This window comes from Nothobranchius furzeri, chromosome 11 (assembly GCF_043380555.1).
Source record: "Nothobranchius furzeri strain GRZ-AD chromosome 11, NfurGRZ-RIMD1, whole genome shotgun sequence".
NCBI classification, from domain to species: domain Eukaryota; kingdom Metazoa; phylum Chordata; class Actinopteri; order Cyprinodontiformes; family Nothobranchiidae; genus Nothobranchius; species Nothobranchius furzeri.
The window spans coordinates 63,278,160-63,345,360 of NC_091751.1; the positions used below are offsets into that span (position 1 = coordinate 63,278,160).

Here is a 67,201-nt window from a genome sequence, read left to right on the forward strand (position 1 = left end):
TAAATTTAGTTTTCTGTACCACATATGAAGCTCTCAGCCTTTATGCTTTATTTGGAGATGTTTGACAGCATAGCTAGGACAGATTTTTGGGATGAAAAGACAAATTTCCGGATTTTTTCAGATGATGGTTGGACTTTAACTTGGTTTGACTGAGCCGTTACTCTGGAGTTTTCAGTTCTGCTGTTTGCTTTTATGTTTCTACTGTTTCCTCAGCTGGCAAGAATACACGACATAAGCACCATCTGGCTCTGCTCTCGGGATTAAACCTTTTTATTTTTTTGGTCCTGCCTTTTTCAAGAGCAGACCATCATCCTCATCTGCTGGCAGTTAATCATTGCTGTGAGTCATGACAAGCCCTTTTATTTACACACCCAATCCTGTTGCAAATGCATTTCCATCTCCTTTAGTTAATCTTCACTCTGCTAATTCTGTTCATCGGTGACATTCACGCCCTCATAAACCCTTTTCTATGGCAATAAATTGGTCAGATTGAGGTGAAAGCAGCATAAAGGTCTCAGTCTATCCGTGTGAATGCAGCTGCTTCAGCATTAGAAAAGTTTTAAATGAAACAAAAATAGGTCACAAACGCTTCTGTTCTAACTTATTTTCATGTCTTGTGATGAATCTTGAGACAATGAGGTATTTCAGAATCAGAATCAGATCAGAATCAGATCAGAATAGGTTTATTGCCATTGTCAGTGAACAAACAATTCACAAACTAGGAACTTGCTTCGGTACTAATGTGCTACATATAACATGAATAATAAGATTAAAAATAGAATAAAATGTAATAAAAAAAACTAGAATAAAACTTTCAGCGATAAAAAATGGCAGGTAAATGTAACATGGCCGATAACATGACGTTGTGTCGAGTACAGAAGACGAGCATGGTTGTGTGTTTATAATCTATTCACAAGTCTAACGGCAGATGGAAAGAAGCTGTTATTATGGCATGAGGTTCTGGTCCTGATGGACCGTAACCTCCTGCCTGAGGGAAGCGGCTCAAAAAGTCTGTGACCCGGGTGCGAAGGGTCAGCTGCTATCCGACCTGCACGCCCCCGAGTTCTGGAGACGTACAGGTCCTGGAGAGATGGAAGGCTGCAGCCAATCACCTTCTCAGCAGAGCGCACAATGCGCTGCAGTCTATTTTTGTCCCTAACTGTGGCTCCAGCGTACCACACAGTGATGGACTCAATGATGGCCGTGTAAAACTGCACCATCATCTGGGCCGGCAGCTTGGCCTTTTTCAACTGCCGCAGAAAGTACATCCTCTGCTGGGCCTTTTTGATCAGGGAGCTGATGGATGGCTCCCACCTAAGGTCATGAGTGATGGTGGTTCAGAGGAAGCGGAAGGAGTCCACAGTGGTGACGGGGGTGTCCGTCAGGACGAGGGGGAGAAATGGGGCTGTGACTTTCCTGAAGTCCACAATCATCTCCACTGTCTTCTGAGCATTGAGCTCCAGGTTGTTGCTGCTGCACCAGTACACCAGCCGTTCCACCTCCCTCCAGGAGGCGGACTCATCACCGTCAGAGATGAGCCCGATGAGGGTGGTGTCGTCCGCAAACTTGATCAGTTTAACAGAGTCATGGCTCAAGGTGCAGCAGTTTGTGTACAGGGAGAAGAGCAGAGGAGAAAGTACACAGCCCTGTGGAGATCCTGTGCTAATAGTCTTAGCGGTGGAAACATTCTTCCCCAGCCGCACGCACTGCCTACGGTCCGTCAGGAAGTCAGTGATCCACCTGCAGGTGGAGTTGGTATTTCTTAAGGTCATGTGAGTTTTCATTGACAGGGAAATCAAACTAAATACAAATATATATATTTTATTTATACTGCAGTTTCCCATGCCAAGTGAATTAGACCACAGTCTTGCCTTGCAAAGTTTTATATATTCACATAGGATGGCTTGCCAGTCTAGCAGTTTCCACGTGTTGCATTTAAAAGTCTGTTTCATTGATTCTATATACCATTTAATGTTTCTGTCTTCTTTCACGTGTTTTGTGCATATTTGATGAGAATTAGTTGTCTCTAATGTGCTCTCTACTGCATTTGGTGCACTGGTACCAGAACCTACCTTCCTCACCTCATCAATCTTTTATCCACAGGCTGAAGCACCTGACCCAGAGTGGGAGGAGATCTTCCACCATAAGTGATCAAATTGCGGAAGTCATGCACAGGTATGAAAAGCTAAGGTGAGTAAAGGCAGACATTACTAAGAGAACGACGATGAAAGGGTCGCCTTCAAAATAAAAGTCTCCTTGGCTGTATGATAGCAAAACGTTGCGCAATTTCAAAATGAAATACAACTATACAAAACTTAAAAAATAAACAAAACTTTATAAAAAGTAGAATTGTTTCAAAACAAGTCATCTTCTACCTTATAAGACATATTTCATATTATTTTATATGGAGTCTACAATTTCAACAAATTATTATTGCCTCCAAACATTGTATTTGCATTGAAATGCAAAACAAGTAGTATATAAAAAGAGCATAATTACTCAGATTACACAATTGTTTTTTTCTTCTTCAATATTTCCCCATATTTTTCATATGTACTTTTTATTTACCCTGTTATCATCTCTTTCAAACATTTTTTTTTCAAAATGAAAACATTATTTTTATATTAGATTTAGCACTGCAATTAGTTTTACTTCACTAACAATGTCAATTGTCTGCTGTTGTACACTACATTTGAACACAATAAAATTGTGCGAAAAATGAACATACTTCTAAAAATAGAATCCTAATTTTTTGTAACTCCTAGCATATTTATATGTGCTATGTTAACAAAGTGCATTATTAGAAACTCCCTGATATTTGGTGCCAATTTTTATGTTTTGTAGTGGGTGTGTTTTATTGTGAAAGGTTATACCGGAAGTAGAGTGAACATAGAGTTCCTTTTGACTCCACCTGCTTGTATTTGGGTTTCTAACTGACAGCGGCCGAAGATTGAGGGGCTCCGGTTCAGCGTGTTTACTTTTCTTACAACTAGCACCACTATTGAGGTACGTCACTGTTGTATCAATTAAAATATTCACCGGAACAGAAGCTATTATAAGGTAGCTAGCGCTTTAGCTCACTGGTAGACAGCAGCATCACACGGTTAGCCGGACAGTTGGCTCGGTTCGGTCTGCTTCACTGACCTGCACCATCATCACAGCAGTGTCACGCTAACTTGTTTGTTTATTCGTCGATTGATTTTGTTTTTCACCACATTAAAATAACATGTTTGGAGATAATTGACATTAAATTGTATTAAAACGACCCTTTTTGTCACCAGGACAGTTTTTATGGTAAGGTTTAAAGTGGTTTGAAACGCATTTCTAATTCTGCACCTTATGGACCAGCAGATTAGCCTATCGGGGTGTTTGGGAACAGAAAGTGAAAATCTAATTGACTTTGTGATAGATTTCTGGGAAATGAGAAATTTAAGTAATTAATAATCTGTTACTCTCTCTCTCTCACACACACACACACACACGCACGCACGCACACACAGCCATGTCTCCATCAGTTCCCTTGCAGGAGATGATCCGGGCCATCAGGTCAGCTCGGACCCAGTGTGAGGAGCGGGGTGTCATCCAGAGGGAGTGTGCAGCCATCCGGGCCCAGTTCAGACAGAACGACAACGGGAGCCGATCTCACAACCTGGCCAAGCTGCTCTATGTGCACATGTTGGGCTACCCGGCTCACTTTGGTCAGGTGAGGAGATTTGGTTAATTCCCGTCATGTGTTTGCTGGGTTCGGATGGGATGTGATTGTGAGAAAGCATGGAGGAGCTGGAATGTTTCCGTTCACTTGAAAGGCACCTCCCGCATCCAGAGCACTGACCTGAGGCACAAAGTGTTGGAAAACTGTTGTAAATGTGGGCTGAAAATAAGGATTTGTGTACTAAATGTTGCTGCAGTTCTGCAAACTTGTAGCTCTTGCTCTTTTACACCTTCCTTCTTATCCTAACAATGAGAATTGTGTTCTATTCCCTCAAGCAAAGCCTGTCAAAGTGTGCAAATCTCCTACAAGTAGGCCACCGAGTTCTTCTCAGCTCCATACTCCCCTCTGTGGAGCTGCTGTAGTCTTTGCTCATTAGCAGTGTCAGCACTTCAAGTCACTTCACATTTTACCGAGTCGGTACTGTTCCCTCTAGATGGAGTGTGTTCGGATGATAGCCAGCCCTCGCTACAGCGAGAAGCGCGTGGGATACCTGGGAGCCATGATGCTTCTGGATGAGAAGCAGGATGCCAGCCTGCTCATCACCAACTCCATCAAGAAGTTAGGCCTGCTGACAGCTGTTTATTTTCAGAAGTCTATCTGAGTGTGCTAACATTACACTGGGACTTGTTTGGTTAGGAGGAACAATGACAGAATGAAAAAGCTAATTGACTGGTTTAAATAAAACAAGTCACTTTTTAATTTCTTCCTTAACCCTATTTTCCGTGTGTCTCTCAGCGACTTGTCCCACAGTAACCAGTACATCCAGTCTCTCGCTCTGTGCACGCTGGCCTGCATGGGTTCAGCTGAGATGTGCAGGGATCTGGCTCCAGAGATCGACAGGTTGCTGCGGTCCGCTAACTCCTACATAAAGAAAAAGGTGAGCACTTTCACAGAGACGTTTTTTTTTGTGTGTGTGTCATTCAGCAGCACCTCATAATCCTGTGAACTTGTTTCCTTTAGGCTGCTTTGTGTGCTGTTCACATTGTAAGAAAGGTCCAGGATCTGGGAGAGCTCTTTGTCTCGGCCGCTCGTTCCCTCCTCTCTGAGAAAAACCACGGTTAGCATATTATAACAACACACTCATCTGTCCAATATCATCTCCAACGTCCCCACGTTCCTCTGTTTGTGTTTTTTTACCTGCAGGTGTGTTGCACGGTGCTGTGGTGCTGATCACTGAGCTGTGCGAGCGGAACCCAGAAACTCTGGAGCGGTTCAGGAAGGTGCGAACGCTGCACACACACACACACACACATCCTGATCCGGGAGCTCTGCAGAGACCTCTTCAGTTGTTTCACTGTGTTTTGCTGTGTTTTGCAGACGGTTCCAGATCTAGTTCAGATCATGAAAGGCCTGGTCATTTCAGGTTACTCTCCAGACCACGACGTGGCAGGAGTCAGTGATCCTTTCCTACAGGTCAGCTTTTATAGAGTTCCTGCGGGGTCTTTAAAAAATCTTGAAAGCATTGAATTTAGGAAATTGGAACTAATACCTTAAAAAGCCTTGTATAATCTTGAATTTTGACTTGTATGTAAATCCTCTGTACTGTATTTGTCCTCTAAAGTTTAATTTGTCAACCGCAATCTTACAATCTTTTTATTTTTTTTATAATGTTGCTTAAATTTAAAGCGGCAGAACCAATAATTGAGAACGTAGCACAGCCTCGGGCCAAAATACTCCAAACACGTGATGCATTCAGCTCCCGCACCGCAGCAGTCATACAAAACACAGACCTCCAGCAGAGGAGAAACACGGAAAACCTCTGCAGAACATGAGCAAGGTTGACTGACACCTAGGGCTGGGTGCCAGAACTCTGGACCTCTTTGGGACTGAGTGATAACATTCGGTAGGTACCGATATCAGGAAGAAAAGTATTAAAAGTCCAAACGTGCCACCGTGGGTCACATGACTGATCCCGAGTCACGTTACGAGTCAGGGAGATGCGTCTCCTTTCAATAACACTTCTTTGCAGTTTGCGGATGAAAATGCTAGAGAAACTCAAACATTTAGATGCATTTGGTAAAAGTAAGCGGCAGCTAAACGCAACACCAGCAAGAAGATTTGTGCCGTGAAAATCAGGAGTAGCAGCAGTTTGTTTATTTATTTAGAAGACGCTTTTATCCAAAGCGACGCACAATTTATAACCTATAGGGCACGTTGTGATCTGTGGGGGAAACCGGAGGACACGGAGGAAACCCACGCATGCATGGGGAGAACACGCAACTCCACGCAGAAAGGCCGCAGCCGAGTTTCGAACCTGCGACCTTCGTGCTGCGAGGCAACAGTGCTAACCACTGCGCCACCATGCAGCCCAAAGCTGTTTAACAAAGCTGCTCGTTGTGCAGGGCATCATCTTGAGAGCTGAAGTGCGGGATGTCTGACTGCAGAACAGTAAACCCGAGTCCGTCAGCTTCCACATCGCTAGAGGAGCCTGAGGATGGAGGCTGATAAAAGCAGGAACAGGACATCAAACCAACTTAGCTGCTGTTTGCCAGCATTTTAAAAGCAGTTCATCAGGGTTGTTTGCACTGTAGCTTTTCTCTGTTTTTGCTTAGAAAAGATTGAAATTAGGTATAATATAAATAAATATAATAAAATAATATAAACAATAAGAACAACACCTTTAGGTAGTTTGTTATCCTCTCTTAAAATGAAAAAATAAAGATTCCAACAAAAGTATTGTTAAGGTACCGCCATCAAAGTCCAGTTATCGTCAAAGTAATAGTATCAAGAAGTATCTTTTGGTACTCAGCCCTACTGATGTTATGTTTTAAACATTTGTTTTACATCTAGCTACCCTCTCTGTGAACGTTCAAACCGCTCTGCTGCTGTTCGCTACCGAGTGTTTTGGCAAAATAAGATAAATAAATGAACACATTTTTTACACAAGTGGTCTTGAAAAGGTCTTAAAAAGTCTTGAATTTAACTTGATGAAACCTGTAGGAACCCCGGTTTTAGTTCTCAGATGTCCAGCTTATGAAACAGAACAAAAAGTTGCATGTCTCGAACATTTTTGTGGTTCTTGTAAAAGTTAAGTGCATCTTTTTTTTCTACTTCCAGGTTCGCATCTTGAGATTGCTGAGAGTCCTCGGTCGGAACAATGAAACAGCCAGTGATGCTATGAACGACCTCTTAGCTCAGGTTAAACTTTTACACGTGATTCCTGAACTGACGACACATGTTGGGATCTAAGAGCTTTGTAGTAACGTGAGATTGTCCTCCCAGGTGGCCACCAACACCGACAGTACGAAGACCGTGGGGAACGCTGTGCTGTATGAGACCGTTCTCACCGTGTTGGACATAAAGTCAGAGAGCGGACTCAGAGTAAGGCTCACGGTGGAAAAAAAAAAAAAGAAGTTTCCCATTTGATAAGAAATTCCTAAAAGACCCGACTTGTTCCTCAGGTTCTGGCCGTAAACATTCTGGGAAGGTTTCTCCTGAACAACGACAGGAACATCCGGTCAGTGCTGCTTCTTTCCTGCTTCCTCTCCTCATCATTGTTTTTCTTATCGTTTATATCCCTCCTTTTCCTCTAATCTCTCAGCGTGGTTTTGGCTTTTTTCTTTTGCCAAGGCTAGACTCAGTGCAGTCAATGAGAGGAAACTTTTCCCAGCAGGCTGCCATCATCTGAGCTGGCTAATTGTTTTCCTTGAGGCATTTCCACACCAGACGGTCCCTGTCTGCCCATTTGGTTTCATCCCTGATTTCATTGCATTTCAGCAGTGAAGGTGGAGGCCTGTTATAGCGTTTCCTGTTGTGCGAGTCTCCTAGGGGCAGACAAGTCTGTCTGGTTTCTGCTGCAGCTCCCTGTTACCGGGTGACATTAATGAGACTGGCGTATTCCTGTCAGACCTGCCGGACTAGATAACATCTTTTCTCTCCCACATCAATAGTTGACTTAAGGTAGACTGACAAACATCTAAACTGAAAAAAAAAAAGAATATTTATTGTTAGGTGATATTTTTTTAATTGTCATTTTAAACAGTTTATTTAATTAATTAATTAATTAATTAATTTTGTTCATTTTGTGTTATTAACTAAACAAGTTGAATTAAATGTAATCCAGTGGTCATCACACTTTATTACTAGGTAACAGATAAAAACGATTACTTTCACTTTGTTGTTCCATGATGCACACTGGCAGAACGAGGGCAAAACACCAGGGGTCTCATTTATCAAACATTGCGTAGAATCCTTACTAAAACTGTACTTAAGCTCAGCAAACAAATGTACTTACGCCAAGCAGGTTTGTGATCTATCAAACATGGAGTACGCACAGCTGCACGTAATCTCCGCTTTATAAATCGGAGACTTAACGAGAAAGTTTCTCAGCTGCATTTTAGTCACATCCCGCCCTCACCACGCCCACTTAATGCCATAAATAGTTAATGCAAAGTGCCTTGTGGATCTCGTGCATGTACCTAAGCCGGCTGTTGCAGCGCTCCACCAATGACATGGCGACCGTAGCTCAAGGCAGATCAAGGAAGCGCTATTTCACAGAAGCAGAAGTTGAGGTACCTGTGGGTGAGGTGGAGAAATGAAAGGAAGAGTGCTTTTGCAAAACAAATAAGAGAAAATCCATTCTTGCTCTGTGTGAAAACGAAGAATTACAGGTGATCATGCTGCAGGATTTCATAATTGTATCCTTCTCAGCAGCAGCACTGCAGGTGCTCTCCATGTCCAAAATGAGCGTAAGCCAGGTCCTTAGTCAACTTAAAGTTGCGCACATTTTTCCACTAAGTTTTCTCTCATAAATCCCAAAGTTTGCGTGGAAAGTTGCTTACGCAGTTTTCCGACCCAGTTTTGTGTGTAAGTAAGCTTTATAAAATAGCCGCCTGGGCAGTGTGACGGTTTAATTTGTAACCCCCGACTTGCTTAGTGGTATTTCATCCTGTGGCATTTTTCCTTCCAGTTCCAACGATAAAAATACAACTTTTTTTGTTTTGGTCTTTTGGTCAGTGTTGTTTTTTTTAACTGATTAATCAGTTAGACCTTTTAATTAGCTGGTAGTTATATTTGTTTTATACTAACGTCTGAATGTTATGAAAACATTTATTTGATTCAAATAATTTTATGATTTACTGTACTAATTTTAGTTCAAATAAAGTAACGTTGGACTCCTAATTTGGACCTTCATAACATTTGATCACCTGTAAATAGTGGCGCCGTTACATGCTGGCCATAGATACTACCATTGTTCTCTGATAAACTATTTTTAAATGTTATTTTTGAAATACAATCGATCATCGAGTTTAACATGCATGCTGAATGTGAAAATGGTCACCAACCCCTATTTCCTGCATCTCCGCACTGACGCAGACGGAGAAGCATGACTCAGGCTTAAGCCGCCAAAATAAAAGACTGGGAAATGCTTGAGTAAGAAAGACCCTGGGTGTTTCTCAATGTCAAGTCACCTTGCCATGCGAGGTGATGTCTTGCGAGGCCAGGCGCCTTGCTTACAAGTACACTGTCCTTCCTTGGTCAAAGAAAACTGTTAAATGGAACAGACTGACCGTGGCTTCCATGGCGGTCACGTAACGCCACGTGACACGGGAGATAACGTTACATTTTACATGTATATTTGTTAAATTAAATATAGAAGTGAGTTTCTACCCGCTAGCCACCGAAACTGCACTAATAAGCAACTAACCAACCATAGGTAATTTCTTTGGATAAAAAAATAATAATAATTTTAATTAGTTTTCTTACTTTTAAACCTGAAAATTGACCCTGAAGTAGCTGCCGGCTTATGATCCGCCATCCCTTTGAAAACACAGCAGTGTATTCTGGGTAATTTTTGACCAAGGCTAGGCTACAAGACACCTCCCATGTATCCTTGCTCAGCTAGCTAAACAGCTAACAAACGGAGAACACATGCCTCAGTAGAACATGAACATTGGAACATGTCTTGGCGGCTCCTGATGACGTATCTCCTAGGCAACCGGGGCGGGGCCAAGACATCAAGGCAAGGTTCCTTGGCATTGAGAAACACCCCGTCTCTTGTACGTCACAAGGAACATTAGCATTCATGGCCCCGCCCATTTTAGCTCTTGATAGGGGAAGCTGTGATTATTTAGTGACCAGGAGAGAACAGAGCTTGTAGAAGCTAACCATTAGCATTAGCAATTCCACATCACGGTGGAACACGTTCAGGCTTGTGTTATTTGAGGAGACAAAACATCCACGTTTCATTTTTTACCCGAGAAAGAAAAGGAACGGAGGCAGCGGAAGAGTCACTTTGTTAGCCAATTAGAGGTTAGCATATGATGAATATTAGTAAAACTTGTAATCCCGTCATTTCCTGTCCTCTACTCCTCCAACAAACTTCTAACCCCTAAAACACGATCGCCAGAGCTTTTTTCCTCTCAAAATGACTCAGAAATAATTCATTCATAGAGACCACATCATATTTATTAAAAAAGGAGGGAATAAGACCTTTAACGCATGAACTCTGGATATTTTCTACTTTAATCCATCAGAAAACAACTACCATGTTCCAGCTGAAGGGAAGCAGTGAGTGCAGTGTGATCAGAGTAATCAGCTTAAATAATAAAATATTTCTACCAAACAATGGTGCTTGTGGCTTTTTCCATGATGTAGAGATCCTAATAAAAGCTCAAAGTGATCACAGGATTAGTGTCCGTCTTCCTTGCATATTTATAAAAAATGAAATGATTTCATGTTTTAGTTATTTAAAGGTCATGCTGTCAGTTATCAGATAAGACAGGTCTCCTTTTTCTCCTAAAACTCCAGCAGCGAGGCGTCCATCCTCGTATGTTTTTGAGATGTTTATTCAGAGTGTCTCCACCTTCTTGCCATAGAAACACTTGTCGCATCATTAAAGACCTAAAATTAGATTTCACCCCAAACAGTTTCATGGCTAAGGTGCGCCCTGCAGGTCGCTGTGTAATTCAGTATTAAGCTGCAGGAATCTTAAAAACCTCCTATATGTGTTTGTTTTTGTCCACATGTAGGTATATCGCCATGACTTCTCTTCAGAAAATAGTTGTGACGGACCATAATGCGGTGCAGCGGCACCGCGGGACTATAGTGGACTGTCTGAAGGACCAGGACGCATCTGTCAAGCGGTGAGTAGCAGCTTCTTTTGGTTAGTGGTGCTGATGAAAGAACATCAGCTGATCAGTTCCCACCTCTGTTCCTCTCGCGGTCCACCAGACGAGCCTTAGAGCTCTCCTTGGCTTTGGTGTCAGCTTCCAACATCCGCTCTATGATGAAGGAGCTGCTCGTCTTCCTCTCCTCCTGCCCCCTCGAGCTCAAGGCTCAAGCTGCTAGCGGCATTTTCATCGCCGCTGAAAGGTGAGTGAAACACTGCAGGCTCGTTACTCTGCTGCACGGTGGTGTGTCAGAAGAACTAGGCTGTGTTTTTCTCAGACTATTGATTATTAATTAGATTTATGTAATGTACACATTTTCACGTCGCGGTTTATGTCCAGTTGAGTCTGCAACAATGAGATCATTGTTCTTCCTTTATTCGTTCACACACATCACTCTGTGTCTGTTTCCACAGAGCCTTATACAGCAACTCAATGCACTGTTTGTGTGTATAAGCAGAAGACTGAGTGTGTGTGTGTGTGTGTGTGTGTTCTCTATCAGCACTACTCAGTTAGCTGTGTGTGTCTGTTAGGTATGCACCCTCCCAGCGTTGGCACATTGACACCATCCTGCATGTCCTCACTACGGTAAGAGCTCACAGAGACACACACCCTTCATCCGTTCACCCTGTCAAGAAAAGGTGGATGTCGCCTCCAGGAGCAGAAACCTCCTTAACTTGGGCCTAGTCCACACGTAGCCGTTTTTTTTTTTTTAAACGAATATCCGCCCCTCCAAAAACTTGCATCCACACCACCTCGTTTAAAAAAAAAAAACTCTGTCCACACGTACCCGGATAAATACGTTGTTAAGGACATGCCAGACCTGTAGGCGGCAGTACTTCCCCCGTTCTTAACCTCGTCCTTCGTCTGTGGTCTTCCACAAGGAGCAGTAATTCCGCTTGCAAAAACAAACAAGCAAAAAGCACTTGGACAACTGATAAAGCAAGCACAGCTCTGAGGGCTTCCATGATGCCGGCTAGTGTAAACACAGGTCGCACACGTGATGTCAGCATTTTTTGCCGCGGAAAGTGACTTTGCGGACCTTAAAACTCCGGTTTTGTCTGTCCACTCGCAGACACCCAAAACGGAGAAAACGCAGATCTTCACTTTGGCCGGAGTTTTTAAAAAGATCTGTTTTCGTGTGAAAAAACTCCGTTTTCGTGTGGATGACAGGCCAAAACGTAGAAAAATATCTACGCTTTGGCAGATCCCCGGCTACGTGTGGACAGGGCCTCAGACACGTCAACTCCTCTGGTCTCAGTAAAAGTCTGGTTGTTTAGAAGTTAATGAGTTTATTTTAGAAATAACTCCGCTGTAAAGCTTTTATTCAAAGACCCCCAATCCTGCCTGTTTTAGTTGTTTCCCTGTTTCAGCACACTCGTTGAGTTATCCAATCATCTCTTGAACACTCAAAGCCTGTTGTTCACTGATTGGTTAAATCCAGATGTGGTTGGAGCTGAGAAACATCTGGTGTTTGTGACCCACATTCCTGTCTGTTATTCTCACCCTGCCAGGCAGGGGGCGACGTGAGGGACGAAACTGTACCCAACCTGATTCAGCTCATCACCAACACGTCAGAGCTGCACTGTTACACCGTCCACAAGCTCTACCGGGCTCTGCTCGAGGACATCTCCCAGGTCCGAGCGGTTGGTTGTTTCTGCTCTTAAAGGAGCCGCTCAGCTTTGATGGAACCAAATTTAGTTTAGGATTCAGTAACGTGAGCTTGTGTCTGAAGAGTGGCGCAGTTTGAAGTGTTGAGTTACATGTTTTCTATCCAGGTGTGTATACAGAGGATTTAACTGTTCATCTTTGTTTCCACAGCAATCTCTGGTCCAGGTGGCGTGCTGGTGCATAGGAGAGTATGGAGACCTGCTGCTGAGAGGAGAGTGTCAGGAGACCGAACCTGTGCAGGTAAACAGTCGAGGATTGATGCGACTGTGTGGGAGATTGTGAGTGTTTTTTCATTTTTACAACCCGTGTCTAGGTCGGGGATTGTAACAAACACAGGGAGGCTACACAGAGGGATATGGAACAGCATGTGTTGTGGCTATTTTCATTGATTTCAGTAAATTATTGGTTTGATCCACTCTTGTTTTCTTTAAAGCAGTAAAAATAAAAGTTGGTTTGTAATTTAAATGTGTATATTTTTATTTTTGGTAAAGTTTTGGACCCTCCCATTAATTAGGTAGATTAAGATCCCACTGGGAGGTTTTGTTTGTCAGACGGAGGTGACGGGAGGGTTTAAATAAAGTTTTTACCACCTTGTAGACTTGATGGGTTAGTTTTAGTGAACATTTGTTTAAGTTGAGGATATCAGACATTATTGGGTGATTTTGAGTTGTATATTTTCAAAAACTCATCTGGAGCATGTTCAGAAGGAAACCACCTGTTTTCCTTTTGGAAGGTAAAGGGACTTTTCAATTTTTATGCTCGCGATTGCCCCCTCAGGCCAAAAGCGTAACGGCAGCTTCAATAGTAGGCTCATGCACGAGGCGCGCATGCTGTACGTGCACACTCCTTAATGAAAATAACAGCTGAGACAGTCCCGTGTGTGTGTGTGTGTGTGTGTGTGTGTGTGTGTGGCCCGGAGGACAGAAGAACACAGGAAATTAATAAAAAATAATGTGCCTCTGTCTCTGCAGCTGCTTTCTCGTCGGCCGGCCGAACGTGCAGTGTGTGTGTGTGTGTGTGTGTGTGTGTGTGTGTGTGTGTGTGTGTGTGTGTGTGTGTGTGTGTGTGTCCCGGAGGACAGGAGAACACGCAGCTAATTAATTAAATAATTTGGTTCTGTACCTTTCTCTTCAGCACAGCCGACAAAGGTTTATGATGGGTCAGTCCTCCTGCATGCTCAGATCATTCCCTTCCCTTGCTTGAAAAATTGTTCCAAAATGAAAGTTGAACCCACATCTTTTTTATCTGTGAATTCAATGCCGTTCGGTGAGTCTCAAATAAAAATTTGGGCGTCTTATTACTGTAAAAAAATTATCATTAATGTAAAAAAGAAACTCCAAATAACAAACTTTGTTCACACCCAGAATCGAACCCAGGTCTCTTACATGAGAGTCAGACACCTTACTAGGTGAGCTAAAGCACCAGTGATGTTCTTTGTATCTGTAACATTTATATCCTTGATGACAGCTGAAACAACGTTCAAAGAACGGTTCGGAGCAAAAATGGCTGTTTTGTTGCTAATTTGCAGGAAATATCTAGAAGAAAGTTCTAAAGAAAGTAGCTAAGGGTCCTCAGAAATGTAGCTAGATTCATCACTAGGCATTAGGAACAGCAACAAATTCAATTAAATTCTATTCAAAAATACTTTATTAATCCCAGAGGGAAATTGATTGCTGTAGTAGCTCAGAATAATAATAATTAACAAGTCATCAAAGAGTTGTTGTATATTACAATGGCTGTTGGCAGGAAGGATCTCCAGTAGCGGTCGGTGTTGACAAAGTCGCTGAGTTGGCACTACCTCTCTCTCTGCTGCTAAAGCTACTGATAGCAAATGCTACGGGCGATGCCTGAGCGTGAACGCGCATGAAGGAGCCTGCTCGACCCGAGCATCTCTCTTTTTCTGTGATTTTACAGAAAAACAGGCAATCACAGTAAAAATGCCAGGGCTCATCCTACAGGACCAGGGCATTGCAGGAGAATGTATGAAGAAGACATTTATTATTTCTATACATGTTTTGACTGTCAAACTGCCTTACAGTCCCTTTAAAAGGCAGCATCAGGGTGTGTGAACTGATGATGAATGCAGATAACTGGTGATGTGAAACTAGTCAGTGCCAAGCTTAGAAAGGGCCACACTACAGGGTCACCCACATCCAGACGTTGAACACATTACTAAACAAAGATGTTTTCATTAGTGACTGAGCAAGGTTTTCTTTATTCATCATAAAGTTAAAGAGCAAGTCACCCCAAATCAACTTTTTTTTCTGATAAACTATATAAATGTGTGTCTGATCGTGCTGCAGACACGTGTAGTCAGTAGTTTTGCACTTAAGTGCATTTTAGTTAAAAATTTAATTTTCTGCCTAAAACTGTCAGTGTTGCGCTGTTGTCAGGTAAAAACTCTGCACTGCATTTGAATTTAAATCTGCCATCGCTATTGGCTAAGAGGTGCCCTTGAACATTAGCTGGTACCATATGATGTCACAATGTTGTGAGCCTGTGTGTGTGTGTATTTGTTAGCGGCTCCGCCCTCTCGGTCTGCTAGGCAACAGCATTTGTTGCATTTTTCAAACAGGAAGTGGGAGTGGAGTAATACTCTGGTAGGGGGTGACTTGCTCTTTAAGGTAAATATGCTATAAAAAAACTCCCAGATTCCTCTTTTTGTGCTTGAAACCATCTTTCAAACATCTTTTTGTCCCATCAGGTCACGGAGGACGACGTCCTGGACGCTCTGGAGACTGTTCTACAGTCTCACATGTCGTCACCAGCAACCAGAGGCTTCGCTCTCACCGCCACCATGAAACTGAGCACACGCATCTCTGACAATGTGGAGTAAGAAGAAACATCTATGCCCTTTGTTAAAATATTAGTTACCAAGCAAAATCATAAAACACTTAGTCACGTGCCTTTTATTTCTGTACGTGTTAGACTCACAGATTATCTGTAGGATTAGAGAGAGACAACATTAAGATTACTTCCTGTCTCCTCATCCCTGTTCTAGTCGCATCAGGAGCATCGTTAGCATCTATGGGAGCTGCATCGACTTGGAGCTCCAGCAGAGGGCGGTTGAATACAACGCGCTCTTCAAAAAATATGACCACATGAGGTAGGAGAGAGATTTCCCTAAACAGCACAGGTTTTATTCATCCGTGAACCTGAAACTGGTAACTGAGGTGGTCTCTCCTCAGGGCAGCAGTGCTGGAGAGGATGCCGGTGATTCAGAGGAACTCTTCGGGCCAGAACAGCGAAGATGCATCAGAGGAGACCATCAAGGAGATCCAAGTGACCAAAGTCAAACAGGAGGAGTTGGTGCTGGCGCAGCAGCCTGCTGGGCCGGTACGAAGTCATGATCAAGTATTCACTAATGTGTTGGTGTTCAAATGGGTGAGTGTTTTCCTCCTTTCTGTGTTTCAGGTGTGTGATCTCCTAGACCTACTGAGTGGCCCTCAGGAGCCCCTTCAGCCCAGCCTGGCACCGGCGCAGCCCATCAGTACAACCACCGCCGCTGGAGGAGACCTCCTGGATCTGTTGGGTGGATTAGAGCTTACTCCCCCATCCTCAGGTCTGATCTACAGATGCACTAAGCTGATGCTGGACAGATTTTATATCTGGACACAAAAAGGGTTCATTCTTGAACATAATTTAGGCAAAAGCAAGCGCATAATATCTTGTTCCCGTCACCCCTCCACAGCTCCCACTGTGACCATTTATGAGAAACATGGCGTGACTTTGACACTCGGCTGTGAACAAGAGTCAGACTCGGGCCTGTTGGCCACCCTCACAGCCTCCAACTCCTCTGACTCAGACATCAGCAGCTTCACCCTGCAAGCTGCAGTACCCAAGGTTCGTTTGTCTGTTTTTGTTGCAGAGCTAGAGCAGATAATGAGGAATATAAAGGATGGATCAATAGGTGTAGATGGTCTGTCATTAAACCTGTTTTTGATTTTAAAATATGAGATTACTGGGATTAACAGGGAGGGGGCTTCTACACCAAACTCTTTATTCTTGAGTTTCTTTAAATCAGGACATGATGTGTTGCATTTGAGATCTTTTAGCCTATTTCGTTGTCGGACAGATTTAATTGAAGTGATAACTTAATCCAACAGATCTGGGTGTAGCTGGTAGAACTGAATTATTATCGATATTTTTTTACTTCACTGATCTGGAGAACTTTTCCTCCTAAATATACAAAATTGTCTGAAAGCTACGTTTTTATTTGCTCCAATTATTTTCATCCGATGTTAAAATTAGTTTTCTGATTTAAAATATTTAAATATGGCAAAAAATATCAGCTTAGCACAAATATAAATAATAACTCAACAGTTCTGTATTAAAGCTGCAATGGCTAATCTACTGAAGAGCTAGCTTTAAACACAAATACGGTCACACCGTTGGCCGTCATCCCTAGGCCCTGGCCCCCTGATGTGAGAACACACATCGCCACGGTAAACGAGAGAGCGCTAAACACCATTCTCGGTTTTCTAGGACCAAACGTCTTTTGTTGTCTGCAGTATTTAGAAGTGAAGGTTTAAAGGATTTGTAAATGCTTCCCCCAGCTCTATCTTTGGGTAGGCGTCTGAACCCTCGACTACATCCTGGTCAGCCGTCGGTAAAGAATTCAGACTATATCTGCTTTTGTCGGTAGACGGTACGGCAAACAGAGCTGAACAACATGCGTATCTGATAATTCCTAGTTTTGTTTGATCCTTCCAGAGCGTGCAGCTACACATGAAGGCCCCCAGCAGAGACTCTCTTCCTGCTCGAGGTGCAGCTGAGCTGACCCAGACGGTGGTTCTCAGCAACCCAAACAAGGTGGGTCTGCGAGGAAACCCGATGGTGGTTGGCGTTTCTGCTCTGGGTGCCATCCATCATATCACATCCTAGAAGAAGACCTTCACCTACAAACTCTGTGATAAAATGTCACAAAGTCCAGAAGGTTTCACTGACATATTTCAAGAATCGGGGTTTAATAAAATGTCATTTTTCCTGTAACTTTCAGGTTAATCTGAAAATGAGGATTCGTATCTCGTACACCAGCCAAGGATCAGCTGTTCAGGACACGGTCCAGGTTGACTCCTTGCCTGGACTCTGATCGTGTGGATCTGGAGTCCTCGGAGCACCGGTTTTGTTGTTTTTCTCTGAAGAATGTCCTTGTGACGGTTTTTCTACTCATCAGGAACATGGTGCACACTTATGGATCTGCAGGAATTTTCTGAAAAAGTTGAATTTGTAGTTTTATTTGTAAAGGGGAGCGGTCAAACGACACAGTAAAATTATGAGTCCATTTAAGAAAAATCAGATTAAATATTGTTTATTAAGTTATTGAAGCCACTTTACTTTTTAAATCCACTTCAGTACTATTTATTACTTGGTGTGATGGATTCAGCAACATGAGTAAACGGTTTAAATATTATGGTTTTAGGATTTCCAAATCACTTATTTTTTTAAAAGAAAAAACCTGACATTGTTTTTGTCATTTAACTGGACTCTTATCTGCTTTTAAGGTTTTTATTTATATTTCAACTCAGATGAAAGCATTAAAAATCAAGGATTTTAGCTTGACCTGGAGGGGTGTGATTGGGAGGAACGGCCCACCTAATCTGAACTCGAGCGGTGTTTTGTTATTGGACTTCTGTGCAAGCCGCAGTTTGGCCATAACGAACACCATGTTCGAACATAAGGATGCCCACCGGTACACTTGGTACCAGGGCAGCCTAGGTCACAGGTCGATGATAGATTTTGTAGTCGTATCATCTGACCTGCGGCCGTATGTTTTGGACACCCGAGTGAAGAGAGGGGCGGAGCTGTCAACTGATCACCACCTGGTGGTGAGTTGGATCAGATGGCAAGGGAACATGCCGCGTAGACCTGGCAGACCCAAACGCATAGTGAGGGTCTGCTGGGAACGCCTGGCAGAAGAACCTGTCAAGACGGTCTTCAACTCCCACCTCCGGCAGAGCTTTGACCACGTCCCGAGAGCAGTGGGGGACATTGAGTCCGAGTGGGCCTTGTTCCACTCTGCGATTGTCGAGGCGGCTGTTGCTAGCTGTGGCCGTAAGGTGGCCGGTGCCAGTCGTGGTGGCAACCCCCGTACCCGCTGGTGGACACCAGAGGTTCGGGGAGCCGTCAGGCTGAAGAAGGAGGCCTACAGGGCGTGGCTGGTCTGTGGGTCTCCGGAGGCAGCAGACAGGTACCGGATAGCCAAGCGGGGTGCAGCAGTGACAGTTGCCGAGGCAAAATCTCGGGCGTGGGAGGAGTTTGGTGAGGCCATGGAGAAAGACTATCGATCGGCTCCAAAGAGGTTCTGGCAAACTGTCCGGCGCCTCAGGAGAGGAAGGCAGCAACTCGCTCACACTGTTTACAGTGGGGATGGGGAGCTGCTGACGTCAACTGAGGCTATAGTCGGACGGTGGAAGGAATACTTTGAGGAGCTCCTCAATCCCACCAATGCGCATTCCGAGGAGGAACCAGAGCTGGGAGGCCTGGGGATGGACTGTCCGATCTCGGGGGCAGAAGTTGCTGAGGTAGTCAAACAACTACACAGCGGCGGAGCCCCGGGGGCGGATGAGGTTCGTCCTGGGTATCTCAAGGCTATGGATGTTGTAGGGCTGTCATGGTTGACACGTCTCTACAACATTGCGTGGTCATCGGGGGCAGTTCCTAGGGAGTGGCAGACCGGGGTGGTGGTCCCCATCTTTAAGAAGGGTGACCTGAGGGTGTGTTCCAACTATAGGGGGATCACACTCCTCAGCCTCCCTGGAAAGGTCTACGCCAAGGTACTGGAGAGGAGGGTCCGATTGATAGTTGAATCTCAGATAGAGGAGGAGCAATGTGGTTTTCGTCCTGGCCGTGGAACTGTGGACCAGCTCTATACCCTTGCAAGGGTGATGGAGGGGGCATGGGAGTTTGCCCAACCAATCCACATGTGTTTTGTGGATTTGGAGAAGGCTTATGACCGTGTCCCCAGGGGCACCCTGTGGGGGACGCTCCAGGAGTATGGGGTGGGTGGCTTTCTGTTAAGGGCCATTCAGTCCCTTTACCAGAGGAGCGTGAGTTTGGTCCGCATAGCCGGTAGTAAGTCGGACCTGTTCCCAGTGAGGGTTGGACTCCGCCAGGGCTGCCCTTTGTCACCGGTTCTGTTCATCACTTTTATGGACAGAATTTCTAGACGCAGCCGTGGTGTGGAGTGTGTCGAGTTTGGTGGCAGGAGAATCTCGTCTCTGCTTTTTGCGGATGATGTGGTCCTCCTAGCTTCATCCAGCTCTGACCTTCAGCTCTTGCTGGGTAGGTTCGCGGCCGAATGTGAAGCGGCTGGGATGAGGATCAGCACCTCCAAATCTGAGACCATGGTTCTCGACCGGAAAAGGGTGGCTTGCCACCTCCGGGTCGGGGGAGAGGTCCTACCTCAAGTGGAGGAGTTTAAGTATCTCGGGGTCTTGTTCACGAGTGAGGGTAGGAGGGATCGGGAGATCGACAGGCGGATTGGTTCGGCGTCTGCAGTGATGCGGACGCTGAGCCGATCTGTCGTGGGGAAGAGGGAGCTGAGCCAGAAAGCCAGGCTCTCGATTTACCGGTCGATCTACGTCCCAATCCTCACCTATGGTCATGAGCTTTGGGTAATGACCGAAAGAACGAGATCGCGGATACAAGCGGCCGAAATGAGTTTCCTCCGTAGGGTGGCCGGGCTCAGCCTTAGAGATAGGGTGAGGAGCTCGGACATTCGGGAGGGACTCGGAGTAGAACCGCTGCTCCTCCGGATCGAAAGGAGCCAGTTGAGGTGGTTTGGGCATCTGGTCAGGATGCCTCCTGGACGCCTCCCCGGGGAGGTGTTTCGGGCATGTCCTGCCGGCAGAAGGCCCCCGGGTCGACCCAGGACACGTTGGAGAGGTTACATCTCCAATCTGGTCCGGGAACGCCTTGGGGTCCTGCCGGAGGAGCTGGTGGAGGTGGCCGGGGAGAGGACGGTCTGGAGCTCCCTAGTTGGGATGCTGCCCCCGCGACCCGGACCCGGATAAGCGGAGGAAGACGAGACGAGACGACGAGATTTTAGTTTTTACAAGCTACTGTTTATAGATTCAGAGAAGATATTTTTTGCAGCTCATGTTCGTGTTGTTGCTCACATCACTCCATCGACACCCCTACCTCTGAAGACGTCTTTTTCCTGTTTGCACTGTTAAGTCATTAAACACTAACAGATCAGCTTCTACGGTTCTTTAATGCAAGCGATTATTTTTTTCTTGAAGTGGAAAAACTTAGCCTAAGGGTGGATTTTAAACACAACCTTGTGTTGCCTTCACACTGAGAAGATCCAGGTATTTAACTCCTGACCCTTTCCTCTGTGCCTTCTGTTGTTTTTGTTTAATAATCCCATACAACATTCAGCCTGATTATTAACCCTCTATTATTTGTTTACATTGAAAATCTGATTATGAAAGCCAGGCATAGTGGTAGATATTAGGCACAGCTCAGCTTACAGGAAGGATATTTTAGGTATTAAATGTAAAAACACAAAGACCAGCAGGTTCATCTTTGACTGATTTCATCCTCACGTTTGTGGAAACACTACCGATGAGACTTTTGACTTATCTGTAAAGCAATGAGCAGAAACAATCTTCTGTCAGCTGTTAAGATTGTCTTTGAATATTCCGGCTTATTTGCCATTTTCTAATAAAAAAAACACCTTGTAAGTTATTTAGTGGGTGTCTGTGGTCAAATGTTTTCTTTCAATGAAGGACAACACTCCATTTTCAGCCTTTATTCACAAGCAAAAGTGTTTTTAGACTTTCTGTCGCCTAATGTGGGTGCCTTCAAACAGGAAAAAAGCCAGTGTGGATTTACAAATATAATCTACAAATGAAATAAAACGTCCATTTTTGAGGCTTGATTTTCTGTTTGTTGTTGGGTTGCCTGATGAGTGGAGTTTGACATTTTTTTCCCTCACTGTAGCACGGTAACATACGCTTTTAAATGCTGGCGTTCAGCAGGTCTCAGCAGCTCATGATAAAGAGGAGAGGTGTATGCTGCAGCTGTGAGGTGTTGATCCTCCTCTTAACGCCAACACAAGATGGAGCACTGAGCCACCCTGGATCTTGTAGTCTGCAGCTGTTTTCTCATCATTCCTGAAGACAAAGTCACAGAAGAGTGGGCACAACGTGGATTAGAGGAGAACATTTGAGAACCGTCAAACTGCTTCAGAGAAAGGAGGCTAAAACAGAAGCTCACATCTGTTTCCCACTGTAGATCAGCCTCTGCTGCTGTGGGGGGATCCCTTCTTTTTCTTCCACTCTTTCTTTAATTCGCTCCACCTTGATTTACACGAACACACAGAAAATGCTAGAAAGTCTGGAGCTCACAGGTCTGCATTTGGATTAATTCCTAGATGTTTATTTCAAGCGTTCACCTTGTCTGTAGGTTCAATATCGATTTCTATTTCCTTTCCAGTCAGGGTCTGAAAATGAGAGAAAAAAAACCCATTTGGTTTTGGTTTCACATATTCTTGTTTTAGTTTAAAATCTGACATCCCCTCTACATCTGTTTATTCAAAATGGCAACGGAATTGTTAACCCACATTTCATTAAGTCATTCCTTTTTATACATCGCTTAGACCGTTTGCTGTTTTTCGTGTAAACAAGTTAAGCTTCTTCGTGAATGTGCTTTTAATATATTAATACAAACGATTGCATTTTACAAAAAGCATAATGGTAAAGGCTTTAGAGGCTGTAGTAACTGGTTTCCGATCCAGCCTGGTGCTCAGATTGAATCTGCTGCGGATTTTGATGTGTCTGATGTGATCAGTGGCTTTTTGTTTGGCTTAATTAGTACATAATAAGAACATAGTTCGCATTTTATTTGTCTGAACAATGGCTTCAGAAACGCTGATAAATACAACCTTGCATTATGAAATAACCATCTAATACTAAGGTACTTTGTCAATAACCGAGAAATAGCATTCGGTTAGAAATCTAGTCATTTTAAAAGCCTGGATCCAAAAATGAACCGGTGAAGAGGTCAAAGAGCAACAAATACCGACCACAGGGGACTTCAAGCTGAATAAAACAACTTTTCTTACCTTCACTTTGATCAGCATGTTGAATAAATGATATTTTTTCTATTATAAAGAGTTTAATTCGGTCAGTGAGCAAACAGTTAGCAATTTAGCTCGTATCAACCTACTCACTTAGCTAACTCGACTTTACTTCCTGTGTAGCACAATAAAGTCCTGATGTCACGTTACCGCAGAACAATGGTTCCGCTGCGGGAAGACTTCAAGTTGATGAATTATTTTATTAAAACTTTTGTTTTATTTTCGTAGAAATGTACATTTGTCAGTCATTCATTTAACAATCTATAAATATGTTGCTGCTTGCAATGTGGGTTTTGGGTATTTAGGCTAAAATAAAGCTAACCACATTTTTTTAAATTATAAAATAGTTTACTATCCTTCATCAGGATTAAATCACATTTCCTGAAATTTTTTACCTGCATCTCAATTGGTACAAATTAGTTTCTAACATTATCATAAAATACAATGTGATTTTATTTTATTACATCAAAGTTGTTGGAAATTGAAATTGTTTAAAGTTTTGTATTGACCCTTTTCCGAGGGTCAGTGAACGCAGCATAACTGTGCTGCTTTAATGCAGGTGTGGATCATTCCTCTAATTAGCCTAGAGTAGTATAAAAAACATGACATTCATTTTGCCTGAGATCCACTAGACATGGAAACTCATTTCAGCCTTGGTGTGGTAATCATGGCAGTTTTAGCTGCAGCAGCTTTTGCTGAACCAGGTACTGTAAATGCACCTACAAGGAAACTTGTCTTTGTAACCTGCTTTATATGCATGAAAGTCATGTTTTTTCCCCTTAACTTTGTCTGCAGATATTAAAGTAATGTGTGAAAAAGACTCTGTGAATGTCCTCTGGAGGGTAGGTCCCCAGTTTGTGCCTTATGCTGCGCGCTTCTTCCTTGGAAGCTGCATGCCTTCCAGGTGGACAGTTCTACCTACCGGAGAGGGAGAAGCGCATTTTAATTATAAGTTTTCTGATTGCAGGTTTATTAAACAGGTAAGTGTAACTGCATTATCCAACAAATCTGCACATTCTCTAGTTTAACTTCATCTTCTCTGCAGTTTAAAGGGAAACACATTATGTATCAGAATGAACTGAGTTTCAGACCACAAGCCAAACCAAAACCTGCTGTTTTCAAATACCCCATCAAATGTGTCTATAAACGGTATGTTCTCATTTTCAATGTTCTGTCTGATTTTTTTTAAAGTAAAAGGATGTTTAGTTTTAATTCCCGTCATTTAGACCTGAAGGGTGGGTCCCCAAGTTTCTAAACCCTGGATCAGGTGCTTCTTCAGGACGCAGTAAGCTGGTCTTCCACATGGCACTCCTCAATGGTAAGTCCTGCTCTCTTTAAGTTCAGATTTATGGACAGAATGTCTGTCTGATCTTGCTTTCCCATCCCTCAAGAGCAATTAACGGGTGTCGCGAAGACCAATGTGATCCCCCTGGGCTCATTCATTCCGATCTGGGCTGCTGTTGAGCAGAAAGCCCACCAGCCGTTACTATTGCTCATGGATGAATGTGTTGCAGCCACTACTCCAGAGCTTCAGCCTGGGAGCCAGGTTTATCCCATCATTGGCAACAATGGGTAGGATGTGATTCAACTTGATTGGATTGCAGACTGCTGTGTTAATTAAAAAAAAATATATATATGTATATATTTTTTGTCAGGTGTCTTTTGGAAAGCAGGGCCGGCAACTCCATGTTTCTACCTAGGTACCACTCATCTGCCATAATCCTCTACCTCCAGTCATTCAGGTTTGGTCTGGAAGGAGAGGTACGATCTGGATAAGTCCTACCTTCTCTCTGGATTTGCTTCAGGTCTACAGTAACTTTGTGCTGTTTAGGTGTACATCCACTGTAATCTGGTTGTGTGGGACAGCAATGAACTTGACCAACAAAGGAAGGCTTGTCATGTAAAGGACCATGGAAGGTAAGTAACTTGTGAAGTTCTGTCATCCAAAGAAAAGGACTTGGGATTGTGTAAAATTTGCATACTAGTGAGTACCTTAGACAGAAGTACCCTGATCTTGGGTTACAAAAAACTAAATGAACTGTACTGGAATGTTTACTGTGTGAAGTGCCTTGGGATGACTTGTGATTTGGGGCTTTATAAACTTTTTTTTTTTAATTCGACTCAAAATTCAAATGTAAACCTTCCAAGATGTATAAGTTGACAAGTGAACATGGTTCCTTGATTTCTCAGATGGGAATTACTTGATGACCCATCTCGGAGCTCCTTGTGTGACTGCTGTGACTCAGTCTGTGCCGCTCGCAACAAAAGAGCAGCTGAATGGGGTAGGTCTAATTAAAAAAAAAAAAAAAAAAAATTAATTTTAACTTAATTGTATTTTTTTTCCCTCTGAAAGTAGAGTCTCACAGCAGGAGCTTCAAAACTGTGTTGGGGCCAATCATTATCGTCGAGCCATCGTCTGTGTCCAACACCACCTCCCCCGAGTCTGGATTTGCCTTTAATACTGAGGTATGAGCAGTCTGTCAGGGGAAAAACGTCTGCTGCAAACAGACTTGTTTTTTCTTCCAAGGAGATGGCTCAAAGCTGATGGACCTTGGCTGGCTCACTTTGATCTAGAGGACCTTGGATGGCAGCTGTCTACAATCCCTACTTTTGATTTGTTATACTGCAATGGACACTTTACTTATTGTAAAATAAAATGTTTCATTTGACTTTTGTTTATAGTGGCTTTCAAATGATTAAACTTTAAAATTCTCTCTACTCTAATGACCAGACTAAAGAACTCTACAGCTCGTCACAGCTGCATATATATTGCCTTCTCTGGAATCTTGAAGTTGAGATGGGCCTAGAGTTAAATCTTCAGAGGGTTTGAAAATTGCTTTTATGCAAAGGTCACGCATTGTCCATAAACTAGAGTTTTCATGTAGGTTGGGATTCTTTTAAAAATAAGAACCCCATCCAAAGATCGTGTGTGTAGTTGGTCATTGGGACAAATTTATTCAGTTTGAATTAATCAAATTGCAGCAACTAAATCCTGTGACAAGCCTTTAGAAAATGTGCACTAGTATGTGGAAGTGGAAAGGTATGATGAGGTGGGAGTTTAAGGAAAACTGCCCTCTACACAGTTTGAAGATAAAAGCGCAGTTTTTGCATTTTAGGACTCTCATATTGCTGTTATCCAACTCCTACACCTTTATTCCTTTTTGATTAAGCTTCTATAGCATGCACTTCCCCCTATGAGAAGTAATTCCACTGGGAAATCTACAACCACTACACTAGGTTTAGTTGTATGTATTTTTTTCCCCTGGAAAGTTAGAATATAGTTTTAGATGACTTATAGCAGTAATCTGAAATTTCTCAATGGCATACTGAATTTTAGCATACCTGTCGACGAAAACCAGCAATGAAGGTGTCTGTGGGGAGTCAAACCTTAGCTTTCAGCGCACGCAATCAAAATCTCAACACTGGGCTTAATTCTCACTTAGAAGGCCTTTCTCATCGACTTGGACACTTTCACTTGATCAAGCAATTTTAAAAAGTATCTGAGAATGGCAAGGTTGAATCAATAGATGTAGGTGTATCACTCCACAAAAACAAAATATGCATATGCAGGAAGTGAAAACTAACCCAGGAATGAGCATGTGCGACAGTGGCCTTGCATGAAAGCTTCACCAGTATTGACAGTTATGCAGACCAACGGTTCAGATGATCCACCCAGAAGAAAAATATCCTGCTATTCCTTAAGTGCCTTGAGAGTTTGAACTGCATTGGCCATTTTGGGTGGCTTTTAAAACAGTTGTAGAGAGAAAAGGGACAAAACAAAAATGAGATCACAACACCAAACACGGATATGTAACAGTAACGATAGTCACCGAATTGCACACGTTCATTCATGGTGCATTTAAGCCCCATTCCCACCTGTACCGGGTCGGCCCGGGCCGGGTAGCGTAGGTTGTTTACATATCTGGGTGGCCTGGAATTTTCCCGGGCCAACCAAGGCTCATTCTCGGCCCTCTTCCCGAGGGGTACTGCTTCAGGCCGACCAGGGCCAATACGCCCACTGCTGACAGCAAATTCACACCTTCCATTAGAGCAAGCCTCTGATTGGTGGGTAGAATCAGCCCACATGGGCTTAAGGCAAGGATGTGTGGAATCAACCGGGCCGACTGGGGCTACCCGGCCCGGGCCGACCCGGTACAGATGGGAATGGCCCATTAGTGTCAACCATAGCCAAGGTAATGAGTCCATACTTGTGAGAATACCCTGTGAGGATGTGCTATGCAGATGACACCTACCTCTGTCATTTCCACCGGATGACCATGCTGTCTCTACACAAATATCAAACTGTCTCTCTGACATATCGAAATGGATGAAATCCCACCATCTTCAACTCAACCTCTCTGAAACTGAACTACTTGTCATCTCAGCAAAACCATCCATGCAGCACAATATCTAAATCCAAAATGACTTCCTATCTCTGGCTCCTTCAAAGGCAGTTTGAAATCCTGGTGTTGTGATTGATGAACACCTGAGCTTTAAAGATCATGTTGCCTCTGTTGCCCATTCATGCCGCTTTGCGCTGTATAACATACGAAAGAACAGACCATACCTAACACAACATGCCACCCAGCTCCTGGTGCAATTTACTGTCATCTCCCGCCTCGATTACTGCAATGCTCTTCTAACTGGTCTTCCACCCTGTACAGTGAGACCTCTTCAAATGGTCCAGAACGCAGCAGCGCGTCTGGTCTTCAGTCAGCCTAAAAGAGCACACGTCACCCCTCTGTTCATTGAGCTCCACTGGCTACCACTAGCAGCACGCATCAAATTCAAACTGCTAACACTAGCATACAAAGTCCGAGATGGTACGGCTCGCATCTACGTGAATCCTCTTGCAAAGGCTTACGTCTCGGCCCGGCCGCTCCGGTCATCACAGGATCGTCGGCTAGCAGTGTCTACACCACGCTCAGGACAATCCAGACTCTTCTCATGCATCGTTCCACAAATGTGGAATGACCTTCCAAGCACTACCAGAACAGGGGCTTCCTTTTCAATTTTCAAGAAACTCCTGAAGACCCTGCTCTTCAGAGAGCATCTTCTAAACTAGCACCCTCCCTGCACCCGTCCTCCCTCTCTACTGTCCACTCCTTGTTCCCTACTCTCCATGACTGATGTCAAGTTGTTGTTGTTATTGTTGTTGTTAGCCTCAAGGGCAATGTGCCGATTATCACTTGTAAGTCGCTTTGGACAAAAGCGTCTGCTAAATACATAAACATAAACATGTGTGTGTGTATAAGGTTTCTCCATTGTCTATTAACGAGTGTGAGGGGCCACACTTGTGTTTTAAATGATATGACTCCATTCATTTGTACATCTTCAACTGACCTATCGGTGTGTTTTCTTGCTCATTTTCAACCAGACTAAATGGTAAATGGCCTGCATTTATTCAACAACTTCTAGAGTCTTACAACTCCCCAAGGTGCTTTACAACACATCAGTTATTCAGCCTTTCACACAGTGGCAGTGATGAGCTATATTGTAGCCACAGCAGCCCTGGGGTGAACTGACAGAGGCAAGGTTGCCGAACACAGGCACCACCGGTCCCTCAGGAGAGTGGTGTCTTGCCCAAGGACACAACAACGATGACAGACTGAGCGCAGATCTGCAGCCCTCCGGTTACGCGGTGAGCCCTCAACTCCTCTGCCACCGTTACCCCATAAAACTTACGGCTTTTATTTGTCGTGGCAGATCCTGAATTGCTGTGAACCAGGCACTGCTGCACCTGCAGCACTGTCGGGTTTCCTTAAGACGGTTCATTATTCATTTGATGCAAATAAAAAATATGTAGTTTTCTGCCTAAAGCCTTTTTGGGTTTAAATAATTTTTTCAATTTAATGTTACATTTAGATCTGGTATAAATGAGCAATTCCTGAGCACCATAAAGCAGCCACTTCGAATGGCATCATTGATTATTGCCATATTCTTCTTTGCCTCCGTCTGTCTTTTCTTTTTATGTTTTCTGTGATTGATCCACAGCTCCGCTGTACAATTCATCGCTGCAATGACACCATGCCACTGGAAGGCAATAAATCGCTTTTTCATTCCCCTGCATCAGTCAAAAGCACCTTGATGCCAGGCTCAATAAAATTGCAATGTCCAGACCTTTCTATTGCCATGGTTACCCACCACCGATCAGCCGCTGAGCTCCATTAGATTTTTTTTAAGTAAGTTTTATTAATGACACTGACAGTTTCTGCTCCCACTAGTGCCTTCCTCAGTAGAAGATGATGTCGCCCTCCACTGCCCGTGCCCTCTTTGTTGATGATCTTATCCCATATGTGATCCAGTGTATACACTCCTCCATCTCTGCTCATGGTGTTGGGTTCATGCTTCCTGATCTTGATTGCTTCTTTAATCCATCATTTGAAATTGTGTTGTTCTGTTGTGATGATCCTTGTGTCTTCCCAGTCCATTAAATGTTTTTTTTTCTGCTGATATCGTTTTTGTCTTTTGTTTGTTTCCTTTTCACATTATTTTTTTTTGTTCTACTTTTTTAGCTGGGTTTTATTTTTGACAAAAAATAATAATAAAATTTACATTTTACAACACAGTGTCAAACTCAGGCCCCCGGGCCAAATCTGGCCCCCAGTGTATTCTTATTTGGCCTGCAAGGCCATATATCACATGTATGCTAGAACTGGCGCATCAGCGCATATTACGCTAATGCTACAGATCCCAGAGTACTTTGCTGTGTTAGCGCTTTGTTCAAGACCGCTAATGGTGCGTTCCAGTTGTCCTAAGAACTTGTTTTTCTGAGATAAGTCAGCCGAAAATGACACAATGAACTCAGAATTCTGAACTGCGGGCTCATAGATTTCACAGTGACCCAAAGATCACAAATTTAAAGATGGCTGTGCCCAGTTCTACCAGGAAGTAGTTATTGTCTTTATTTTTTCTCTCGTTTATATGTTCTGTTTTTTCTTTCTTTTTGCAATTTAACAGCACCGGTAAGTTGTTTATTGTTGTTATCAATAGTTATGTTGTTCAAAAATGTAACACTGCCGCCAAAATTGACCGCTGTTTATGGTTTTTACTTTTCCTGCCGTTTATATTTTTTACATTTGATTTGTAGTTTTTCAGGTTGTATGTGGCAACCGTCGAATTTGGTTTAGTATTCAACAACGCTGGTGGCATCCATTTTTTCCAAGTTGGAAGCTGGAACGCAAAGCGAGCCTGTTACATCATTTCCTGCTCAGAAATTCCGAGATTCAAGAACAACTGGAACGCACAGTAATCTCCTTTACTGTTGACAGTGATTAGCATCCAAGCTACCAGTCTTGAGGAGGGTAAGCTATGGGTAAGGACCTAGAGACTGGCAATTTGCTGCCTTTGAAGCCCAGAAATCCAGATTCCAACTGCTATGTAATCCATTTGAGGTTGACTTAGAAAGCATAGCATCCAACCTCCAAACAACCTCAAGTCAAAGCATGACCCTTTGGCTGCTGCTCAGTTTCCATTACTATATCAATTACAGGCCATTTACCATTTTACATTAAATAAATCAACCTGGCATTTTTGTGATACTTCAGTGCTTTGCTGATTTTCTTCTAACCAAGCTTCAAAACTTCTCTTTGAAAGAATAACTGATGAAATTCTTGGATTTAAAAAAGTTGACCCTAATTCCCTGATTGCACCTGTGAGTGTTGCAGACTCAGACCAGGTGAAAGCTGTTCCCTTTGATTGGCATGCACCTGTCAGACACAATAAAACCACCTCCAGGTGTGGTGTAAGGTATTCAGTCATCATGGCTCTGTTCTGGTCTTGTGCTCTCCTCTCCTGCCTGGTGGCTGTCAGCTTAGTTCATGCAGGTAAGGCTTGATCTGAATGTAATTATGTGTGTTGCATTGAAATGTATCATGTGGCTAATCTTTAATTCATTTATAGAAATGAAGCTGGACTGCAGGACTGACTACATGACACTGGTTTGGACTGACCCCCGATCACAGGCAGACTTCTCGCTGTTCCGGCTTGGTAGCTGCTTCCCTACTAGCTTCACAGCACGGGAGGTGGCCTTCAATGTGGAATTTGATGACTGCAGCTTCAGGAAACTGGTAACCTGTACTTTTCATTGTGCATGATTCAAAGAATGTTTGTATGTGTCTTGTAGAAAGAGAACCATGAGTATCAATTTTGGCAGGGGCTGCTCTGTGGAGCTAGCATGTACTGAAGTTAAGTGTCCTCCCACATGGTAGTGTGCATGAGGGCTAAAGCTATAATGTGTTATATTTTAAAGGTTACTGGAGATGAGCTAACTTATAGCAATGATCTGATCTACACGTCTTCTCCTGACTCCAGTGTGCTCCCCTTTGCTCTTCCAGTTGTCTGCTCTTATAAGAGGTACATCTTAGTTTAATCTACTCTAAATGTAGTACTAAAGTACTAATAACCTTAAACCTTTCAGGCCCAAGGACTGGTACCCCATGATTTATGACCCAGTGTTTTCTACTTATGGAGTTGAAGACTTGATGTTTCATCTGGAACTAATGAATGGTGGGTGGAGTGATTGTTGACTTAATGTGTGACCATAACTAAATGTATTCTCTGCACCAAAGCTGACTTCTCGGGCCCTGCTGAATCTACGGAGTTCTCCCTGGGTTCAATTATCCCCATCATGGCTAGTGTGGAGCAGGAGAACCATCAGCCCTTGCTGGTACTGCTTGAGGAGTGTGTTGCCACCACCACACCAGACCTCCTGCCAAGCGCTGAAGTGTATAAAATTATCACCAATAAGGGGTACTTGAGCTTTACTTGTGCTTGAGGTCTTCTGCTTAATGCTGTAAAGTAACTCTGGTCTGTTTGCGATGCAGATGTTTAGTGGACAGCAAAACTTCAAGATCAAGATTTGAAAGGCAGAATGTGAACGATTTGATGCTTTCCCTCCAAGCGTTTAGATTTGCTTTGGGACAGGAGGTAACGTGATTTTTTTTTTTTAAACGGACTAAAATGGTAAATAGGGTAAACTAAAATTTCTTTGGCTAGGTCTACATCCACTGCAGCATTATGGCTTGGGACCCCAATAGTCTTGATGAGACAAAGAAAGCCTGCCACTATGTAGCAGATCATGGGTAACTCATTTTATTAACTGAACATTGGAGGATGCCTGTAAAAGCAGTTGACCTCTACTTTTCTATTAGCTGGGAGCTGCTGGACAATCCTGTGTACAGTGGGTTGTGTGACTGCTGTGAATCTACTTGCAAGTCCAGAAAGAAGAGGAGTCTGGGATCAGGTATGAATTAAACAAATTCTGCAAATGTACTAGTTGTCTTATACTATTTTCTTCCACAGAAAAGACTGGCTTTGTTCAAAAGGCAGTCCTTGGGCCACTAACCATCACTGAATAAACTGGAGCATCTATTGGGAACGGAATGGACCGCCATCTACTGAACAAATTTAATTTCTTGTATACCTTGTCTTGCTGATATTAAAGAGATGAAACTAAATCATGCCATATTTCTTGCTTAGCCTTTAACACTAATGCCTGTGGCTGCACAAAAAATGCCTTGCTTGCTGTAAGAACCCACATTTTCCAGAGATAACCTGAAGATTCTAAAATCTAGTACTAAAATTGATATTTGGCCTTGACGCAAATCACATTAAATGTAAAGCATAGATTTTGAAAAGTGGAACTTGCCACAGGATTAGGGTGAATCTAAGGCTGAATTACTTGTAGCTTTTATAAATAGCTAGGAAAATTTTTAAAATTAGTACTCATGTAAATACTATTAAGTTCTGCAGTGAAACTTTCCAGCTAAAACGTTGCCTTTGCAATGCAAAGGCACCTATTTGTCTCAGATGTAATTTGTACTCGAATACACGTGCTTTACATGAACCTATTGACGCCCCCCCCCCCCCCCTACTGATTTTTTTTTTTTCAAACTTTATGCTTAACTTGAAACTTTACTCTTCGGAATGCTCAGTAAAATGTAAATCGAGAATCCACCAATCCGTGGCGAATAAGATTGGAGAGGCGGAAGTAAAGCCGAAACGTCTCACTTGCTCAAAAAAACGGAACGGTTTTCCTACAGGTAATTGGGAAAGGAAGGGTAATCTTTTAGACGTAATCCTGGATTGGCGTCATACTTATGTTTGGTTTTTAGCTATACACGTTTCATCTAGCTGTTAAGCTAGCTAGCAAAATCGTTTAGTAGCTAATTTAATGACGTTTCTCCACAAACGTCATTAAACTTGATAAAACTTGTAATTAAAACAGGATTAAACTTGTAATTAAAGTTATTTTGTACCTGTTGAACCCTGGATGGTATATTAAAACTAAAAGTCTGGACTGGTTAGCTGTAGCTAATGGACAGTGAGTGTTAGCTTTATTAACCTCCGGCTACAATAAACTTGAGTTGACTTGTCCAGTTTTTACCTAGCTAGCAAAAACTAGCATCAGACGTTTATCTGAAAGTCATACTTTCTGGAAGGTGTGTGATGTTAAATCTGGTGTAAAACTAACGCTGGATTAAAATAACATGCCAACAAACGTGGTGGTGGTAGTGCGATGGTCTGGAATTGATGGAACCATGGATTCTGTGCTTGACCAGAAAACCCTGAAGGAAATCATTGACCTTTCACCTTAAAAAGGTTGTCCACGCTAGCAAACCCGCCACTGTGGCTCAATTAAAACAATTATGTAAAGACCCATCAGTGTAATGGTCACATGACCTGTTATCACAACACAGCTGTTGCTGCCAATAGTTTTACAACCAGTTCATTACTTTAGTCCAGGTTTTTTGGGGGGGAGAAATGTTCTCCTTTTCAAATATGGCATAGTTTGAAAACTGAGTTGTACATTTACTCAGGTTATCTTTGTCTATTGCTGATCTGAAATATTCAAACGTGATCAAAAAAATAAATAAAAGCTAAAATAGGAGAAATTGGAAAACAGTATATGCTGTTAGTACCACAGCATTTAAATCCACATTGTTCACTTCGTTTATTTTATTTGCGTGGTTTCAGGATGTGAAGCGTTCATGAAATTTCGCAAACAATACTCAACCATTTCTGTCTTGTTTACATTTGGAGAGGAAATACAGATCATTTTAACGGAAAACAAATAATGTGACTTCTTTAAAGCACTTCCTGATACTACTAGCGACGATTTATTATCAATAATGGTCTTTCTGTTACTTCCATCGTCATGTAAATCCATGTCACTTGTAGAGTGGCAGCAGTACTAAGGATTTTTGTTTATTCCACAAGCATTGCTGTTTGATTCCTAGTCACAGTTTATTTGTGTTTCTTTGCGTAAATGGGGTCAAAAGTTAAGTTTTGATCTTTCTGTACAGACGAGGAGACCGAAGGTGCTGAAGATGGACTGGTTCCACTGTAACCAGTGTTTCACAAAGAAAGGGTCAAAGTTTGCAGTGTCCACCTGTGGACACATCTGCTGTGAAGCTTGCATTAAATCGCGTGAGAGTGCGTTGTTTTCCTTTTGCAATAGAACATGGTTTTGTTTGAGTTTTTTTTAGGCCTCACATGTTTGTTTCTCTTCCTGCAGAGCAGTGCAGCGTCTGCAGAGCAAGCTGCAGTTACCTGGCCATCACCGACGAGGTTGACACTGACTTGTTTCCAGCAGATTGCTGACAGATAGTAGAGATGCAGCAATGCTTTTATATTGAAATGCTGTTTTGTTTCAGATGAAGCCACAAGAAAAAGTGTTTTTCAAGGATCCTGGCAAACTCATTCAAACAAGACTGGCAAACTTATCACAGGTCGGTCCTTTATAGTTGTAAAGACAACATTTTTTTTAATCGTCGTCGCTATTTATCAGTTTGCCGATGTTGGTTTTAGAAGCTACAATGTCTTCTTTTTCCCCCAGATTGCTCATTTCCAGCGGAAGCAGATGGAGAGAATCATTTCTCACTTCAGAACTAAGTCTTCAGAACTGGAGAGGCGTCTGAAGGAAGTCACAGAGCAGAGTTACAGGTGACTTTACTGTGTTCTTATTATGTTACAGCTGTGAATTAAACTTCCACCTGCAACCTTTTTCCATCCATCCCTCGTTAAAAGGCAGCTCTCTGAGCTGAAAAGAGAAAACGCTGAGTTGAAAAAGCAGCTGATGGAGCTGACAAGGGAAACGATGGAACTGAAAAAGCCTCTTTCTCAGAGAAAGGTAATAAGTTATCTAGAGTGAAACAGTATAGATTTTAGAGGCCGACTGATATGTTTAATTTTTTCTATATCGGCAGAAATTATTTTTAAAAGTCGATAAAAATAAAAAAATTTCAGGCGCCTTTTTCATTGTTTACACCTGAGGGAATATTCCAGCCCTCTAGGTTAGGACCTTCCTTTTACTTACATTGTTTTACGCTAAGCTAAAGCTAAACTTAGGAGAATGGCTGAGCTTGTTAGCTACAAAATCCTTTTTCTCACTTATCTAAGGGGTGGACTATCCCTCTAAGTTCGGCGTTTCTTGCTTGCACAATTTGAATGTACAATTTATATTTTATTTTTTCTACTTTACTTTGTGATTTTTTTAAATTGAAGATTCTACCTCGACCAGCCACTATTTTGCACCATTCTTCTGGGTACCGTTTGATTATCTTTATTTTAAACACTTAAAAAAAAAACTGAATCTGTTTCATTTGTTATTGTTAACTTTTCTATTGTTCTGAAACAGTTTGCACATTGTTAATGTTTTGAGTTTGTTTTATATTTGAAGTTCAATAAATATTTTGAGATTTATTAACTTATTTAATTTATATTGCACACAGTGAGTGTTCAGTTGTGTTTCACAATCAATGTGCTGCTAAAACACACACACACACACACACACACACATATATATATATGTATAGGCCATCTGCAACAAAATTGTTTAAAAAATCGTCATCGCCCCTAAAACCCCAACATCGGTCGGCCTCTAATAGACTTAGTGTGAATTTTAGCAGCTAACCAATGGTTTATGCTCCACAGGTTTCTCCAGGACAATTTCAAACCCCTGGGTAACATCTTGTTTATTCATTTGATCCTGAGCAATCATGTAGTGGTCCTTAACCTGTGTAATGCGTTTGAACCTGCAGGGCAAAGAGGGTTTCACTTCCTGTGGCCATTGCTTCTCCAGGTAACCTCACAGATCCACAGAACATTTGTTTTAGGACTGATTGTTAGTTGCTTATTAAATGGTCCTCTACGTAAATGCACTTTACTTTTACCAGTTACTCCTCGTCCAAGGGCTTTGAGGTAAGCTTTATCATCCTTTTGTGGACTGTTTTGTCGATGTCATAAAACCTAATTATTTTGCACCCTAAGTCATGTGGGTTCAGCGGAGTCCCTGAGGTGGATCCAAGACAGAGGGCTTTCCCTTGCCGTAAGTCTCTGACTTCATAGATTTACAGAAACACAAAACAAAGAGCTTCACCCTGTTTTTGTCTCGTCAGACTCCTGCATCGGGTGCCTCGGTGTCCAGCCGCAGCTCTCTTCATGAATACAGTAAGTGCCGGGTTTAGTTTTTTATCTGAGAGAAATAAATTTTTATTAAACTATCTGTTCATCTCTGGTACTAAAGGAACACCATCGTCCTACAGCACTCCCACGAGGTGAGTCAAGCTTTCTTAAGTCATCCCCAACAGGTTGATTTCCCCTCAGAACTGAGTCACTTCATTTCTGTCATCCCAGAGCCCAGACTCCTGCTTTCCAGTTCCCATTTATGAATGGATTCTCAATACAGTCACCCAGACAATGATTAAACTACAACTAACTCAGGGAACGTGTTTGTTGAGTCTGTCAGTCACACACACACCTGTTCACTAGACACGTGTTATCACTTCAATCATTTTGGATTTGCTTAACAGTTATTTTACATGTTTGTGGAGTTTTTGTGACATTAAAACAAGATGTCTAAACCTTAACTGAACTTGTGTTTGTTTATCTTTCTGAAAACAAACACTTTCACAATTTCTCAGACATGTTTTTGGCTTTAAAGACAGAATCTACATAAAATAATTATCAGTTGGATTAATTAAAACACACTGGGTTAGAAATGCAAACTTTTTACTCGTTTCTAGTAACATAACTGTGCTGCTAATCAGTTTTGTTTCAAACGGGAAGGAATAAAGCAAAAACACGGGCACAGGAAGACACGGACATGTTATGACTAACAGAGTGAAGAAGTGATGCTCAGTCAAGTTTCTGGGGTTTTAACATTTGCCTGGGCAAGAACTGAGCTCACTGGATCCACTTAAAGTATTTAAACTTTTGAAGTTTTACGTACACTGAGCTATACATTTCTGCTCCATCGTTCACGACGCAAGCTGAAAAACCAGAACCACAGTTTGGATTTGAACTTTTTTATTTATACAACATTTTTGCCCGCTGAGTTAATCTACATGATAAACCTTCAGGTTACACCGCCTGTCAAAAACAAAATCATAATACTTACTGGATCAGAGACTGTATAGGTCACCATCATAATGTGGTAGTGTCTGTTTAACCACTTCATTGTTGAAAATTAAACAAGCAAACTATTGAAATAAGTACAATATCACAACAGCGTGATTTAAAGGATATTAGAAAAGTTGAAATGTCTTTTTATGCAGTTTTTAAAGCATATTTGATTCCAGTGCAAGCTATCAATAATGAATTCAAACTTTGTGAAATGAATGAATTTAAATAATGTAACGGCAGCAGGCTCTGTAACCAAAGTGCAAGATGTTAACTTAAAGAGAACATGCCCAGTGTGCTTTTTCATGAGAGATCATCTGGAAAAGGAATGAATACACAAATTTACCAGTCAGTGAGTTTGTCATTTTAGACTTTTTTTCTTTTCTTTACTCCCGGAGCAGTAAATTAGCTGCTACCAACAGTACAAAGAGCTTAAATTATGCTGCTACAAATAAGATGAGAAAACGACTGTAGAGGTAACTAAAAAAATTAGTTCAAAAATATATCAAACCAGTGTACAGGTTACTGTCCCATTTACAAAAAAGATAGGCAGTACAAATATAAATCAAGTCTAATATATTAGGACAAGCAAGAAATGCAGCATCCACACACATATATAAAAATACATAAAGCTCACTTTGGGCTGTTTCAGGAAGACTGGATTTCATATACCTGCCTCAGTTAAAGCAACAAAAACCACAGAGGATGGTTAAAGCACCCCACTTTGTGTCTTTATACATGTTCTTGGTCAGGCTCTCCAACTTCCTGAGCTGCAAACCAGTCTCGGACTTGCTGGTAGCTCATTCGAGATTTCTTGCATAGTATGTCAAGATCTTTTTCATGTAGTGAGCCTGTTGTAAGGTAATACGTTACCAATGGCTGAAGATCAGGAGAATCTGTACTCGCTCTACCGGATTTTCGTTTGCGGCCACCCCCTCCACGAGGGAACGCACCATTTCCATTTGCCAAACCACTGCTACCTTGCTGAGCAGCCAGTTCTAAGAACTGATCACGCACGCCCTTAACCCAACGCAGTTGTCCATTTTTGACAGCGTACCGTGTGTCCCCAAACCACTGGATAACATCTGCTCGGGGTAAGCCTGTAAGCTTAACAAGTTCAGTGTATTCTTCACTTGTGGGCCACTGGCACCCCAAGAAGTGTTGCTTTAACACATCCAACTGCTCCTTGGTCTTCCTTGGTCGTCCTGCAGGAGTGAGGGCAGGAGATGTAGATGTTGACGCTCCTGACACACACGCGGGCGCCTGTAAGGGGCTGGTTCTGGCTGAATGTACGGACTTCCTTGATGTGTGGAATTTGGGTGAAGGTGGTTTAGTGGGTGAGGTGGCAGGTGGTGGACTGACAGAGGGCGAACGACAGGGAGACAGTTTTATTTCCACAACTTCTGGTTCATTCTTGCAGTTCTTGGTCAACTGTAAAGGTTGTTCATCACCTTGTTCCTCGTCTTTGAAAGTGTCTCCATCTCCAGAAAGCTCCTCCTTCACTTCGTGACTTTGTGTCTCATGTACCCTTTCCCCAAAAGCTTCTAGGCTGTTCGACAAAAAAGTCTGGAAAAAATGTGAATTTCTAATTCCACTGTTGCGTGTTACCTCTTGAGTTTTCACCCCATTTACCTGACGAGATTTTGGGTTAGTAAGTGAGAGAGGTTGAGGTTGCTGGTCAGGTTTACTCTCAGCAGCAGTTTTGTTAGAATAGCTCTGAGCCGCCGCCAGACTTCCTCGACCAACTCTCAACTGGTAGCGGCTGTCACTGAACCATTTACGAATGTCGTTGCGGCTCAGCCCGGTTTCGTCCTGCAGACGTCTCAGTTCCGTCTCTGCTGGCCAATTCTCTCTCAGAAAGCTTTTCCGCAGAGCTGCAAGCTGAGCTTTGGATTTTTTATAACGTCCGTGGCGATTCTGTCGTGAAGAAGACTCTGATAGGTCAAGGGAGACATCGGCTGCTGCGCTTGCTGAAGTGTCTGTTGGTGGATGGTAGAAGTATGAATCCTGTGGAGGTGGAAGAGTGGAACTGAAACAAGGGGCAGTGGATTTGTATGAATCTGGGGACTGATTCTTGGGCTTCTTTGCTTCGGGAGCAAGGATAGTGACAGCAACCACCTCTTCTTCACTATCCTTATCATCAATTACAAATTCATCTATACCTTTACTTTTACTCTTTAGTTCAGCTTCACTTATTTCTGTGGAGTCATCACAAAGTCCAGGCACTGCTAGCTTCTTTCTTGTCTCCTCAATTTCCTCAGAGGACCAGCTAATGCCATATTTAATTCTCTGCACCATAAACCACACCTTGACTTTGTCTAGCGGCAAGGAACATGCCCGGGCCAGTGCACTAACCTCCTTGGATGATGGGTATGGAAATAAGTTAAACGCTTGGACCAGTTTTGGGATTGAATCAAGTTCTCTGGTCTGATCAGACTGTGTCCACACCAGTTTGAGTCCCTCTGAGACGAGAGGCAGGCACACGACCGAGTTGTTATTAGTGGTGAAACTAGTCACATTACTTGCATTGCTTTTGGCCAAGTTGACAGAGCGGTGCAGCTTCTTTGAAGACCGTTTCGCTTCAACCTTTTCTTCACAGTCTATCTCTGTTACTCTAATTTCAATTGGGTCATCTATGTCCATGATTAGTTCGTCACTGCCATTATACTCAATGTATGAGGCCATCTGAGCGATCAAATATGTTCCACCTCCTAGAAAGAAGACAAAAACAACGATAAAATTGTTTTGTTTTTGCTACCAAACAGTTTTTACTTCAAAGATAAGATCACTGCAGTGAGGGACGATTTGTTAAGTAGGCAATGTTTAAGAACTTTCTGTTCTTCATTCATTCTCAAGAGTCAATTATCTGACATCTGTCGCCCTTCCCTTTTCTTCTCCTTATTCCAAATTCTCAATAAAACTAGTCGTATCCTCCATCCAGACCGACTCTCCCCTCCCCCCAAAGTGTGGTGAATGACTTTTGTTTTGCGTGAGTGGGGGGATTGGTTCCAAAGAGTGGGAGCACAGGGAATTAAAATCTACAAGGAATCCATCACTGTCTACTTTCTCACCCTTCCTAGTCAGGCTTTGTTCCACTTCCAAGTTCTAAGTCTTGAAAAATGAGCGTGGCCCCTTCACCAGCAATGATACAACTGCGGAAACCTGTGGAAAATAAAAAGCATCAGTCAAACCCAAATAAATGCACATGGAGGCCCATTATGCACACTATCCGTATCCAACAGTTCATATGGGGAAAAAGTTTAAGGGTTTATCTTTAAGCAACAGGTGTTAAAAACAACACTGTCACATCGAGCTTGTTCAGAGGACAACATCAAATAAACTGATGAACATAAACAGCTGAATCTGCCATTTCACATTTTTTTTAAAACACTTTTCATGTGTGAATCCAAATGAAGTGTTTCGAACTTGGCGTCTCACTTCAGAGCTCTATTTAATTCCCAGGGCCGTCATTGGTAACAAAGAAAGTATTGCGTATTTAGGTGGGAGGTTACGCCATGACCGTGGCCGAACCACGTAAGTAGCTTAAATCACGACTCGAATGTTTCTGAGCAACAAACAGCCAACTAATCACGGCTAGTCACCGGTGACGCACCTAAACCCACCGGGGTGAATCCGCGGACAACCCCCTCAGACTCTCGGTGAGTTTCGGTCACTGGAGTAATAAATAAACACTTTTAGTTTAGATAAACAAAAACAGGAAAGTTGCTCCCAGTGGCAGTACAATAGCGGTCCAGCGCACCCCCCCAATGGCGTACTAACTAAAACGCTTCACTCCGTCTGCACAGGCGCACTCCGTCGTTAGACACGCTTCAGTGAAACATAAAAATAAACTTACCCAAATTGACTAAATTTCCCTTTATCTTCACTGTCCGACTGACGACACGACGACTAAAGAAACTCAGGAACGTGCTCCCCACCACCTGCCTGTTCGCGGCCGAAGTTTTAAAGAAGCACCGAGGAAACAATGCCGTCCATCTATTTGTTTGACCCTTGTCTTATTTATCAGGCACATCGACGGATTACGGTCAGGATTCAAAGGCGACCAAGTTTGTCGCCCGTTGTAGGAGTTCAATCGCCGGTTAAATCTCGTCAGAAACACAAACATCCAGTCCAGGAGATTATTGGGATGAAACCGAAGCGCCGTTGATTCCTCCCCCTTCGGTCGGTCCCGTCGCTGCTTTTGTTCTTTAAGTGAGAAGTGTTTCCCCCTGTCCGGCCAGATCGACGCGAGGCGGAGCTGAAGGACCAGGAAGCCCAGAAGGCCCACATGACTCCACTCGGTGACGGCTGGGTGGGTGTGCCAGTCTGGGTGAGGAGGCCTTGGATTGGAGGGAGGGAAAGGCCTGTAGGATAAATCCGTTACAGGACTGATGCCAACCACCCAACAGGATCCGATCTGACGGGAAGTCTACTCTTACGGACTGGTTCCCCAATTCTGGGGGTCTTGACGTGATCTCCATGAATCAAAATGAGACTGAAAAGGGTTTCCTAAAAAAGCATTTTAACTATAAATAATGTCAACAGATGCAATTAGTATATAACTAAAGTGTTTTCATAATCAATCAATCAATCAATCAATCAATCAATCAATCAATCAATCAATCAATCAATCAATCAATCAAGTTTATTGATAGAGCACTTTCCACAACCCTGGAAAGTGACCAAAGTGCTTAAACATAAGAATAAGGGTAAAAACCATAAAAATAAAATCAATTTAAGATCACATTAAAAATATTAATACGGAAACCTTAAAATCAATAAATAAAATAAGACACAAAACTAAATGTGAGGTCCGCCATAAAAAGCCCTATTCTGCTGGAAAACATAAGTTTTGAGTTTGCGCTTAAAAGTGGCAATTCTGTAGTTGGACGCTAACATTTTGTTTGTTAATTTGAAGACCCTTCTAATCGAATATAAAATGGCACAAATAATGTACCAAGCACATAATAATTTACTTTGCAGTAGTATTCAGAACCTATTTGAGGTCAGAGACAATCAGTTTGACTTAAGGGGAACTGATTATTTTAAAAAGAAAAAGATAAGGACTAATATAAAACAGATGTGTTTCTGTTAGAGGAGTTAATTTGTGGAACAGTTATGAAAATTGTTTAAAAATGTGTAGCCCACTCTATGTGTTTAAAAATATGTTGAAAACTAGATTAGTAGAAGAATATATAAAACATGAATGAAAGATACAAGATAATAGTATTGAAACTTTGGTCTTGTTATCTATATTTCTTATATATGTTATGAAATTAGCCTAATGTATATGTTTATCTAAGGTGGAAAGTTAATTTAATCTTGTTTTTCTTTTCTTTTCTTTAGATATGTCTTGTTCTTCCCATTGGCGTTAAGCCTTATGTATATGAACCATAAAGTTTTTTGCTTTCTTTAAAAGGGTTGGCATAACAAGCATGTGCTGCAGCCAATACCTTTTGATTGGCCTTTTTTGTGTGTTACTCTGTCTGCAACAGCCTTTAATTCAATGGCATTGTTTATGTTTATTCATTTAGCAGACGCTTTTATCCAAAGCGACTTACAATTTATAACCTGTAGGGCACGTTGTGATCTGTGGGGGAAACCGGAGTACCCGGAGGAAACCCACGCATGCATGGGGAGAACACGCAACTCCACGCAGAAAGGCCGCAGCTGAGTTTCGAACCTGCAACCTTCGTGCTGCGAGGCAACAGTGCTAACCACTGCGCCACCATGCAGCCCAATTGTGATATGCTAACAGCATTGTGATATGCTAATGCTAATCAATGAAAAAGAGAGAAAAAAGTAAGGTTGGTGGGGAGTTTGTTCCGGAGTCTAGGAGCTGCCACTGAAAAAGAGCGATCACCCCAGTGCTTATACCTGGACCGAGGAAGTTTATGGAAACGCTTATGCCCGTGTTAATTTAGCTTTTTTGTCATGTTTCAACCAGCCCTATAACAACTCTGCCTTTCTTATGAGTGTGTCAAAAGTAGAGGCCGACCGATATGGTTTTTTTAAGGCCGATGCCAACTTTTAAAGATTTTTGTTGCCGATGGCCGTTATTTAAAGCCGATTATTAAGGCTGATATATACATGTTTTAGCAGCAGATTGATTGTGAAAGACAACTGAACACTCACTGTGTGCAATATAAATTAAATAAGTTAATACATTTCTTAATACAGTCGGTAAAGACGGCTCTCCCTTGCCCTGCCTCCATCATGCCTCCACCTAAAAGGCTAGGTTATCCAGAGTTATCTCTGTAGTTATGCTGCTATAGGCTTAGACTGCTCGAGGACACACTGACCACTTTCCACACTCGACTACTTTCTTCTACAATTTGCTCTTTAACTGTATTATTTCCTGCTATTTCAGCTGTTTATTTTTTCTTTAAGTGTTTTTCTCCCCAGAAGAAGCTACAATGATGTTCTGCTGAGCTGTGGTGGCCTCATGGAGGGGGCCATCGTCTAGCACACTGTTGCTAACCACTTAAACATTCTCCCTCTCCTGATAACATTTTACTTTCCTTGACATTGAATGTGCTACTACTAGTTTACCCGTTTAATTATAGATTCACTAGGATAAATACAATAAAGTTTATCTCTCACCAAATAGAATATTTACTTAGAAATCACAATGTAACCATAGACACATTGCTAGGTGTGTGTGTGTGTGTGTGTGTGTGTGTGTGTGTGTGTGTGTGTGTGTGTGCGCGCACGCGCGCGCTGTCTTCTCAATCCCCAGTGAGTCGTGGCGGATGGCTGTTTATTCTGAGCCAGGATCCTCTGGAGGTTTCTTCCTGTTAAAAGGCAGTTTTCCTCTCCCCTATCGCTACATGCTTGCTTAGTAAGAGGATTGCTGTAAAGTCACTGACACTAGTCAGTGACTCGATGCACAGAGGCAAGTATGCCAGCAGCGGCACCCCCAACCCCCTGCTCTCACAGTCAGCGGCATCCTCCCTCCGCTCTGATGGCCGACTATTTGTAAAAATGCCTGGGCTGAATTTTGGCCCCAGTCCACGTATAACAAAAGTCAATAATAGTAATAAAAGTAAATAATGTTTTGCTGGGCTGGTAAATCTAATAGTCTTTTGTTACTTATGGCTTAGATATATAACATTTCATATGAAAACCATCTCCAGTGCCATAATCAGATATTTTGCCAGGCTGTTGATGCACTTCCCACTCAGTACTGTGGTTTCTTCTGGAACACATGATGACTCGCAGCAAGAAGGTCGCAGGTTTCTGGATGAGGCCAACTGAGGACCTCACACGTCATGGTGATCAGCTTTGATTTGTGATCACCAATAGAAACAATAAGAACCTTCTTCAGCACGTGATCAGAAACCAAGTATGGACTGTGCATGATAGGTGATAGCCTAAGAAGAATGTTGTAGTCAACAATATCAAAAGCTGCACTGAGATCAATCATCACCAGCACAGATGTTTTGTATGAATATCATTTAATAACTGAAGTCAGTGCTGTGGCGTTGTCTAAAGCCTTGAGGCAGACCACCAGGGGGCTCCACTCACACCCAGAGACAGGATGTGATATGTGTGTGTGTGTGTGTGTGTGTGTGTGTGGGGGGGGGGGGGGGGGTGATTCATATACATTTTGTGTGTTGTAATCTCTTGTGTGGACTCACTTGGAGATAATAAAGGATGTGAGCAGGACAACCTCACGTCGCCCCTGTGTTCCTCCACAGCCTGACTAAAAAACATCCAGGTGGTTGTTTGTCTCCAAAATGTTGTACAGCTTCCTCAGGGCTACCACCTGCATGTTCTACAGCAGGTGTCCACCAACTCCAGTCCTGGAGGGCTACCATCCTACTAGTTTTCTGTGTTTCCTGCACTACCACACCTGAATGGGATCATCTAATCCTCTCCTTATCTCTGCACAGGGCTGTTAAGAAACAGCTAATATCTGCAGGATGGTACCCCTTGAGGATGGAGTTAGTGACCTCTGTTCTACATGCTCTCTATTCCAGCACACCTGAATGAAATGATTCAATCATCTCCATACTACAGTGAGTTCTGCAGAAGCCTGTTAATTACTGATTTTTAAAAATATATATGTTTAAGCAGGGAGACAGGTCAAATTTGTAGGACTGTAGCTACCAAAGAGTGGAGATGGTGATGCTTGGGTCAGATATTAGAAACATATAAAATTTGCATTAACAATGGACTTTTCTCCACTGATCTCATTTGCAGCCATAAGATATAGGAGTTACAGTTGACAGGGGCTTAACATTTAAACATGTAAAGTGTAAGAAGTAAGTGTGTAGTGTAGAGGGATGTTTGTCTTTGTAGCCTGGTTTTGTAGTCCTAACAAGCTGATACAAAAACATTTAATTCCTGCAGAAGGCAACTCTGGCTTGCTGATGTAATAATATCTCATAATTTTTCTGCACATTGGAAGAAAGTTCGGCAAAAATGTGGACCTACGTTATTATGGCATTATTTTATCTTCCTATTATTACAATCTTCCTTTCACGGTGACTAAAAGACTAGAATGTGACTGCAATAAAACTGCAATTAAATAATGACATCGTAACCTCACTCAGTGATCATTTGAAATAATCTAGACATCTTTAAAGAGTTGTTAATTATACTTGGACTAAAATCTTATTCTTCCTAATAAAGTGTTGATGTTACGTTCGAAGTTTGACACATTTTATTTTCAGCTGCAGGAATCAAAGGCCTACCTAACGCCAGAGAAACAACTATCATGAGATCTGACTTCATGTCTTGATTTTAAACGGAAATTACTTTTTCAAAATCAAATCTGGATGAATAAACTACTTCAAAACAAGTGAAAAATAAAAGCGCTCATTTATTCATTTACAAAACAGCACCACATGGTGGCGGTGTGGCGCTCTTTCATCACATTGGACAGGCCTGACTGACTCAATGAATGAGCTTTCATTCTAAAATATGAGCACATATGCATGTTTTATGTGCATTTAAAATACTTTTGTATACTAAACAAGTAAAGCTATTTTCATTGTTTATGATGATGTAAAAATGAGATTGCGGGTGCAAGCGGCTGAAATGAGTTTTCTCCGCAGGGTGGCTAGGTTCTCCCTTAGAGATAGGGCAAGAAGCTCTGTTATCCGGGAGGGGCTTGGAGTAGACCCGCTGCTCCTCCACATCGAGAGGTGCCAGCTGAGGTGGCTCGGGCATCTAGTTAGGGTGCCTCCTGGACGCCTCCCTGGTGAGCTTTTCCGGGTATGTCCAACTGGGGGAAGACCTAAAGGAGGACCCAGGACACGATGGAGAGACTGTCTCACGTCTGGCCAGGGAACTCAAAAGGATTCCCCGGGAGGAGCTGGCCCAAGTGCTGGAGAGAGGGAAGTCTGGGCCTCCCTGCTTAAGTTACTGTAGCATCATGAATGGCCTCTAATTTGAGACAAAGGTCACATTTTCCCAGCTGGGTCAAGCTGGGTCGTTCTGTAACTTTGACCACAGATTCACCCGCCAGGAGCCGTGATGTCTGCTGAAACCATCTTTATCTGCTGCTGTTCCGTCCCAAGATGAAGGACACTTCAACATTTCACAATAATTTAAATAATAATTTTAATAAACTCTTGACTTTATTTCTGTTATTACAACCATCATAAATAATCTCTTGGTTCAGTATAAATGTATTTTAATTACTTAAATGACTTATTATGCTTTGGGTATAATAATTATTGTTGATAATCCTAATGTGTGTTCAGTAAACCAGAAGGTCATCTTGCACATTAACCACCTCATTCAGAGGATATCCAGGGTAAAGAGTAAAACATCTCACGTCTTTACTTCATGATCAAGCTTTCTGACGCTGAGAGGGCGTGTTCTGAGGGTTTTGTTAAAACCAAATCCCGCAGCTGTAAGTTCAGAACCATACCAGGAGAAGAGGGACGGCCGCCCAAATCTCTACGCATTCTGTCATGCCGCTAGACTTGCTTCCAATAAATGCAACTGTAAACAGCTGACGCAAAACTCCTTCAGAGTTATTGATTTTGAGACGCAAATAGTTCCACCATTCGAGTGACCCACGGAGACATCTCAGGACCGATTTGGTCGCAGTAAGGTCCTTCTACCAGCCTCGTGCCCGGAGGACATCATCTCCACCTGACATCTCGGATCCAGAAGAGGGTCTCCTGATCTGGGTGAGGTAGACACTTTTGACAGATTGCGTCTGTATGCTGTTTTCTATAAAACTAACTCAGTTTGCTGCAAAACCAACTTTATCACCCAGAACGCGCTTCTCTCTCTGAAAGAAACCTTCTGAGATTCATTCACGCATCCAAAAACTCACATTTTCATTTTAGCTTCCATTCAGTCACAGGTTTGCCTTTAAAACAAGTTTTAATATCAAAGCTGTTAAAAATTGTCATTTCAAATTGTCATTTTTTTAAAGTGTTAGTAATAAATTCTTCACTTTCAAAACCTGACTTCTTTGAAATTAAACACAGAATGGTGTGTATTTTTGGTTATTGAAAAAGCAAAGATTCCTTTAAACTTCTGATTAAATAAACTTTTGCTATTAAATTATCTTTAAATTAAAAATTAATCTTTGGATTAAAAATAGACCAAGCTCGTTGGCATATGAACTTCTATCGAATCTATAATATCCTAGATATTTATATATGATAGAAGCTTCATTGCTAACTTGTTTGAGCTTTTCTCAGAATCTAAGCTGATAGCAAACAGCGTTGATTCTAGTATGTAGTTAACCACGCTCCACTACTGTCCCCACAACCCGACCCTGGAAAAGCGGCCATAAATGGATGGATAGATGATATTGATGGGTTAATCAAAATGCTGTTAATTGTAGAAGCAATGATGATCAAGCAACTCTAAACTATATTTTTATTTGCATTCTCCCACCAAATCTAAAAAAAACCCAACTTAACACATTTGGGGAAAAAACAGACTTTGAGTTTTTTTTTGTATTTTCTTTACTGTTCAGAACTGAAAAATAGCTTACAATTCCCACTTTTGACATTAGCGCTCATCTAGTAAATACAAAAATACTGTTACAGAATTCTTCATGTTAATCCTTTCAATGTAAACTCAACATATTTGGTTTATATCAAACTGGTAAATAGTATATCAATGGGAAATAAAGAGTGTAAATGTGTGTTTATTCTCATTTCGATTACAAATGCTTACAAAAGTTGACTAGAACTTCTTGTTTTCTTCATCTATTGGTAAAGGTTGTTTCCTCAAAACACTGAGATTATAACTTCAGGTTATAATCTTAATTTAAATTTGAAGAGTGTCATGGGAAATCTTCAGAAACGGCTGCTTGCCAGAGAGAGCACAAAGCGAGGCAGGCGCAGGAATGACGGGACCACAGGGGAAAGCCACGACAGGTACGGTACCTGGGTCAGGAGGAACTTCAGAGAAGTATAATCAAGTACACTTCGTCCTGGAAAACAGAAGAACACCAATTTATTAGTTAGAGCTGTGAGCTAAAATGTCAAGTGTGTCCCAGGGCAGCTGTGGTTACATCATAGCTCATCCCCACCAGCAGGTGAATGTGTGGATAAATTGTGAAGCTCCTTGGGGGGGTTGTAGACTCTAAGAAGGCAATATACAAATACAGGCCATTTACCATTTAAAATCTACACTGAACAGCAATAGTGGTGATCAAACCCCCAAATGACAATTTGATGGATCTAAGTGAAATCGGTATAATATCCAGGACCAGGCAGGACTTTTTTCGGGTTAAGATTACTAGGCATGATTGTATTTTCTTCGTCTTCGTCGTCTTCGTCTTCCTCTGCTTATCCGGGTCCGGGTCGCGGGGGCAGCATCCCAACTAGGGAGCTCCAGGCCGTCCTCTCCCCGGCCTTGTCCACCAGCTCCTCCGGCAGGACCCCAAGGCGTTCCCGGACCAGATTGGAGATGTAACCTCTCCAACGTGTCCTGGGTCGACCCGGGGGCCTTCTGCCGGCAGGACATGCCTGAAACACCTCCCCGGGGAGGCGTCCAGGAGGCATCCTGACCAGATGCCCAAACCACCTCAACTGGCTCCTTTCGATCCGGAGGAGCAGCGGTTCTACTCCGAGTCCCTCCTGAATGTCCGAGCTCCTCACCCTATCTCTAAGGCTGAGCCCGGCCACCCTACGGAGGAAACTCATTTCGGCCGCTTGTATCCGCGATCTCGTTCTTTCGGTCATTACCCAAAGCTCATGACCATAGGTGAGGATTGGGACGTAGATCGACCGGTAAATCGAGAGCCTGGCTTTCTGGCTCAGCTCCCTCTTCCCCACGACAGATCGGCTCAGCGTCCGCATCGCTGCAGACGCCGAACCAATCCGCCTGTCGATCTCCCGATCCCTCCTACCCTCACTCGTGAACAAGACCCCGAGATACTTAAACTCCTCCACTTGAGGTAGGACCTCTCCCCCAACCCGGAGGTGGCAAGCCACCCTTTTCCGATTGTATTTTCTAATTGTACTAATGAACACAGATGATGGTGTAGTGATGTGTCGGTCGCGAACGAACCGGCTCTAAGAGCCGGCTCTTTGAAGTGAACGACGGGAGCCGGCTCGTCATTGGGAGCCGTCCCCTCCCCTCCCCCTGCCTTGGTGAAAGCTACAGGCGATTGGTCAACATGTGTAACTGCGTGTCCAGACTGTCCACACACAGAGCAGTAGGGGGGTGGAAGAGGGAGGATCAGACTCAGACACAGCAGAGCACATGCGGGTGGAGGGAGATGAGAGGGAATGAAGGGGAGGAAAAAGGCGAGTGAGAGAGAGGAGAGTGCGACGAAGATGGTGAGGAAATGAGTGCCAGCAGTCGGAAAGTGGAGATTTCTTAAAGTGTTCAATTATTAAATCCATAGAAATGATAAATATTTGATAATATAGCATTTTTTTTACATTAGTAAATCATTTTACACATAGTTTTGTATTATTTTGGTTATAAATGTACTCTACGCAACAGAAAATCTGAGGAGCCACTTGGGAGCCGAAAGAGCCGGCTCTTTTTGGTGAGCTGAGCCAAAAGAACCGGCTCTCTAAAAAGAGCCTGAATTCCCATCACTGCTCTGGTGCGCCTGTTTCAGCAAGGAGAATTCAGCCAGAGGAGAAAGTAGCTTCAGCTTCAGACGGCAGGATGGAGTCTTGCTATTTGGACATCTCGCGTCTGATTGGCTAACAGGCACCATGACTCTACCACAGACTCTGTTTGCTTTGCAACATTGATGTCTCCAATCAATCTCCAAAAACTCCACAAGCCTGAAGGAGTTCTGCTGTGTTGTTGAGCTGCTAATGTTAACACTAAGCATCTACTAGTCGAGACATTCTCTGCCATTTCCTGGACGCTAAATCAACAACAGCAATCCCTGTCGTGTCCGTTTCCCCCCCTAACCCACGATGGAGGACCAAGTTCCCATTGACTCCCATGTCAAAAATGCCAACTTCACAGCAGAAATAAATATGTTTACTGACTGGTTTAAAAATATTTTAGGTTTATGACAACTCTGGGGGCGGTGAATTTATTTGTATCTCTTTTGATGTAATTAAAACTCAAAATTATGAAAAATTAGAGGTGTGTCCTTTTGATTGACAGGTAGCACATGAGCTGTTAGTGCTAGCGGCTTGCCCTGTTTGCTCCAGGGAAGGCCTCAGCCTTGGCTTCACGTTAAAGGTATTAAAGCCTAGAAGGTAGAGGGTAGCAGAGTCGCTAAACCTCAGTGTTCTGGCTAAAAGTTGTCGCCAACCTCCATTAATTTTGGTTAGCTCATAGCTACATCAGCTCAGAATTTGATGGCTGTCAATCATGTGCCCCCATCCGTGGCTCCATTTTTGAATTTTCCAAGAGTGTCGACACAAATGCAGCAGCCAAGATGGCGGTGGTGGGTACTGACCACTAGGTTTCAATTCAGCTCTTCAGAAGACTACAAGTGACAGTGCAGAGAGTCCGTTAATTATTATTAGGGAGCATAAGTCACTTCCGCACCATGGGTCCCTGGAAGAACGAAAAAAATGAATGCAAGTCAACAGAGTTAAGAACGCTATTTTCTAATCCGCTTTGCCTTACTCCCTGGATCACACATATGTAATACTTCTATTTACAGTGATCCCTCGCTACTTTGCAGTTTGTTTACCGCGGATTCACAGATTTTTTCTTTGGAGCCTTATTCAAGGGAAATTCGCCGATTCGCGGTATTTTTCACCGATTCACGGTATTCTTCTATGCGAAATATCAAGAAATTCCTGGGTTTTTTTTCCATCAATTTCATCATAAAATGCACTTTTTGTAATAAAACTATAAAAAAAACTAGTAAAAAAAATTGTTTTCTTGAGTTTTACCCACAAAAAGAGAATGTGATCATACGATAATTCGTTATAGTACTGTACTGTAAATATGGTGTCCCTACTTCGCGGATTTTCACCTTTCGCGGCCAGGTCTGGAACGCATCTACCGCAATAAACGAGGGATCACTGTAAATGAAAAGTAATGATGGGTGTTTCGACGACGCCAGTCACGTACTTTGAGATTCATCAGCTTGTAAAAGTTCGTAATTAGCATGACTACAAACTAGAAATCGGCACGTCGCATATGTGACGTCAACCACATAATCTCCTCTCCCCAAAGCAGCTGCTACTTACCACATGACCAGATTTATGATGGTTCTTTCCTCCTGTGGGAAGTTTGCTGACCTTACAGCCATTTTCCCTCAGCTTTCTCCGTGTCTGGTTCGATGACGTCACTTTCGTGAAGCCCATTTGTAGTCCTGGACTTATTTTCACACAAAACCTAAAATAGCGTTTCCTCCGTCCGAAAATAAGCACGTTCTTGGTGTCAAAATGTGTCTTTAAAATTCTCAGACATCATATGTGAAATCCATGGCACAAAACGAGCGGAATTAGAAAATAGCGTTTTTAACCCCGTTGACTTGCATTCATTTTTTTCGTTCTTCCGGGGACCCGTGATGCAGAACTGACTTAGGCTCCCTATTGTCAATGGTAGGGGTGCTAATTTGTCTGTTTAGTAAAAGCGGTCCATACAGCCGACCTTGAGCGCGCCATCATGGGCCACCTTCAGTTGTAGGTCCATGGGACAATGGAGCGGTACAGCTAGGGCGGAGCAGCTGGTGTCACACAACACAGTCCATTGATTGGGAAACAGAAAAACGACCCGTTTCGACCCAAACCATTCCACTCAATGGAACTGAAGCATTATTTTCAAGAGTGTTTTTTTCTTCCTTTAAGTCAAAAACTGAGCGAGTAAAACCATTAAATATGAAGATGCAGTTGCTCCACTAAGAAGAAATCAAACAGGTGGGCATGATGTTATGGCTAATCTGTGTGTATCTGCTAAAATGTAACAAACAAATAATTCACCATCAACATCTTTAATCCCGTAGCGCCTTGCCAGGTCACACGTCATCAGCACCTTCCCAGTCAAGGACATTAGATTTCCATCTTTTCAGTAAAAAGACAAACAATAAAACAATTAGGACATTTTTTCTAAAATACTTATCTCTGTAAGAGTTTCTTAAGCATCTCATAACCATTTCTAACATTTTAATCTGACCTTTTGCCAGGCTGGTGATGCACTTCCCACTCAGTTCTGTGGTTTCTCCGTTGGAAAACATTTCTTTATACTGAAGAATGATTAATTCAGATGATTAGTTTACCTCTTAAACTTTTAGATAGTATTTCTGTGATAAGTTAGTCCACCTTAGAATTCTGTCCTTCTGGTGTTTCTAGCATGAAACGAGACACCAGCTCTGTTTGTACGGCTCCTGGCCACAAGCTGACAGAAGCCACTCCTCTGTTTTTCAGCTCAACGGCCATGTCAGCTGCCAGTCGGTCACACTGAAAACAAACAGACAGAATAGCTTTTTATTACGGCGTCATGGCACGATATAAGAGAACACCAAGTGTGGATTTGAGACAAATCCAATGAATAACTTACTGCAGCCTTTCCAACCCCATATGGTACATTGAACAAATACCGCAGCCCACCCATAGATGAAATGGTCACAATCAAACCATGACCTTGGGCCACCATCAGGCGAGATCCGTAGACAGAGAAAAAGTAGTGACCCCTAGCAGAAGAAAATGAAAACTCTTGTTTATCTGAGCCAGTATCTCAGCAAACCGTGACTGTTGCTGACAAGAGACAAATGTTAGGCTTAAACTGTAATCAGCCAATTTGAGACAGGTCCCTGAATGCATCACTTATCAACCAAAATAAATTCTCACGAGAACATGGACATGTTTGCATCCAATATCATACATTTCATGTTATTAATTTTACTCTGTAAATTATAGTTCTAGACAAAACTGTAATCAGCAGATCGGACCTGTGCAAGAACCGCAATTTGGATTTGACCCTGAAAATCGAATTTGTGATAAAAAAAATGCACAAATATTTTTTGTAATTCCACCAAATTTTGCTTTTGACAGTTTAGCGTTTGCTGAAATTGTGAATAAATTTGTGCATGTATACATATACACATTTCTTGTTGCAATTCAGTGCTGTTTACTTTCACAGGCTGCCAATCTCTAAGCTGTCTTACATTTCTCACAACTTCTGAAAATCAGCTGGGATGAGCTACCGACATTTCAAGCATTTTGGAAACTCCCTCGAGAATACAGCTGATACTTTGTCTGTGAGGTTTGAAACATGAAATCTGAAGAAAATAAGTAGTCACATGGCACGCTGCAGGTAAGACCACAACATTAACCAAAATCATTATAAAATCAATTAGTACCGAAGACCGGTGTTGTTGATGGAATCCCAAAGAGAGGGATCCATTTCCCAGAACTTCTTCCCCATATTCTCAAAAATCTCCTGGAACAACAAAAGCTGGAGTGAATTTTTATTCATCCACGAAATGAACAAGAAGAGCTCTGTATCGCATCTATGATGAACCAAGGAGTGTCTGGTACCAACCTGTACGCCGGCGTAGGCATTGTTGACCAATATATCAAGTCTGCCATTCTGCTCATGTTTGATCCTTTCAAATAATGCTTCTATATCTTCATCTTTTGTAGAATCACAGACCACTGGAACACACTTCCCACCTCTTTCATTCACCTGTGATGACAAAATAAAAACAAAAAAACAAATCAGTCAAGAAAAAACAATCATCTGGCTCTCTGAAACATCATCCTTCAGATACTTCACCTGCGCAGCAGCTAGTTTCAGAGTCTTCTCCTGACGCCCCGTGATGTAGACGGTCGCTCCTGCCTCAGACAGCTGCAGCGCTATTCCCCTCCCAATGCCCCTGGAGGCACCTGTAACCACACACACCCAGCCAGACAGGGACATCCTCCCTGTGGTTGGAGGCAACACCATCAGCTATAAACTCAAGTCTCTGTGGAATTCAAAGAATTGTTAAAGCACAAGTCACCCCAAATCAACATTTTTTTGCTGATAAACTAAATAAATGAGTGTCTGATTGTGCTGTAGATAAATGTGGTCAATAATTCAGCACTTTAGTGCATCTTAGGTAAAATTTAAATATTCTGCCTAGTGTTGCACCATCGTCAGGTAAAAACTCTGCACTGCATTTGAATTTAAATCTGCCATTGCTATTGACTAAGAGGTACGCTATGATGTTAGCCGGTACATTATGATGTCACAATGTCGTGAGTGTGTGTATTTGTTAGCGACTCCGCCCTCTCGTTCTGCTAGGCAACAGCCTTTGTTGCATTTTTCAAACAGGAAGTGGGAGTTGAGTAAGAATCTGGTAGGGGGTGACTTGCTCTTTAAGTGAGTTAAAGGTTAACAGAGGCCAGATTTAATTAGATGGTAACAAACAAGGTGAAACCACTGACCCCGGTGTGTTGACACAGGCTGGTCAGAGTTCACTAAGGGTGACATTTCACCTTAAAACCTACTTTAAGTCCAAGTCACAATTAGTCAGGGTGTTTTTATTATTTCATTATTTTTAGTAAGAGTTTGCCCAAATCTCATTGATTACTAATCAAGACCAGAAAAGTTTATGACTCAGCAAAATGTTTAAATAAATACATAACAGACTTAATTGTGTTGTCATAAACTTTATCATACCGTCTTTAGCTGGATTCTGGACTGCTAAGAACATTTAGGGCAGTTAATTGCCTTCATTCACATAATACAATCGTTCTATAAGTTTGAATTATGGCTAAAAGCTTGTAAAATACTACGGGGTTAAATAGCTAAAAGACTGCATGTCTTCTTAAACCAATGGAATAATGTATAAACAATCACGTGTAAGAAGTTTGTGTGTTTAAAATACTTTTTAAACGAATGTACTCCTAAGAGTAAAATACATCTGGGATTCTCGCGTACCTGCGTTCGCCTGTTGTCTAAATTAACCCGTTTTTATGTAACTCGTTTTAAAATGCATGAATCAATAGCTTACCCAACAGCAGCAGAGATCAGGCCGAGTCTTAATTTGGCCTTTCGGAGGAAAAGCTGGAAGAACCAAACGCGTTAACGCACGGCTGAGCGGACTTTACCAGAGCTCATCTGGAGCTCCGCTTCACACACAAGCATCTGACTGCAGCTATCAGATGACGTCTACCGGAAATGACGTAACCAGAAAAACAAGACACGGGTCATTATTAGGTAATGAAAAAAAAATGATTAGGTAATGACTCATTACCTTCGCTGGAAGTCATTACTTTGCAGGAGGTAGTTTGAATTTGACGAGAAAAACCATACCGTGTCGTTTCTCTCTTGGATATGTATGTAAACATATACATATCGAACAGAAAAACGACACGGTGGGTCACCTTAACCAGAAGTCATTAAGTCATTACTTTAACAGGAAGTAGTTTTTTAAAACAAAACTTACCGGAAAAAGCTTTTTTTTATTTCGGATTTTTTTTTTCACTTCAAATTTGGACTGGCGAACTTTTAAATGACGTCATTACCCACGTTGCATGAAAACCGAATAGTAAATCCCTTTGTCCTTCAGACAGGGAATTTTTATGACAGTAGCACATACTTACAACGATAAAAGGCTGTAAAGTGAATTAAAAATATATGGAAAAAATGAGAACACATTAAACTAAGACTTTTCAAGATGTGCAAACAAACTAGTACTTGCTAAATATTCAGTTTTATTCTTAAGCCCAAGATGAACTTTTGACCTACACCAGTTGCTAAAGTACAGGACTCCCAGAAGCAGTGAAAAACATTTCAGCAGCACTCCTCTCACCAGCAACTAAAATTTGTTACAAAATCTCCATAACACTGTCCTATATGTGTATCACAGCAGCTCATTACAACATAATTTAACTACTACAGCTGACAACTATTTAGCTAGTTAGTATTTCTGTATTATTTTGAGTGAAAGACAATAAAACAAAAGAAACACTTAATTTCATAACCATTTTATTTTGGGTAGAAATGAATTTGCTGAAGCATGGCTTTCTCAGCTGCATATCGATTCCACTCCCATTTTTCCAACACTTTGTCACCTGAAAAACATGCACACAAGGATTAATTCATACTCAGTCAAATGTTTTCGAAAGCCGTACATATTCAAAAAGCCATACAAGGTTGTAATACATGTTGAGTTTCATTTCTGCAATTTCAGAATGTTTGTTCATGGACAGTTACATTTTCTATTTATACATTTCTGAAGCAAAATCAATTCCTTTTTTAGTGTTTCTAGGGCAGCCTAGGTCACAGGTCGATGATAGATTTTGTAGTCGTATCATCTGACCTGCGGCCGTATGTTTTGGACACCCGAGTGAAGAGAGGGGCGGAGCTGTCAACTGATCACCACCTGGTGGTGAGTTGGATCAGATGGCAAGGGAACATGCCGCGTAGACCTGGCAGACCCAAACGCATAGTGAGGGTCTGCTGGGAACGCCTGGCAGAAGAACCTGTCAAGACGGTCTTCAACTCCCACCTCCGGCAGAGCTTTGACCACGACCCGAGAGCAGAGGGGGACATTGAGTCCGAGTGGGCCTTGTTCCACTCTGCGATTGTCGAGGCGGCTGTTGCTAGCTGTGGCCGTAAGGTGGCCGGTGCCAGTCGTGGTGGCAACCCCCGTACCCGCTGGTGGACACCAGAGGTTCGGGGAGCCGTCAGGCTGAAGAAGGAGGCCTACAGGGCGTGGCTGGTCTGTGGGTCTCCGGAGGCAGCAGACAGGTACCGGATAGCCAAGCGGGGTGCAGCAGTGGCAGTTGCCGAGGCAAAATCTCGGGCGTGGGAGGAGTTTGGTGAGGCCATGGAGAAAGACTATCGATCGGCTCCAAAGAGGTTCTGGCAAACTGTCCTGCGCCTCAGGAGAGGAAGGCAGCAACTCGCTCACACTGTTTACAGTGGGGATGGGGAGCTGCTGACGTCAACTGAGGCTATAGTCGGACGGTGGAAGGAATACTTTGAGGAGCTCCTCAATCCCACCAATGCGCATTCCGAGGAGGAACCAGAGCTGGGAGGCCTGGGGATGGACTGTCCGATCTCGGGGGCAGAAGTTGCTGAGGTAGTCAAACAACTACACAGCGGCGGAGCCCCGGGGGCGGATGAGGTTCGTCCTGGGTATCTCAAGGCTATGGATGTTGTAGGGCTGTCATGGTTGACACGTCTCTACAACATTGCGTGGTCATCGGGGGCAGTTCCTAGGGAGTGGCAGACCGGGGTGGTGGTCCCCATCTTTAAGAAGGGTGACCTGAGGGTGTGTTCCAACTATAGGGGGATCACACTCCTCAGCCTCCCTGGAAAGGTCTACGCCAAGGTACTGGAGAGGAGGGTCCGATCGATAGTTGAATCTCAGATAGAGGAGGAGCAATGTTGTTTTCGTCCTGGCCGTGGAACTGTGGACCAGCTCTATACCCTTGCAAGGGTGATGGAGGGGGCATGGGAGTTTGCCCAACCAATCCACATGTGTTTTGTGGATTTGGAGAAGGCTTATGACCGTGTCCCCAGGGGCACCCTGTGGGGGACGCTCCAGGAGTATGGGGTGGGTGGCTTTCTGTTAAGGGCCATTCAGTCCCTTTACCAGAGGAGCGTGAGTTTGGTCCGCATAGCCGGTAGTAAGTCGGACCTGTTCCCAGTGAGGGTTGGACTCCGCCAGGGCTGCCCTTTGTCACCGGTTCTGTTCATCACTTTTATGGACAGAATTTCTAGACGCAGCCGTGGTGTGGAGTGTGTCGAGTTTGGTGGCAGGAGAATCTCGTCTCTGCTTTTTGCGGATGATGTGGTCCTCCTAGCTTCATCCAGCTCTGACCTTCAGCTCTTGCTGGGTAGGTTCGCGGCCGAATGTGAAGCGGCTGGGATGAGGATCAGCACCTCCAAATCTGAGACCATGGTTCTCGACCGGAAAAGGGTGGCTTGCCACCTCCGGGTCGGGGGAGAGGTCCTACCTCAAGTGGAGGAGTTTAAGTATCTCGGGGTCTTGTTCACGAGTGAGGGTAGGAGGGATCGGGAGATCGACAGGCGGATTGGTTCGGCGTCTGCAGTGATGCGGACGCTGAGCCGATCTGTCGTGGGGAAGAGGGAGCTGAGCCAGAAAGCCAGGCTCTCGATTTACCGGTCGATCTACGTCCCAATCCTCACCTATGGTCATGAGCTTTGGGTAATGACCGAAAGAACGAGATCGCGGATACAAGCGGCCGAAATGAGTTTCCTCCGTAGGGTTGCCGGGCTCAGCCTTAGAGATAGGGTGAGGAGCTCGGACATTCGGGAGGGACTCGGAGTAGAACCGCTGCTCCTCCGGATCGAAAGGAGCCAGTTGAGGTGGTTTGGGCATCTGGTCAGGATGCCTCCTGGACGCCTCCCCGGGGAGGTGTTTCGGGCATGTCCTGCCGGCAGAAGGCCCCCGGGTCGACCCAGGACACGTTGGAGAGGTTACATCTCCAATCTGGTCCGGGAACGCCTTGGGGTCCTGCCGGAGGAGCTGGTGGACAAGGCCGGGGAGAGGACGGCCTGGAGCTCCCTAGTTGGGATGCTGCCCCCGCGACCCGGACCCGGATAAGCGGAGGAAGACGAGACGAGACGAGACGAGTGTTTCTCTGTTATTACGTACTTTTTTTCAGTAATTTAAACACAATAACTTAAAAATATTTAGAGATATTGAAAGCTAAGCTTGTCCAGAAAAAAATTTTTTTTGGGGTTCAGGATCAGTTCCAGTGTGAACCAAATACTTAAAAAAATGCATAAATCTGTCTTTTTTGACGTTTCACAAATCAGAAAAAAGTTTACAAAATCATTCTGCTACGAGCCTAGAATAATCTAGAACAGGTTTGAAGAGTGTATGTGTTGAGAAGATTAAAAATGATCAGAGTAGAGAAAAATTGGACCCTTTAGCCATTTCCCGAATCGGAAGCTAACTTCAGCGTCGTATGAAAACTAGTGATTGAAACCACTTACAAATTTCTGAAAATCTAAGCTTTTTAATAAAACAAAAGGATATCAGGAACACCTCACCAGTCTGATTGGTGGAATTCAGGACAAAGACGATGAAACACAAAGCTGAGTCGGTATCTCCGACATTTGCGAGTCAGCTTGCAGGTCAAGGTTTTGTCTCACCTGATGTGTTTTTTCTCAGTGTTCCAGATTTTGTCTCATCAAGATGAACTCACCAGACTTAAAAAGCAAGAAAGTCAACTAGAGGCGCAAGCTGATAGAATTAAAGCTGAAAAGCAGCAGGATCATGGTATTGACAGTGCTGCAAATTTATTAAGGAGCACAAAAAATGAATAACGTCCTTTTTGTTTTCTGAAGAAGTGGAAAATGAACTGCTCTCAACCCGAAATGAGATCCAAAGGAAAACCCAAATGTTGGACTCGAGCACCATGATAGTAGCTCATCTGTGTATGTGTTTAATCTTAAATTTGGTAATTATAAAAGATATATTTTATAGCATCAAAAAACATAACTTTGATCTGTTTTCGCTGCTCAGATTATGGAGCTTCACAAGAAAATCCAACCACTGGAGGACGAACTATCTAACCTCAAAGAGACGTATGTGGAGAACCTTGCAGGTAAATAAAAAAGCACATGGGAGTTTAATTAAATATACCATGGAAAGCATGTTTAATGTTTCCTTTTAAAGCGTTTTGCCTAAATCAACTTCAGAGCTTCCGCGGAGAATGAACATCACACAGAGTCAACTGGAGGATGTTGAACTTCAGCTCAAGAATTCAAACTCAAAGAATATTAATCTGAGTGTGAATCAGTTTCATCCCCTAGACACATTTGTTCATTCAGCAATAAATTATAAATAATCTTCCAAGTGTTGTTTGTTCTTTAGTGATGGAAGTCATTGATCTGGGGGCTAACCTGAAAAAGGCTCAGAAACAAACGTCTAAAGCTGCTGAAACACACATCAGTGGTGAGTCGGGCTGTGTGTGTGTGTGTGTGTGTGTGTGTGTGTGTGTGTGTGTGTGTGTGTGTTCATACATTTCCTTGGTTTTTCAGAGCTGCAACAACAAGTAAACACTGAAGAGTTTGAGAAAAAGAAACTTGAAAACACAAACAAAGGTAGGTGTTGACCTCTGGTGTGCATGCTTCATGTTGCTCTGCTTTCTGAGGAGTCATCAGAGTCCCGCCCAGGCTGGGAAATGAGACAGAGTTGCCATAGCGACAACACATTCCACATTTCTTCTGAGGGGGGAGTCTTCGTTGGAGCCTAGCTGGCTCAAGGGCACCAGATTCAGATTAGAAATTGTTTTGGGCCTGGACAGAGATAATTTTCTCTCTTTCTTTCAGTTCCTTGGTCCTCAACCTCTCAAAATCCTAATAATGGACGTTAATCTATCCCAATTCGTGCTGATTCGTCTACTCTATCCTTGATGGCATCCATCTTTTGTGCCAATGAATGAATCTCGGCCAAAGTCCCAAGCTTACGATTCATCTCGACAATTATGTGAGTCTGTGAATTCACAGCACGGTGTAATCCATCTCTGAGCCCCAGGATCAGGCCAATATTCCTCGACAGCTCGTTAATTTTCCGGTAAGCCAGGAAGCCTCCAAGGCCAATGAGCAGGAAACCTGACACCAACACCACAAATATCCACACATCTTCAGAATCCTCCACAGACTGCTGAGATAAATTGTTGATGTTTTTTGGTTCAAACCATCTGCCTCTGTGAGACTTAAAGCAACAGGTTGAAGAGCTGAAAATGTGCTGTGCCGCTGACGCCGGCGGTGAAGGTGAGGTCCTCAAAATTACCCGATCATCAACAGCTGTGTCTAAGGTCCTCTGAGTCATGTACGTTTTCTATAACAGAAGTACAAAGACAGCTGCAGCAGAGCCAGGTCTACACAGATCATCTCATCAGCAGCTGCCTTGAAAGCGACGCCTTCATCAGTCAGCTGGAGAAAGACGGAAGGACAGAGACAAGCTACGGACAAAATGAAGGAATCCTTTGACAGTATGTAACTCTGCAAAGTTCTCTGACACAAGATCTGTCGTTTTATTCAACAGAAGAGAAAAATGTGACATTTTGGTTACACCAAGTCCATCTAGAACCAGTTTCAGTTGCTCGGTCTTCTGTCTCCATAAAACAAGTGCGTCTGCTGAGCTAAGATCAGAAAAACAAAATCTAAAATGTTTTATGTCTTCTATCCTTCGGCTCCGACCAAGAAACTGAAAGACATTGAACAACAGATTATTCATACCAGTGAGTGTCTCTCTCTCCCACACACACACACACACACACACACACACACACACACACACACACACACACATCCATGATCTGTTGGGGAAGCAGCTTGTTTCCACCAGAGAGGAAGTGCAGGAGGTGGAGACAGAAGGACTTTAGGACGATGTTGGACTACGTCTCCCACTCCTTGCATGAAGCTGCAGAAGTGGCGAGCCCCTTCAGTAACAGACTGCTGCATCCTAAAAGGAGCGTGGCCAAAGATCCTGCCTCCCTGCAGCTGTAATGTATAACCAGCCCTTCTCCAAGCAGCCTCTGAGTGTTTGTTTATTTTCAGTTGGCATTCTTCCCCAAAAGCTGCTTACGGTTTTTGGGTAACAAAAGCTGTGAATTTACCTGAATCTGCATGTTTTTGGATTGTGGGAGTGAACCGAAGCACCCAGAGAAAACCCCTCATGCATGGGGAGAACATGCAAACGTAGGCCATGCACACACGTAGCCGGGGTTTTCAGTGAAACCGAACATCTGCCCTCGTTTTTGGTGCCGTTTATCCTAACTTTCATGCAGACGACAGGCCAAACCGTACAAAAACATCTTCGTTTTGTGGAATACCCGGATGTGTGTACAGGGTCTGATGATCCAGCAGCCCTGGGATAACTGGACAACCCACTCTCCCTCCTGAGCCACAGCCACTCACTGTGCCACTATACATTCCTGCTGTTATTTGCAGCTTTTTTCTCTTTCTTGTTAATAATCTGATGTTTTTAAAGGCACAAATCTTTATTGTAAAGTCTTTTCTACTGTTTTAGTTTTCTTTTACCTTGTGTGAAACTTGCTTCAGCCTAAACTGCCGCTAGTAAACCTGAATTTCACTACTGTGGGGCACGAATATTTCTATTCTATGCTAAAAGTCTAATTAAAATCCTAAATCTTCTATGGTGAAGCTGTAATAATTATACATTTCTCTGCTTACAGCAAACACGACCATGGACCCAGAAACTGCACACTCGAGGATTTCTTTGTCTGCAGATGGAACTGAGGAATCTACCACCGTCGGAGCAGAAGTCAAGGATCACCCCGGCAGGTTCGACGTGGTCCTCGCTGTCTTGGGTGCTACTGGTTTAGCAAGTGGCAAACATTACTGGGAGGTGCATGTTGCTGGAAAGAGTTGCTGCCACATTGGGATGGCCAGTGAATCTGCTCCAAGACGGGGGTTGATATCGTTCCTACTGTTGAATGGTTTCTGGACAATCGTCCTGAAAAAACTGGGTGTCCTCAAAGCTCTGGATGTTAAACAGGCTGTCATTAAGGCCAACCCGCTGCCTCTTGCAGTGGGCATCCTCCTGGACTACAGCAAGGGACAGGTTTCTTTTTACGACACTGGCTCTAGATCTAACTTGTACTCCTTTACAGGTCAGAGCTTCAGAGACAAAATCTACCCATTCATTAATTATTGTGTAGATGTTGAAACGGCCTCTCCACTAGTTCTGGTCTCTCCCGGATCGACAAACTGGATGAAATAAAGAATATGTCAAGTGGTATTCTGTCACTTTCATCAAATACGTCTTAATCTCAGTGAATAATTGACTAATCTGCAAACTAAATCAGCCATTTCTGTGATTTCATCCATCCATCTTCTGAACCCGCTTTGTCCACGCAGGGTCGCGGGGGGGCTGGTGCCCATCTCCAGCAGTCAACGGGCAATTTGGCGGGGTACACGCTGGACAGAGAGCCAGTCCATCGCAGGGCAACACAGACACACAGGACAAACAATCACGCACACACACACACACACACATTCACACCTAAGGACAAGTTAGACAGACCAATCAACCTAACAGTCATGTTTTTGGACTGTGGGAGGAAGCCAGAGTACCCGGAGAGAACACGCATGCACAGGGAGAACATGCAAACTCCATGCAGAAAGATTCCAGGCCGGGAATCGAACCCAGGACCTTCTCGCTGCGAGGCAGCCCATTTCTGTGATTCCTGCTTTCAAATAATAAACAAATACAGCAATTCACTGTGTTTATTCTTTTATTTGGGTGTCTTCACCAAACACGTCTTTAAGTGTATCAAACCCAATTAGAGGAGACTCGTTACTTTCTGTTTCTTTAGTTTTATTTCAAGTGTACACCAAATACGAGCTTCAACTTCACATTTAAAAATAATAATAATGATGATTATAACAACCTTGGGAAACTTTACAAATTTCTGTAAAAATAGCTTTCACTAAGGATTATAATAGTTTACACAAACAGTTCTCTGGATATGGCACGAGCGACGCTTCAGTCCCTTCCTGCGGTTCCAGCTACACTACTGTAAAAGTGGGCCACATACTCTGGGTCCTGCTCCTCCAGCATGTGTAGAAAATGATTTCTCTCCTCTTCTCCCCAAGACTCGAACCACTGGGTCCACAGACGAAGCTGACACTCAAAGATGTTGGGAAGCTTGTCCTTCACCTGTGTTTTAAGAGACAAACAGCAGTTATGACAGGTGTGGAATTTTAATCAGAAATGCATGGACGCCGGGATAACCTGGAGAGTGCTGAGTGAGTCCAGGAGGGTGCACACTTTTCCCGGGACAGCTTTCCCCAGAAGGTCGTGCAAGAAGCACTCTCTCTGAGTGGAGGTCCAGCCCTGGAACCAGCTCAGGACGCATCGCTGCTCCTGCAGGGTCACATAGGAAATTGGGTCTGGTTCTCTGACACTTGGAGATGCACAGGACAAGTTCTCCAGACTGAGCGGGGTGGCTGAACCCTGAGGAACCGGTGGGAAGTTCAACAAGCTGAAGGGAGATAAAGCAGCTCCACCGCTGCCAGGGGTCTCTACTACAGCTATAGGAACTGTGGGGCCGAAGGTGCTGCCCATGACGTTTGTGGCTGAAAATGTCTGACTGCCAGCGGGCTGCTGTTGGTACGGGCCTTGACCGAGCTGACTGAACCACATCTCTGCAAAGTTTCTTCAGCGCGCAACTTACAGTTTTCCTCTGCAGCCGAATGAAAATCCTCTTGTTTACATGCAAACAACCACTGAACTCTACAGGTTAAAGTTCGTTCTGCAACACTTCCTCCGAGTTCGTGTAAGAGTTTCAGATGTGGTTACAAATACTAATTAACTAATTACCGAAGCAGTGTCGTGAACTTATTTAGAGCGCAGCGACGCTTAGCTGTTGTTATGCTAGTACCGTTTACCTTCCATGCTAACCTAGCTAACAAATATATACAGGAAGTAGAGACGGAGGCTCTGTAGGAAAGTCAAACTTGCGCGATTTTTGCGCAAGTTTGCCATCGATGAAAATATTGTTGTAGTATTATATAAAACACACATCATACGAGCGGGTATTAATTTGTGCAGTGTGAATAACATAATTTGTCATTTTTGTATTTAGTATCGGAATTCGTTAACGGGGACGCTGAGAAAATGCTATGTAATCGAGGCAAGCCGATTCATCATATAATGCTAGAACACACACACACACACACACACACACACACACACACACACACACACACACACACACACACACACACACACACACACACACACACACACACACACGGAAAGTCTCCATATTTTTTTTCCTAGAGGAAAAAATTATTTTTACGACAAATGTAGAAAAAAAATCGCCAAAGTTAGTCACGAATTTCAGTTCTATCCTAAGACATGCACATTATTTATCGGCTGAATTGTTAAATACACGAAACGTTGATAGTTTATAAAAAAGAAAAATGCCACGCATAATGTAAATTTTCCTCTTTTATTTAGAAGAATTGAATTGTGTGTAACTGAAATTCAATCTTAATAGCTGTTAAATTTTACATCTGTCTCGTAAATATTTTTAAACGTAATTTTCCTTTAAATCTTAGTGGCAGGAATTTGTGTGAATCATTAAAATTTTCCATTTCCTCTACTGACACCTAGAAAAATAAATGGGAATTTGGCTTGATTACATGCTACAACGGCCTGCCGTAAGGGTCGTAGCTCTCGTTGGGAACTGACTAGAGGAACGGAAAATGGCGGACCTCGAAGACGTTACGCTGGACGGGAGATCGCTTCAGTCCCTCCGTGTAGCGGACTTAAAAGCAGCTCTGGAGGAAAGAGGACTGTCGAAAAGTGGACAGAAGAATGCTCTCATCAAAAGACTCAAGGGGGTAGGCTTTGCAGTCAAATACAGCGCTAATGTTGGTGCGAGCTGGCGTGAGACAGGCTGATGCTCACGCCGGAGGGCCGACAACTAAATAGCGCTCCTGCCGATTGTAGTAGTACACTTATCGATGTTGACGTTCTGCTTTAAAAATAGTATTTGTTCTGTGCTGTAGCTGAGCGCAGCTTGGCTCGTCCGGAACTTTCCAAGTCACAGCAATTCACAAGTTCCGTCAACTTGTGGGCTAATCGTAAACTGTGTTGGTTTTAATGTTGTCTGGTTAGCCTGTTAGCCTCGTGCTAACGCAGTCAGAGTTGAGCAGTGGCCTCTGTCTAGGTTCCGTCTACGATATGTTGTCATTAACGCTGCAAGCACAGGAGGGGTCCAACTATCCGGGTAGGAGTGAGGTGCTCGAGTCATGTTTGAGCCTCTTTGTTTACGTTTAGACCTGTTATTCTCTGTCACATACGTGTTTTTGTTTTCCCGGTAAACACAGCCCGTCTACTACAAACGTGCCCGCCCAAATTTAGTAAATAACAAATTAAAACTCAAATGGTGATGATGTTTACATTTGTTTATTCCTGGCGACGTTTGTTCCATCGTGTCTTTGATTTGTTTCTTTTCACATTCAGATGTCAAACATTACGTTTTCCTCTTTGTAACACACCATGTCACTTGTTGCCACATATTGTAAAGTTACGATTGCGTGTTTTTATGCCCTTGATGACCTTTTTGGTTTTGACATTAGACCAGTTATAGCAGTGTCTGCATAATACTGGTGTGTGCGGGCATTGCCCAGATTTTATTAGTGACCAGAGTAGTAGAAATACAGCAGACAGCACTGATTATCGCCTACAAATGTGCTTATTTGCTGTAGTTTACACCGAGATAAACGTAGAGTTTTAATCACAAACCTACCCCATACTTCCACGTTATAACATAATTGCAGGATGAGAACTTTAATTGTTAGTGTTGGATTGGCTCCTGTGCCTAAAACCTGCCTTGTCTTTGTCTTTTGAGGAAATTTCGTTTCAGCGTTTTAGTTACAATTCCCATTTGAAGCTATAGTTGAGCACATCACTTAACCAGATTTGGTCTTGGTGGATGGGAGAATACCCCTTTCATGTTCATGATGCATTAATAAAGCCTCTTGTATCAATGACAGGCTCTCATGCTGGAGAATTTGCAAAGAACCTCCACTGCTAATATCGGACTGCAGCCAAACTCTCAGGTAAACATCTCAACGATGCTTTTATTTTACGTTCAAAGGCTGGACTTCTCTTTAAAAAGCAGCCTCCAAAGCATCAATAACAGCATGTGCGTGAAAGCCATTGTTCATGTATATCTACAGACTGTAATGTAAAGTTGATTTGAAGGCTTTCAATTAATTAGATTAGTAATTGTTTCTTTATATGTAGATTGGTGAGGAAATGAGCCAGAACAGTTTTATTAAGCAGTATCTGGCTAAGCAACAGGAGCTCTTGAGGCAGCGTCTTGAGAGGGAGGCTCGGGAAGCGCA

General features: G+C 43.0%; 9 protein-coding genes across 11 annotated transcripts in view; 5 read left to right on the top strand and 4 right to left on the bottom strand.

The window, feature by feature from the left end:
• The first annotated feature begins 2,877 nt into the window (after window positions 1–2,877).
• Window positions 2,878–17,812, top strand: ap1g2 (adaptor related protein complex 1 subunit gamma 2). Its single transcript, XM_054732687.2, has 22 exons — window positions 2,878–3,006; window positions 3,501–3,703; window positions 4,146–4,270; window positions 4,448–4,589; window positions 4,673–4,769; window positions 4,856–4,932; window positions 5,030–5,125; window positions 6,770–6,850; window positions 6,935–7,033; window positions 7,114–7,169; window positions 10,684–10,797; window positions 10,886–11,026; window positions 11,355–11,409; window positions 12,336–12,458; window positions 12,643–12,732; window positions 15,197–15,324; window positions 15,494–15,598; window positions 15,681–15,828; window positions 15,907–16,054; window positions 16,184–16,335; window positions 17,206–17,304; window positions 17,492–17,812. Exons 2-22 carry the CDS (start codon window positions 3,503–3,505, stop codon window positions 17,582–17,584), a joined length of 2,370 nt encoding a protein of 789 aa, XP_054588662.1. The 5' UTR covers window positions 2,878–3,006; window positions 3,501–3,502; the 3' UTR covers window positions 17,585–17,812.
• Window positions 17,813–21,232: 3,420 nt separating this feature from the next.
• On the bottom strand, window positions 21,233–22,708 carry nedd8l (NEDD8 ubiquitin like modifier, like). The gene is made up of 4 exons (XM_015957371.3): window positions 22,562–22,708; window positions 21,893–21,940; window positions 21,715–21,797; window positions 21,233–21,611 (listed from the first exon to the last, which is right to left on the bottom strand). Exons 1-4 carry the CDS (start codon window positions 22,577–22,579, stop codon window positions 21,488–21,490), a joined length of 273 nt encoding a protein of 90 aa, XP_015812857.1. The 5' UTR covers window positions 22,580–22,708; the 3' UTR covers window positions 21,233–21,487.
• Window positions 22,709–23,171: 463 nt separating this feature from the next.
• zp3f.2 (zona pellucida glycoprotein 3f, tandem duplicate 2) lies at window positions 23,172–25,245 on the top strand. Of its 2 annotated transcripts, none has more exons than XM_015957369.3 (10): window positions 23,172–23,280; window positions 23,372–23,556; window positions 23,622–23,725; window positions 23,803–23,894; window positions 23,968–24,148; window positions 24,232–24,337; window positions 24,408–24,493; window positions 24,767–24,858; window positions 24,930–25,042; window positions 25,104–25,245. In XM_015957369.3, the coding sequence occupies exons 1-10, from the start codon at window positions 23,211–23,213 to the stop codon at window positions 25,119–25,121; spliced, it is 1,047 nt and encodes a 348-aa protein (XP_015812855.1). In that variant the 5' UTR covers window positions 23,172–23,210; the 3' UTR covers window positions 25,122–25,245. The 2 variants fall into 2 exon arrangements, with proteins under 2 accessions (XP_015812855.1, XP_015812856.1); XM_015957370.3 differs by having other exon boundaries at window positions 24,933–25,042.
• A 5,049-nt stretch (window positions 25,246–30,294) lies between these two features.
• LOC107384467 (zona pellucida sperm-binding protein 3) lies at window positions 30,295–32,034 on the top strand. Its single transcript, XM_015957742.3, has 9 exons — window positions 30,295–30,402; window positions 30,479–30,645; window positions 30,828–30,931; window positions 30,996–31,084; window positions 31,147–31,327; window positions 31,402–31,504; window positions 31,574–31,659; window positions 31,729–31,820; window positions 31,880–32,034. Exons 1-9 carry the CDS (start codon window positions 30,339–30,341, stop codon window positions 31,933–31,935), a joined length of 942 nt encoding a protein of 313 aa, XP_015813228.3. The 5' UTR covers window positions 30,295–30,338; the 3' UTR covers window positions 31,936–32,034.
• A 471-nt stretch (window positions 32,035–32,505) lies between these two features.
• Window positions 32,506–36,447, top strand: LOC107384243 (E3 ubiquitin-protein ligase RNF212B). Its single transcript, XM_015957375.3, has 13 exons — window positions 32,506–32,619; window positions 33,883–34,012; window positions 34,095–34,147; window positions 34,234–34,308; window positions 34,416–34,522; window positions 34,607–34,709; window positions 35,513–35,541; window positions 35,620–35,660; window positions 35,755–35,779; window positions 35,849–35,906; window positions 35,977–36,028; window positions 36,105–36,135; window positions 36,215–36,447. The coding sequence occupies exons 2-13, from the start codon at window positions 33,907–33,909 to the stop codon at window positions 36,279–36,281; spliced, it is 747 nt and encodes a 248-aa protein (XP_015812861.1). The 5' UTR covers window positions 32,506–32,619; window positions 33,883–33,906; the 3' UTR covers window positions 36,282–36,447.
• An 885-nt stretch (window positions 36,448–37,332) lies between these two features.
• Window positions 37,333–41,054, bottom strand: homeza (homeobox and leucine zipper encoding a). 2 transcript variants are annotated; one of them, XM_015957373.3, is made up of 3 exons: window positions 40,836–41,054; window positions 40,051–40,141; window positions 37,333–39,690 (listed from the first exon to the last, which is right to left on the bottom strand). In XM_015957373.3, exon 3 carries the CDS (start codon window positions 39,662–39,664, stop codon window positions 37,712–37,714), a length of 1,953 nt encoding a protein of 650 aa, XP_015812859.3. In that variant the 5' UTR covers window positions 39,665–39,690; window positions 40,051–40,141; window positions 40,836–41,054; the 3' UTR covers window positions 37,333–37,711. The 2 variants fall into 2 exon arrangements, with proteins under 2 accessions (XP_015812859.3, XP_015812860.3); XM_015957374.3 differs by having other exon boundaries at window positions 40,051–40,131; window positions 40,836–40,973.
• A 6,858-nt stretch (window positions 41,055–47,912) lies between these two features.
• On the bottom strand, window positions 47,913–55,482 carry dhrs1 (dehydrogenase/reductase (SDR family) member 1). Its single transcript, XM_015957376.3, has 9 exons — window positions 55,338–55,482; window positions 54,116–54,264; window positions 53,882–54,025; window positions 53,700–53,779; window positions 52,898–53,030; window positions 52,660–52,797; window positions 52,514–52,583; window positions 52,321–52,401; window positions 47,913–48,392 (listed from the first exon to the last, which is right to left on the bottom strand). The coding sequence occupies exons 2-9, from the start codon at window positions 54,257–54,259 to the stop codon at window positions 48,256–48,258; spliced, it is 927 nt and encodes a 308-aa protein (XP_015812862.1). The 5' UTR covers window positions 54,260–54,264; window positions 55,338–55,482; the 3' UTR covers window positions 47,913–48,255.
• Window positions 55,483–63,555: 8,073 nt separating this feature from the next.
• On the bottom strand, window positions 63,556–64,748 carry c11h14orf119 (chromosome 11 C14orf119 homolog). The gene is made up of 2 exons (XM_015957377.3): window positions 64,074–64,748; window positions 63,556–63,998 (listed from the first exon to the last, which is right to left on the bottom strand). Exons 1-2 carry the CDS (start codon window positions 64,482–64,484, stop codon window positions 63,825–63,827), a joined length of 585 nt encoding a protein of 194 aa, XP_015812863.3. The 5' UTR covers window positions 64,485–64,748; the 3' UTR covers window positions 63,556–63,824.
• A 754-nt stretch (window positions 64,749–65,502) lies between these two features.
• acin1a (apoptotic chromatin condensation inducer 1a) overlaps window positions 65,503–67,201 on the top strand; it is a 32,434-nt gene continuing 30,735 nt past the window's right edge. Inside the window, exons 1-3 of the mRNA XM_015957378.3 lie at window positions 65,503–65,689; window positions 66,848–66,913; window positions 67,101–67,201. The exon at window positions 67,101–67,201 is cut by the window's right edge and continues 11 nt beyond it. Coding sequence (XP_015812864.3) covers window positions 65,552–65,689; window positions 66,848–66,913; window positions 67,101–67,201 — 305 coding nt within the window. The 5' untranslated portion in view covers window positions 65,503–65,551. The remainder of the gene's footprint in view (window positions 65,690–66,847; window positions 66,914–67,100) is intronic.

Excerpts from the sequence above, each read along its gene's own strand:
- ap1g2 (XM_054732687.2), top strand. The coding sequence starts at position 3,503 with ATGTCTCCATCAGTTCCCTTGCAGGAGATGATCCGGGCCATCAGGTCA. Across the intron at positions 11,410-12,335 it reads TCCTGCATGTCCTCACTACG|GCAGGGGGCGACGTGAGGGA; the intron begins GTAAGAGCTCAC and ends TCACCCTGCCAG. Across the intron at positions 15,829-15,906 it reads CGCAGCAGCCTGCTGGGCCG|GTGTGTGATCTCCTAGACCT; the intron begins GTACGAAGTCAT and ends TCTGTGTTTCAG.
- nedd8l (XM_015957371.3), bottom strand. Across the intron at positions 21,798-21,892 it reads ATATTGAACCTACAGACAAG|GTGGAGCGAATTAAAGAAAG; the intron begins GTGAACGCTTGA and ends GTGTAAATCAAG. Across the intron at positions 21,612-21,714 it reads ATCTACAGTGGGAAACAGAT|GAATGATGAGAAAACAGCTG; the intron begins GTGAGCTTCTGT and ends CTTTGTCTTCAG.
- zp3f.2 (XM_015957369.3), top strand. The coding sequence starts at position 23,211 with ATGGAAACTCATTTCAGCCTTGGTGTGGTAATCATGGCAGTTTTAGCT. Across the intron at positions 23,281-23,371 it reads AGCAGCTTTTGCTGAACCAG|ATATTAAAGTAATGTGTGAA; the intron begins GTACTGTAAATG and ends CTTTGTCTGCAG. Across the intron at positions 23,557-23,621 it reads ATTGCAGGTTTATTAAACAG|TTTAAAGGGAAACACATTAT; the intron begins GTAAGTGTAACT and ends TCTTCTCTGCAG.
- LOC107384467 (XM_015957742.3), top strand. The coding sequence starts at position 30,339 with ATGGCTCTGTTCTGGTCTTGTGCTCTCCTCTCCTGCCTGGTGGCTGTC. Across the intron at positions 30,932-30,995 it reads GTTGTCTGCTCTTATAAGAG|GCCCAAGGACTGGTACCCCA; the intron begins GTACATCTTAGT and ends TAAACCTTTCAG. Across the intron at positions 31,505-31,573 it reads GATTTGCTTTGGGACAGGAG|GTCTACATCCACTGCAGCAT; the intron begins GTAACGTGATTT and ends TTCTTTGGCTAG.
- LOC107384243 (XM_015957375.3), top strand. The coding sequence starts at position 33,907 with ATGGACTGGTTCCACTGTAACCAGTGTTTCACAAAGAAAGGGTCAAAG. Across the intron at positions 35,661-35,754 it reads TGTGGCCATTGCTTCTCCAG|TTACTCCTCGTCCAAGGGCT; the intron begins GTAACCTCACAG and ends TACTTTTACCAG. Across the intron at positions 35,907-35,976 it reads ACAGAGGGCTTTCCCTTGCC|ACTCCTGCATCGGGTGCCTC; the intron begins GTAAGTCTCTGA and ends TTGTCTCGTCAG.
- homeza (XM_015957373.3), bottom strand. The coding sequence starts at position 39,664 with ATGGCCTCATACATTGAGTATAATGGCAGTGACGAACTAATCATGGAC.
- dhrs1 (XM_015957376.3), bottom strand. The coding sequence starts at position 54,259 with ATGTCCCTGTCTGGCTGGGTGTGTGTGGTTACAGGTGCCTCCAGGGGC. Across the intron at positions 52,798-52,897 it reads ATGGGGTTGGAAAGGCTGCA|TGTGACCGACTGGCAGCTGA; the intron begins GTAAGTTATTCA and ends GTTTGTTTTCAG. Across the intron at positions 52,584-52,659 it reads CAGAAGGACAGAATTCTAAG|TATAAAGAAATGTTTTCCAA; the intron begins GTGGACTAACTT and ends ATCATTCTTCAG.
- c11h14orf119 (XM_015957377.3), bottom strand. The coding sequence starts at position 64,484 with ATGTGGTTCAGTCAGCTCGGTCAAGGCCCGTACCAACAGCAGCCCGCT. Across the intron at positions 63,999-64,073 it reads ACTCACTCAGCACTCTCCAG|GTGAAGGACAAGCTTCCCAA; the intron begins GTTATCCCGGCG and ends CTTAAAACACAG.